The 72,089-nt window shown below is 46.3% G+C and overlaps 1 protein-coding gene across 1 annotated transcript; it reads left to right on the forward strand.

The window, feature by feature from the left end:
- The first annotated feature begins 16,009 nt into the window (after window positions 1–16,009).
- On the forward strand, window positions 16,010–39,171 carry LOC123102942 (O-methyltransferase 1, chloroplastic). The gene is made up of 7 exons (XM_044524426.1): window positions 16,010–16,342; window positions 18,516–18,691; window positions 18,762–18,882; window positions 19,259–19,383; window positions 37,693–37,821; window positions 37,913–38,083; window positions 38,847–39,171. The coding sequence occupies exons 1-7, from the start codon at window positions 16,093–16,095 to the stop codon at window positions 38,916–38,918; spliced, it is 1,044 nt and encodes a 347-aa protein (XP_044380361.1). The 5' UTR covers window positions 16,010–16,092; the 3' UTR covers window positions 38,919–39,171.
- Window positions 39,172–72,089: the final 32,918 nt, after the last annotated feature.

Consider the following 72,089-nt stretch of genomic DNA (forward strand, 5'->3'; position numbering starts at 1 on the left):
CGACCGCTCTACCTGCTCCGCCGCTGCCGCAGCCGCGATCGCCGCGCTGTCCCGGGCCTTCTTAGTGTTGGCCCTGTTCCGCCGGTCGGTGGTAATAGCCTCCTGGCGATGAACTTCCGCCTCCAGTCGGCGTTGGACATGCTTGGGGGCTTGGACGGCGGCGCCCTCGGCTTCCTCTGCTTCGGCTGGGCGACGACGACGGTCGCACCCGTCGCGGCGCGGGGGATCACGTATTTCTTCAGCGGCATGGTGGCCGGCTGGGAGGGGAGGAGGAGGAGATTGGCAGGAGGAATGAAAAGAATGAGAGGGAAGTCGGGGGGAAAGCGGGAAGAAACGACAGGAAAAGGCCCTCCTCTTGCTGAAGGAGCGGCCCCACGCCCCTTTTCGCTTGTGCCGGTGACCACAGGTGCCCCTCAGCACGCCGGGTTTGGCTCGGGTGTGCCAGCTATTATTTCGGTCCAACCCGATGAAAAACGGACTCCTAGACACGACTGAACCGATTTTCGTACGTCGGCATTAAAAAATCGCCTCGGGGAGCCTCTTGGGGACGCGGCGGGAGATGCTCTAAGAGCATCTCCAACAGGCGCCGAACGCGCCGATGAAGCTATGTACCTAGGGTAGGGGCATGGACCTGTCTAAATTGACCTACCCAAGGACATCTCCAGAAGAAATCATCTTTCAATCGACTTGGAGGTGTTCCACTCGACAGACTCGAAGATACTCGACCAAGAAGCAACCACTCGACCAAGACCAAGCCACTCGACAGTCAGGAGATCTAAAGACACTCCGCATGCTAACAGTCGGTTATTAAGTAGCTTTTATGGTCATCATAGCACTTTATTACTAGCGTTACCAGTAACGCCCTTCCTTAATGTACATTGAACCCTTTGTAACGTGGGCTGGCTGGGGTCCTGGCACACTCTATATAAGCCACCCCCTCCTCCGAGACAAGGGTTCGCACCCCTGTAATTCATACACGCATAATCCAGTCGACCGCCTCCGGGCTCCGAGACGTAGGGCTATTACTTCCTCCGAGAAGGGCCTGAACTCATAAACCTTGCGTGCTTACAACTTCTCCATAGCTAAGATCTTGCCTCTCCATACTTACCCCCCTACACTACTGTCAGACTTAGAACCACGACAGTTGGCGCCCACCATGGGGCAGGGGTTTTAGCGTTTTGTTGGAGGAGTTGCAATCTTTTCCGACCCGAATCATCATGGTTTTTGGCGGAGTTTTGGTGGAGGGCCACGAGATCCGTCTCGGCGCGCTCACGTTCATCGCCGACGACTCCGCTTGGCTTCAGGAGGCTCTACTCGATGTGGACGCACTCCCTGTCCGTGGGGCAACGCACTTTAGCGCGTGCGTCCGCGGTGTTCTCCTGCGGCAACCGTCGACCCCCTACCGATCGGCTCCTGTGTTGTCCTCCCTCCCCGTATCCCACCGGCGCAAGCGCTCCGGTCGGTCGAGACTTCAGCGGTGGGTGAGACACGCGGTGGCACGCCAGTCGGCCACCCCTCAAGTCGCGGCGATCGAGCCCGACGAATCCCTCTACGGCCTGTTCGACCTGTCGACTGGCTCCGCAGAGACCGCATCCGAGTGCGATAGTAGCAATCTGGCGGCGGAGGTTCTGATGGTCGATGGACCGCCCAGTCCTCCTGGTTTTCCCTGCACCGCTGGAGGCGCGGGTGGAGGCGACCCGTCGCGTCCCCATGAGGAATATCTTCCCAAGCCTCTCGCGTCACTACAGAGAGAAGAACTTCGCCGCCGGAACATGGATGCATTGCACACTCCTATCGTTGGAGAAACCCCCGAGGCTCGTGCCTTGGAAGACACACACCTGGCAAACTTGGCCGAGCGCACTCGACCGGAGAACCTCCAGCGAGCACTCGATGAGCGTGCGCGACAACGGGTTCCCGAATCTAGTCGACGTCAGCTCTTCCCGCCCCCGCAGGTATATCGAACTCCAATTCAGAATTTAGCAGCTGCAGCCCGTATAACAGAGTCGATTCAGCCTTCCCAGTCGGAGGCTGGCAGAGGCTTGCTGCAGATCAGAGCGTTACTCCGGGCAGCAGGAGACCAGAATTCCGCTGTTTCTCAGTCGCGGAATAGGATTCACAGCAGATCCGTTGCCGCGGACACAGTCCAGTCGGCTCATAGCCCAAGATCACCCCCGAGGCATGAGGGACGTGGGGACCGGCGTAATCAGTATGGGAACCGTGAGCAATATAATCACCGATTCGATCGTGATGATCGACGTCGAGTGCCCACCCCTCCCCCGAGGAGCGGGTCGTATGCGCCTCGACAACAGGATGACAGGCGCCCTCGTATTGTTGGGCAAAGGATTCCAGTTGACTCCAGGGAGCTAGGCTTTGATGCGAGATCCATTCTCGTTCAAGGTTTGGTCGACAGGAATAGAGCTCACCGGGAAGGTCACGACAGAGATGCTCCTGCCAGCAGCAGAGCACATGTTTCGGGGCCAGAATGCTTTAGTAGAGCCATCAGGGCCGCTGTGATTCCTCCCAACTTCAGGTTGGCGACTGGAGTCAGCAAGTTCACTGGCGAGTCCAAGCCCGATACTTGGCTTGAAGACTACCGAGTGGCCGTCCAGATTGGCGGTGGCAATGATGAAGTGGCCATGAAGCACCTGCCTCTCATGTTGGAGGGCTCGACCAGAGCATGGCTGAACCAGTTAGCACCCAGCAGCATTTACACTTGGGAAGATCTCGCCCGAGTGTTTGTCACCACATTTGAAGGAACATGCAAGTGGCCGGCAGGGCTGACGGAACTGCGGTCTTGCATGCAGAAGCCGAATGAAACCTTGAGGGATTACATCCAGAGATGGATCACGTTGCATCACACGGTAGAGAATGTGCCTGACCACCAAGCAGTGTGTGCCTTCAAAGAAGGCATCAAGTACAGAGAACTGAATCTGAAATTCGGTCGGACCGGAGATATGTCTCTGAACCGGATGATGGAGATTGCCACCAAGTATGCTAATGGTGAAGATGAGGATCGACTCAGGAGTGCCAAGCTCAAATCAGTCGCCCAAGAAACCGGAGGAAATCCTAATCGGAAACAGAAGTGGAAAGCCGAGCCAGCTGCTCCTAGGGAAGCCTTAGCTATAACCCAAGGAAAGTTTAAAGGGAAACCTAAAGGACCTTGGAACCCCAAGAAAGTTAAAGACCGGGACGGAAATGATGTGTTGGATTTGCCATGTCTCGTCCACACCAAGAAAGATGAAGAGGGTAATTTTATTTACCCGAAACATACCACTCGACAGTGTCGACTCTTGATCCAGCAGTTCCAGGGCAAGCATCCCAAAGATAAGGAAAAGGAGTCGGACAAAATTGAGGACAAGGAAGATAGTGACGACGGATACCCTCAGGTCAATTCCACTCTGATGATTTTTGCTGATGTTGAAAGCAAAAGTCGACTGAAAGTTATCAACCGAGAGGTGAATATGGTCGCTCCGGCGACACCCAGTTATCTGAAGTGGTCTCAGACTGCCATAACATTCGACCGGTCCGATCACCCAACGCACATCGCCACCCCTGGGAGGCAAGCTTTGGTGGTCGACCCAGTTGTTGAAGGCACTCGACTGACCAAAGTCCTGATGGATGGTGGCAGTGGTTTGAACATATTATATGCTGAGACGTTGAAAGGGATGGGCATTCCGATGTCCAGACTCAGTGCCAGCAACATGAGTTTCCATGGAGTCATTCCTGGGAAGAAGGCTGAATCACTCGGCCAGATTGCTCTTGATGTGGTTTTCGGTGATTCCAAGAATTACCGCAAAGAAAAGTTGACATTTGAAGTTGTAGACTTCCAGAGTGCCTACCACGCTATTTTGGGCAGGCCGGCTTATGCACGCTTCATGGCCCGACCATGTTATGTGTATCTCAAATTGAAGATGTCTGGCCCCAAAGGTGTGATCACTATTACGGGCAATCAGAAGAAAGCGGAAGAATGTTTTCAGAAAGGTTCGAAGATCGCCGATGCTCAGATGGCAGTGGTGGAGTTGCAGGAATACCAGAAGACTGCAGACCCGAGTGATTTGTTGCGAGCCAAGAAGCCCGCTACAGAATCAGCTTTTCAGTCAACTGGCGATACGAAGACAGCTCACATCCACCCGACCGACCCTAGCGCTGCTCCAACTCATATCTCCACAACACTCGACTCCAAATAGGAAGAATCGCTCATCCAGTTCCTCCGTGAGAACTGGGACATTTTCTCATAGAAGCCTTCTGACATGCCGGGTGTTCCCAGGGAGCTGGCTGAGCACCGCCTAAGAGTCGACTCAAAAGTAAAACCTGTCAAGGAACATCTCCGACGGTCCGCCATCCAGAAGAGAAAGGCCATTGGCGAGGAGGTGGCTCGGCTCTTAGCAGCGGAGTTCATCCGAGAAATCTACCACTCCGAGTGGCTCGCCAACGTTGTTATGGTCCCCAAGAAGGACAAGTCACTTCGCATGTGCATTGACTTTAAACATATCAATCGGGCCTGCCCGAAAGATCATTTTCCTCTCCCCCGCATCGATCATGTGAGCGACTGTCTTTTTTAGACGCCTATTCCGGGTACCATCAGATCCGTCTGTATGGACCTGACGAGATCAAAACAGCCTTCATCACTCCATTCGGGTGCTTCTGTTATGTTACCATGCCGTTCGGCCTCAAGAATGCCGGAGCCACATTCATGAGGATGATTCAGAAGTGTTTGCTCACTCAAATCAGTCGGAATGTGGAGGCGTACATGGATGATATTGTGGTCAAGTCACGGAAGGGTTCCGACCTGCTGACTGACCTTGCTGAAACCTTTGCCAACCTCAGGAGGTATGATATCAAGCTTAATCCATCAAAGTGCACATTCGGAGTTCCTGGCGGAAAATTACTCGGTTTTCTCGTTTCCGAACGGGGAATCGACGCCAATCCAGAAAAAGTCGGTACTATACTCCGAATGAAAAGTCCTGTGCGAGTGCACGACGTCCAGAAGCTTACTGGTTGCTTGGCCGCCCTAAGTCGATTCATATCTCGTCTCGGTGAAAAGGCATTGCCTCTTTACCGATTGATGAAGAAGTCCGACAAGTTCGAGTGGACTCCTGAAGCTGATGCAGCGTTTGCAGAGCTCAAAGCTCTGCTCTCCACCCAGCCGGTGCTTGCTGCCCCAATCAGCAAGGAGCCTTTGCTGCTTTACATTGCAGCCACAGGACAAGTCGTCAGTACGGTACTTACGGTCGAGCGGGAAGAAGAAGGAAAAACCTTCAAAGTTCAGCGCCCAGTATATTATATTTCTGAAGTCTTGACCCCATCGAAGCAAAGATATCCTCATTATCAGAAGCTTGTATATGGGATTTATATGACCACAAAGAAAGTTGCTCACTACTTCTCTGATCATTCCATTACAGTCGTCAGCGACGCTCCATTGTCAGAGATCCTGCATAACAGGGATGCAACTGGTCGAGTGGCAAAATGGGCGATTGAACTCCTTCCTCTAGATATCAAGTTTGAGGCAAAGAAAGCTATCAAGTCCCAGGCAATCGCAGATTTCGTCGCCGAGTGGATTGAACAGCAACTGCCGACTCAGGTTCACTCGGAGCATTGGACCATGTTCTTCGACGGCTCCAAGATGCTGAATGGTTCCGGTGCCGGAGTGGTGTTGGTCTCCCCCAGAGGAGATAAACTCAGATATGTTCTTCAAATCCACTTTGATTCCTCCAATAACGAGGCAGAATACGAAGCACTTTTATATGGGTTGCGCATGGCCATTTCACTCGGCGTCCGTCGCCTCATGGTCTATGGCGACTCAGATTTGGTGGTTAATCAGGTGATGAAGGAATGGGACGTCAGAAGTCCAGCCATGACTGGTTATTGCAATGCAGTGAGAAAGCTGGAGAAGAAATTCGAGGGGTTAGAGCTTCATCACATACCCCGACTGAAAAATCAAGCAGCTGATGATCTGGCAAAAATAGGTTCCAAAAGAGAAGCCATTCCCAGCAATGTGTTTTTGGAACACATCCACACACCATCAGTTCAGGAGGATCCCTTCACTGAAGAGGCCCCGCAGCCAAAAAGTGCCACGGATCCGACTGAAGTTGAAATTCCAGCTGTGGTCGACCTGATCATGGAAGTCTTGGTCATCACTCCCGTCTGGACAGTACCGTACATCGCGTACATCCTAAGGAAAGAACTCCCAGAGGACGAAGAAGAGGCTCGACAGATCGTCCGTCGATCCAAGGCCTTTACAGTCATAAAGGGACAGTTATATAGAGAAAGCGCGACTGGGGTCAGCCAGAAGTGTATTACACCAGAAGAAGGTCAGATGATCCTTGATGATATCCACTCGGGGACCTGTGGTCATCATGCGTCCTCTCGGACCATTGTGGCTAAAGCATACCGAGCGGGATTCTACTGGCCAAGAGCCAATGAAATGGCAAAAGAGATAGTCGACAAATGTGAAGGATGTCAGTATTACTCCAATATGTCGCACAAGCCCGCGTCAGCCCTGAAAACCATTCCACTCGTCTGGCCCTTCGCTGTTTGGGGGCTGGACATGGTTGGACCACTGAGAACGGGTAGGAGCGGCTTCACTCATGTACTGGTAGCAGTCGACAAGTTCACCAAATGGATTGAAGCCAAGCCTATCAAGAATCTTGATGCTTGCACTGCTATCAGTTTCATCAGAGAGTTGATATTCAGATATGGAGTTCCGCACAGCATCATCACTGACAATGGGTCAAACTTCGATTCCGACAAATTCAGGGCCTTTTGCGCCTCTCAGGGCACTCGGGTCGACTATGCTTCGGTCGCTCACCCCCAGTCGAATGGGCAAGCAGAAAGGGCAAACGGCCTAATTCTCAAAGGACTGAAACCCCGATTGATGCGCGATCTCAAGCACGCAGCAGGTGCATGGGTCGACGAGCTTCCATCAGTCCTTTGGGGATTGAGGACAACCCCGAACCGATCGACCGGAAGAACCCCATTCTTTCTGGTCTACGGAGCCGAGGCAGTCTTGCCGAGTGACCTGCTTCACAACGCTCCCCGAGTCGAGCTCTACTCTGAAGATGAAGCAGAACAAGCCCGGCAGGACGCAGTCGACCTCCTGGAAGAAGAAAGAGAAATGGCCATGATCCGATCGACCATCTATCAGCAAGACTTGCGTCGATTCCATGCCAGAAACGTGAAGAGTCGAGCCTTCCAAGAAGGAGACTTAGTCCTCCGAGTGGATCAGCAGAAACCACACAAACTCGCTCCTACTTGGGAAGGCCCCTTCATAGTCACCAGAGTCCTCCACAATGGAGCATACCACCTCTACAATGTCGATCGCCAGATTGATGAGCCGCGAGCCTGGAATGCGGAGCTCCTCCGCCCCTTTTATACTTGAATTCTCACTCGGATGAGATGTAATAAGAAAAAACTCCTGTAGTTTATTTATCAAAGACAAGAGCGTTATAATTTTCCCAGTGATTATTATTGTTTTTGTTTGCGTGAGAAATCCCCCAGTGGGTGGCTTAGCTGCGAATCCGCTTCGCCTAAGTTTGTAAAAATAATTTCCTACCGAGTGGCGAGCCAGCCTCCCACTCGGGGGCTTAGCTGCGAATCCGTTTCGCCTAAGTATTTAAAAATCCTACCGAGTGGAGAGCAACCCTCCCACTCGGGGGCTTAGCTGCAGTCCAGTACTCGCCTAAGTTCTCTCACTTGGAGACTTAGCTGCAGTCCGGCACTCGCCTAAGTTTGAAAAAATCCTACCGAGTGGAGAGCAATCCTCCCACTCGGGGGCTTAGCTGCAGTCCAGTACTCGCCTAAGTTCTCTCACTTGGAGACTTAGCTGCAGTCCGGCACTCGCCTAAGTTTGAAAAAATCCTACCGAGTGGAGAGCAATCCTCCCACTCGGGGGCTTAGCTGCAGTCCAGTACTCGCCTAAGTTCTCTCACTTGGAGACTTAGCTGCAGTCCGGCACTCGCCTAAGTTTGAAAAAATCCTACCGAGTGGAGAGCAATCCTCCCACTCGGGGGCTTAGCTGCAGTCCAGTACTCGCCTAAGATTCTCTCACTTGGAGACTTAGCTGCAGTCCGGCACTCGCCTAAGTTTTAAAAAATCCTACCGAGTGGAGAGCAATCCTCCCACTCGGGGGCTTAGCTGCAGTCCAGTACTCGCCTAAGTTCTCTCACTTGGAGACTTAGCTGCAGTCCGGCACTCGCCTAAGTTTGAAAAAATCCTACCGAGTGGAGAGCAATCCTCCCACTCGGGGGCTTAGCTGCAGTCCAGTACTCGCCTAAGATTCTCTCACTTGGAGACTTAGCTGCAGTCCGGCACTCGCCTAAGTTTGAAAAAATCCTACCGAGTGGAGAGCAATCCTCCCACTCAGGGGCTTAGCTGCAGTCCAGTACTCGCCTAAGTTCTCTCACTTGGAGACTTAGCTACAGTCCGGCACTCGCCTAAGTTTGAAAAAATCCTACCGAGTGGAGAGCAATCCTCCCACTCGGAGGCTTAGCTGCAGTCCAGTACTCGCCTAAGTTCTCTCACTTGGAGACTTAGCTGCAGTCCGGCACTCGCCTAAGTTTGAAAAAATCCTACCGAGTGGAGAGCAATCCTCCCACTCGGGGGCTTAGCTGCAGTCCAGTACTCGCCTAAGTATCTGAAAATCCTAGCGAGTGGTGAGCCAGCCTCCCACTTGGAGGCTTAGCTGCAGTCCAGTACTCGCCTAAGTACGAAACACGTCTGAATCCTCAAGGACGACGAGGTGCAGGTCGACTGCCACCTTCTCCGTGAGAGCTTCACCACAAATACAATGTGCGCTCCATCCTGCTCTGCAGTAACGAGGTGCAGTTCGACTGCCACCTTTTCCTTGAGAGCTTCGCCACAAATACAATGTGCGCTCCGTCCCGCTCTGCAGTAACAAGATGGAGGTCGACTACCACCTTCTCCTTCGGAGCTGCGCCACAAATACAAAGTTGTCTCGAATGAAGAACGATTCCCACTCGACGGGGGATTCATGAAGATATTTAACGATAAACCAAGTTCAGATAAACCCTAAAGGTTCCGGACCACATATCGAAGTGCTCGGGCTTTCAACCCGAAAGAGTTTAACGGTTACAAAAACCACTCGGCATCCCGAGGAAAATTTAAGGTGAGGCATAAAAGTTTGTTCACTCCGCGGGAGGAGGACTAGCAGGCTCGATGAACTCGTCTAGGTAGATGCCGTCGGCGATCCGAGTGGCTGCAGCGATGAAAGTCTCCATAAAAGATCGGAAGTCATGCTTCTGGGTGTTGGCGACCTTGATTGCCGCTCGCTTATCTTGACGCACCTCCTTGCAATGGACGCGAACCAGAGACAGGGCCACATCAGCTCCACACCGGGCAGAAGATTTCTTCCACTCCTGCACTCGATCAGGGATTTCGTTAAGTCGAGTCATCAGGGACTCGAGATCATTCTGGGGCGTGGTCTCTGGCCAAAGTGCCGGGTCGATCCACGACATGGCGACCTTCAGTCGAGCCAAGTAGTCCATGACACCGTCGATGTGGGATTCCACTCGGAGCAGATTCATGGCAGTTTCATCTTTTACGGGAGAATTGATTGGGTCCAAACCTGGCTCAATCCGCCCAGTCTCCTCCTCGAAGTTCTGGCAAAACTCTGCATTCACGATCCAAGGATAAGTCAATTTTCGTACACTGAGTCGACATAAAAAAATCAGTCGGAACAAAATGTGCACCTTCAAGCTTGATGAACAACTTCTTGGCAAGGCTCCTCAGATAGCTCTCCAGATCGTCCCTCCTGCGAGCAATGCTTTCCATCTTCTCGCCCAGGATGAGATTCTCCTTCTTCCAGCGCGAGCACTCCTTGTTGGCGTCATTCAGAGCAGATTTCAGCCTGGTATTCTCTTCTTCCAACTAGCCGACCGAAGCCAGTTTCTGTTCAGCTAGAGCGGTTCTGTCGTCGGCCTCCTTTCGAGCAGCATCCAAATCCCAATCCTTCTTCGCCAGAGCTTCTCTCAGTTTTTCTACAAAGAAATGATGCCTGATTCAGAAAGAGCAGAAGGGTACTCAAGCCTAAGACAGACCAGTCAACAAATTCATTTTACGAGTGGCGTCGTCCTTGACCCTTTGCAGCTCTGTCTTGGACAGCTCCAAGTCAAGGTTCAGTTGGATCTGCTGTTTCTCTAAGTCAGCAAAGCAAGCTCCAAGATCACAAGATTTTTGAAATCAAAGGGGAGAAGTTATTTTTACAGTGAAACACAACAAAGTCAATAAGTACTAAGGCTACGGTCGACTGCCCGCAGTCCACCATAGCCTTGGGGACTACACCCAGTGGGTGCACTTTGCGTGCCCCCACCAGTTCTGATCCCACTCGACCAGCCCGCCGGAGTCGAGTACAGGGAGTAAAAAAAGAAGAGAGAAAGGACTCAGACCACAATCGACTGCCAGCAGTCGACCGCGGTCTCGGGGACTACACCCAGTGGGTGCACTTTGCGTGCCCCCACCGGTTCTGATCCCACTCGACCGGCCCGCCGGAGTCGAGTGCAGGGAGTGGAAGAGACAAACTATCAGTTCGGTTTACACTCGACAAAATACAAAGACTACAGTCGACTGCCCGCAGTCCACCGTAGTCTCAGGGACTACACTCAGTGGGTGCACTCAGCGTGCCCCCACTAATTCAAAGTTCAATCAACGCACCCAGTGGGTGTACTAATGCAAAGATTTTCGGAAAGAGTCTTCAGATATCATATCCTATCAGAACAAGCGGCGACCAACTAACCTGAATGTTGCTTTGGAGAGCCGAGCTGGCATCGTAGGCAGCCTCACTGGCGTCCCGCACCATCTTCATCTTCTCCATCATGACGCCCGCCTGGCGTATAGCTTCCCTGGCAGCATTCACTTCGTCTTCTGGGACATGATGGGTCGCAAAAACTGAGGTGGGTCGACAGGGGCCTGAGCAGTCGACGAAGAAGGCGAGGCACTCGACAGTGGCACGACGAAGGTAACAGAACCCCGATTGGCGTCGCCAGTGTCCTGAACGATTGGTTCCGCCCTCGGCGTCGACTGTAGCGCCTCGCTTGCAGGAGCTTGCCTATTCTTCCTCGTCAAAGACCTCTCTGGCTCTTCATCATCATCGGGGAGGTCAATAATGTTGGGAGCTGTGCAAAGTTCAATTGCCAAAATCACATCACCCAATGATGCACATTGCAGTTGAATCGACCGAACAAAGACAGTATGGCAGAAATCATACCCAGATTAGAAGTGACCGCATCCTCCATCACCTCATCATCGTCCCTGTAAGCTGAGGTCCCGGAAGTGGCAGCGCTGACAGTTCCAAAGTTCGTCCAGTTAAAACAAGAAAAACAAACAGCGCGGAGCATCGAGTGAATACAAAGAGAGACACTCACGCGGAAGCGACGGGGATATCAATCTTGATCTTCGGCAACGCCTTCCGAGTCTTCGGCTCTGCAACTTTGGGGTGCTTTGGCGCCTTCTCAGTCGGGGTTGGTGAAGAGATCCGAGGACGCTTCGAAGACTGACCAGCCTGAGCAGTTGCCTTTTCGCGGGCGCTCGGTCGTTCTTGGTCAAGCTTGGATCGCCTCTCCCTGCGAGGGGGCGACTCGACTTCTTCTCCATCGCTTGAGTCGTCGCTTCCTCCATCCCCTTCACCGTCGGAAGTCCACTCGCCACTGTCGCCGCCACTCGCCTCGCCTTCCAGAGCTTGCTCTTGCTCTCCGTTGGGCATTGAATACATTTCAATAATGGCCTGAAAGAAAGCAGGGAGAACAAAGTCAGTCGACGCAGTATAGGCAGCTGCGCGAGTGAATTCAGATTACAAGCAAAAACTCAGAATCAGACCTTCTCTGGTGCATGAGACTGGTCGAATGGGGGAACTCTCCTGGCTCCCCTGGGGTTATCCTTGTTTCCGGTAATGCCCGACAGCCACTTCTCCAGTGTGTCGTCATCGACCTCCTCCGGGTGAATCCGAGTGGAGTCTTCAAGACCCGAATACATCCACATCGGATGGTCTCGGGCTTGAAGAGGCTGGATGCGCCGCTGAAGGAAGACCTCCAAGAGATCCATACCGGTGACCCCGTCACGGATAAGCTGGACCACTCGCTCGACCAGCACCCTCACCTGCGCTTTCTCCTCCGGGAGCACCTTCAAAGGGGATGGTTTCCTCACTCGGTCCATGGTAAAGGGAGGGAGGCCAGTCGACTGCCCTGGCGTCGACTGGTCTTTACAGTAAAACCAGGTCGACTGCCATCCGCGAACTGAGTCGGGAAGAATCATGGCCGGAAAGGAGCTTTTCCCTCTCATCTGGATACCAAGACCCCCACACATCTGGATCACTTGAGTCCTCTCGTCACTCGGATTAGCCTTTTTCACTGTCTGGGAGCGACAAGTGAAAATATGCTTGAAAAGACCCCAGTGAGGCCGGCAACCCAGGAAATTCTCACACAAAGAAATGAAAGCGGCGAGATAAACGATTGTGTTGGGAGTAAAATGGTGGAGTTGTGCCCCAAAGAAGTTCAGAAATCCTCGAAAGAAAGGGTGAGGAGGCAAGGAAAATCCACGGTCGACGTGGGTGGCAAGAAGAACGCGCTCACCCTCCCGGGGTTGCGGCTCGGATTCCTTCCCCGGAAGCCGCGCCGAGTCATAGGGGATCAGCCCTCCTTCGGCCAGGTCATCGAGGTCTTCTTGGGTGAGCTTCGAGTGGATCCAGTCGCCCTGGATCCAGCCCTTCGGCAGGCCGGTTCGCGAGGAGGATCCGCCCCGACTGGTCGCCTTCCCCTTCGACCTCGCCGTCGCCTTCTTTGCCCGCTCCAGAGCCGCCGTCTTCTCCTTCCCCATCGTCGCCGGCGAGACGCGTACGGAACGGTGGCGCGAGGGCGAGAGCGAGCGCAGCGGAGGAGCGTGAAGAGGAGAAGAGATAATGGGGACGCACTGTTCGGGAGACCCCGGTCCAACGCCTTATATGAGGCCGCTTCCGAGTGGCTGACTGGTAGGCCCGGGCGGTTCTGTCAAATCCCGTAACAATCGCGCGCGCGATACGTGGCGAAAAAGGTAGCGCGGGGATCGAGGCGGCTCCGCTCTATCCCATCCGATTACTGCGGCCTCCCCCGTCCCGCGCGCTTCCCAAAATTCGGATCCCACGAAATCTGCGGGCAGCGGAACAACTTGTCAGACCAAAGATCTCCTCCGCACCGTCACTCGGAGCCTTTCAAGTAAAGAAACTCACTCGACAAAAACCTAAGAATGGATCAAGGCGACTGGAAAGGAAGTCGCTGCCATCGCTCGGGTTCATTGATCCGAAACAAGAAATGCTCACGGCATGAAAAATGAGTCGGAGAAGTGCTCAATCCCTTTCCCACTCAAACCTCGATCCATTCGGGGGCTAATGATGAAGCTATGTACCTAGGGTAGGGGCATGGACCTGTCCAAACTGACCTACACAAGGACATCTCCAGAAGAAATCATCTTTCAATCGACTTGGAGGTGTTCCACTCGACAGACTCGAAGATACTCGACCAAGAAGCAACCACTCGACCAAGACCAAGCCACTCGACAGTCAGGAGACCTAAAGACACTCAGCATGCTAACGGTCGGTTATTAAGTAGCTTTTATGGTCATCATAGCACTTTATTACTAGCGTTACCAGTAATGCCCTGCCTTAATGTACATTGAACCCTTTGTAACGTGGGCTGGCTGGGGTCCTGGCGCACTCTATATAAGCCACCCCCTCCTTCGAGACAAGGGTTCACACCCCTGTAATTCATACACGCATAATCCAGTCGACCGCCTTCGGACTCCGAGACGTAGGGCTATTACTTCCTCCGAGAAGGGCCTGAACTCGTAAACCTTGCGTGCTTACAACTTCTCCATAGCTAAGATCTTGCCTCTCCATACTTACCCCCCTACACTACTGTCAGACTTAGAACCACGACACGCGCCGCGCGCAAAAAACTGCTTTGCCGCGCGCCCATTGCCTGGTTTGGCGCGGCGCACAGCGCTGGCTCCAGCAGCCGCGCTAAAAAGTAGCGCGCGCACCACTCCAGCAGCGCGCAAAAATGCAGCGCGCGACTCTCGCACAAACAACATATGCATTCTATAAAAGATCAAACACAAACAAAAAAAATCAAAATAAATAGTTCAATTTCATTATTACAACTCAAACAAACAGTTTATGGTTCAATACAACAAATAGTGCAATAAACACAACAAATAGTTCAACAATACAATATCAAACGCACAAATCATGATGCTCTTTGTCGTCCATTCCATGCCCACCACTCCTCAATGAGATCCTTCTGAAGATCATTATGCGCTGCGGGACGTCAAATGGCATGATAGGAGGCAACAAAACGTGCCACTTTTTCAGCCCTCCGTCGCACTCGCACGGGATGTCCCAAAAACTCATACTGAGAGTAGTCTATATCTTGACCACGCTCATTCTCGATGATCATGTTATGCATGATCACACAAGCGTGCATGATGTACCAAAGCATTTTCTGATCCTAAAATCTAGCCGGTCCTCTCACAATAGCAAATTGGGCTTACAAAATCCCAAAAGCTCTCTCCACATCTTTTCTAGCCGTCGCCTGAGCATTGTGGAAATCAAGATTTTTCTTACCTTCTGGCTTTTTCAACGGCTCGACAAAGGTTTGCCACTTTGGATAGATGCCATCCGCTAGATAATAGCCATAGTTGTATGTACGACCATTTGCTACAAACTGCACCGGTGACAACTCACCATTTGCAATCTTATTCATCAGTGTTGACCGGTTGACAACATTGATGTCATTCAAAGATCCAAGCATTCCAAAGAATGCATGCCAAATCCAAGTCTCTTGATCGGCCACCGCTTCAAGGATTATAGTGAAACCCTTTTTTTGACCATGGAATTGCCCATGCCATGCCTTTGGACAATTCTTCCAACTCCAATGCATGCAATCTATTGAGCCAAGCATGCCAGGAAAGCCGCGAGCTTTGTTCATCGCCAATACCCTTGCGACGTCTTCAGCATTGGGAGATCTCAAATACTCCTCGCCAAACACTTGCACAATTCCGACTGCGAAGCGCTTGACACACATGATGGCTTGGCTCTCACCCATAGCCAAGTGATCATCAACAAGATCAGCCGGCATACCGTATGCCAGCATACGCAAAGCAGCTGTCACCTTCTGAAAGATGCTATGCCCTAGCTCTTCGACGACATTCCTCCTTTGCTGAAAAAAGCGGTCATGCCTCGCTAGTTTCTCTCCAATGCGCCTGAACAACTTGGTGCTCATCCTAAACCGGCGACGAAAATACGACTCGGGGTATGTGGGATTCTCCGCAAAATAATGCCTGATTAATCTGTTGTGGGCATCGATCCTATCCCTCCAAATTTTCTGCCGACCCATAACCGAACCACCGTGCTTCGGTTTTTTATTGATATGCATAGCTATGATCATTGCAAGATCCTCCTCCTCTTCCATATCAAATTCTTCTTCGGAAGAATCATACGACGAACTCATCTACAATGTTCAATACTATGATATAAAAACTACAATCAACATGCACGGAATTCATGGCTTTTGAGCAATACATACCTTCTAGGCGTTTTGTCGAACACCTTGCGGGCGTCGAGCACCAGCGAGCGCGCGGGCGCTGTTCGTCGGAGGAAGGACGCGCGCGAGGGGCGGCGGGACTAGAGGGGGGCCGGAGAAGCCGCCGCGGGGCGGGGATAAGCCGGGGAAGCGCCGGAACGGTCGCCGGGTGGCGCGGTCGGCGGCGGCGGCGCGGTTGGATGGGGGTGGGAGTTGCGAGCGAGCGCACGAGAGTCCAGCGCGCGGGAGCGGACGCAGCAAATAAGCGACGCGCGATTGAGTTTCGGGCCGCGCGCTGAACCGCATATGCTGCGCGCGCTGTTTTTACGCGCCCGCTGGAGCAACTATACCAGTTGCGCGCGTGCTAAAACGAGCAATTTTACGGTGCGGCATTAGTTTGGCGCGGCTGTTGGAGATACTCTAAGGGTCAGCTTTGAAGTTGGCCCGGACAGCACACGGAGCAACTGTGGGGGTGGATATAGCAGGTCACCCGATTGACGGAAGGCCAGCATGTGACGTCCGCACCACCATGCCCGTGCTGCCGCCGCTCGCCGCGCCGCTGCTCCGGCCACATCCGCGTCTTCCTCGGCCACCGCCCACCGCCTTCCCTTCCTGGAACTGCCAAACGAAGAGTAGGCTCTTGCAACCGGGGCTCTTCGCCACCGGCGCCGACGTCCCCGGCCGCGGAGGCCCGCTCCCGGAACCAGAGCAGCGCGCCCCGCTCCTCCTCGCCGCTCTCCGCGCCACTCGCCTCAGGGACGAAGAATCACGCCGCCCAGGTTAGCCATATGCATCGGATGTTCCGGCTTGTCTGGGTCAACGATTGTGCTGATGTTGGCACTACTGCGTTGCGCACAACGTGTTGGACGAATTGAGTGGATGCGTTTTGCTCCTATGATCTGATTGGATTTGCTTAGAATTGCAACTTGTTGTCCTTTTAGGCAAGTCAAGGACTAAGTCAGGTTCTCCAAACCGCAGTCCTAATTTTTCCATTTTCCTTTTTGGCATGTACTCCAAATTTCTACTTTGGTTTGGCAAAGATTTTTAACAAAACTTTGGCCAGATCAGCATCAAAAAATTAAACAACATTGCAAACTAGTTAAGTTCATATGTATCATGTATGGGGGAAATTTTTGTCGAAGCATGCTTGCTCGTCAAAGACTAGGGTGGGGCAAGCGGCACAGTCGAGGTGGCGGGCGGCCCAGGCTTCCCTAGCCATGAGGCTGCGGCGCTGAAAAGCCGAGGTCGGAGCTGATGGGGGGAGGGGAGGGCTGGCTGTAGAGGCCTCGGCAGCAGGTGTTTTATTGCTGCTGGAGGCGCGATGCAGGAAATTGGTGTGGGCGGCGGGAAAAATAGGCGGCAACGGCTGCGGGCGGGCTGGACACGCGGTGGTGGCTATTGCTGGGCGTGTTTCCCGGTGCTACGGGCGGCAGCGTGATTGGCAGGCAGAGGAAGAATTTACCTGAAAGTTCACTCCCGCCGTGTCGGTTCTAAAACAGCACCCCCAACCTCCAAATATGGAGGCTGCAACCCAGTTCTTGGAGTGCACTCCTTAATTTTTGAAGATTCAGGCGGGTATAGAGATTTACCACAGTAATTTGCTATAGAGAATTTCTAATTTCTATTAAATAAAAATAAGATATTATTGCTGGAATAAATCGTTATCTGATTTGATACATTGATACTTAATGTTGATGAATTAAGAAAAACGGAAAGAGAGGAATTGAAACCCTCGGTAAACAAAAGGCTACATAGCAGTTCCAGTGCTACTCCTTGAACCGCTCGGCCATCTCTCCTAGATTACTTTATTATGGAAAATAAACTGAGTGAATAGCGAGTTTTCTTATTCTTTACCACCCCTAGCCTCCATATTGGCGGTTATTAGGGAGGGAAGGGGTGTATGGTGAATCTGCTGGCGTTTCTTTTGCCAAGAAGTCCACTTTACCCCCTGAACTTGTCCTAGAGTTCACGTTACAACCTCAAACTTTGTTTTGGTTCAGTTTACCCCGTGAACTCTGAAAACTGTTCGTAGTACCCCCTTCTTTCTCAATTGACAACACAATTGGCGTCCTCCAAGAAATGTGTTTCAGCACCTAATGTAACTTTGTGTGGATCTCTACATACAATGTACCATCTCACTTTCGATATGCTAAATTAGAACTAAGAACAGCTAGGTATTTTTTGGCAGCACAAATTGTGATCCTCAGAAATGTTTGGCATCACCTTTCATGCTGAATAACCATTACCCACAAAGGTTAATATTCTTTTCTGTGTCATTGTCAAGCTATAATGTCCTCAGCTAAAAAACACAGACCATTTAGCCGTCAATGTCTCACCTTCTCTTGGTCACGGGATAAGTTCATTTTAGGGCAATATATTGATACCTGCCTGTGTTGAGTTTATTTGTCAAAGCACAATCTCATTTTGTTTGTTATTTCAGCACCATAAATTGATGTTTGCTGCACTAGACAAGCCTTTAACAAATAACAACCCATAGTGTGTGCTTTATGGGTAAAAAAGAAGTCGTAAATGTGTATAATATCTTGTTTCTGTTTGTGATGACATGGTGTGATGTTTCATTTTGTGCCTTCACATGATTACTTTAAGTTTTCCCGTTCTAGTTGCATCTAGCATGCTCATTTGATTTCCGAAGTAGCTAATACAGCAACTATGTCTCAGTCGCATACAATGTAAAGCTTGATACAGTTTTTTTTCGAGAAAACGCAGACGATTTGCGTTTCATTGTATTGAAAAGAGGGGGTTTGTAACAATCCTCCTAGGAGGTGAGTTGTAGGGCAAATACAAGGGTTGAATCATGTTTTGCAAAGCTTGGATAATGATCTTTGTAGACTGTAGAGTATTACTCCACATTTCTTTTTGGAGGTATAAATGTGACTAATAATATGACTGTTTGCTGATTCCAATGTTTTATAATAATTTTTGTGGTTGCAGATCCCCTTTTTATTGATCCATATGCTGCTGTGCTACTTTCACTTGATGTGGCACATCAAGCTTCGGAATCTCTCGTCTCTCATTTAATGCCATCTGCAGAGCATTATAGGCTAACTACTAAATATCTTGATGACAAATTGCAACACTTGATAAGTAGGTCAGACAATTTTAGACAGGTACTGAAATTAACCAGTTTTATGCCAAATATTTTCTGCTCCGCCTGTTACCAGGGCTTATTCCGTACAGATTGTTTTGTTGACAGATGGAATGGACACTCGCCCATATAGGCTTAGCTGGCCAAGGATGTCTATCGTGTACGATGTATCACCTGGAAGAATCTTCAGTACAGCAGCCCAGCAACTCCGAGGTGTGATTAGTATTATGCTACACAGATTCTTATTCTGTCCCATTTTGAGGAACTGGTGCTTGTTTGTGATGTATTATTATCTTGGATGAGCGTTTAATATTTCATTTGTCTCCCGAGTGCTAATTGTTCGCAAATCTAAAGCAATAAGATATGTCCTATGCGAAGTTAAATAGAAATATAGACTCACCAAAGCTGTATTTTTATTACAGCATATTGAAGATCTGTTTCTTCTTCTCTACCGCTATATTCATAACTGTGGAAGACAAAAATAATACATGCTATCTATCATTTGCATATTCAAAATTTATATGCTGAGAACTTGACAAAGGATTTTCACAAGCACATATAATTTTATCTACTTATTGGGGTATGACAGGAGCAGGAGCAAAAACACCGCGGAGCTGTGTTCTCTTTCATACTCCTTTAGAGTCTCCTGATTTACAAGAGGGCCTGTGCAAAAATGGCTTCAATGGAAATAGGCCAAGCTTGTGGGTACTGCAGGTAATAACCTTACCATTTCGTGCAAACAAATCTCTGCTAGCAATTCAACATAAAAAAATCCATCGCCCTTGATAGTTAATTTTATCAGTTCAAGGATGCTTCTGTATGAGCTTTTCAGCGGTGCATTTTTTATGGATGTGGCACTGGCACAATTAGAGTGTTAGAATTAGTGTGGACTTAATTGTTCAGTAGATAACATCAGCTTAAAAGGTCCAAACCAATTGCTGTGTCTTGATCTTGGATTATGCACCAATTGCAAACCGCAAAATCCAGCGTGCGACAAACTTGCTCTTCTTTTGCATTCACAATAACCAGCATATTTTCTCACAAGAAAAAATTGCAAAGTTACCACTTACTACATGCTTCCGTTACCATCCCATCCCATGTGTGTGCCAGAGTATAGGAAACAGTGCCCAGTGGGAAAGGGCTCGTCCCCAGATTTCCTGGTGGGTGCAGGGTACCACAGTAGATTCTGCAATTGGGTTAGTTTCTCTGTTGTTTAACCTCAACTGTATATGTGGAGTATTAGTAATACTGTGAGGTTGAACTTGAAGATTAAAAGTCTTGGGAATAACCAACAAAGCAGAACCAGCAAAAACTGACCATTGGATACACGAGATTACCCCATTTTGTGCACCTCTCGAATACCTCCTCTGATGTAGGGTGGAAACCCTAGGGCCGATCTTTCATGAAATGGAGGGGATCCTACGAAGAACACGAAGAACACGATGAACACGAGGGGAAACACGAGGGAAATCACGAGGGGAAACGAGAGGAATCACTCAAATCAACGAGAAACGATCACACATGTGCTAGATCCATGAACACAAAGAGATACATGATCCACGATCAACAAAGGATGATACAAGAGGTAACTAGTTCATCTCCGTGAGGAGGCCTTGAGGGGGTCTTCCCGTGAGGGATCTTGAATCCGCTTGGGGGATCTTCTCCGAAGAGGTCGTGAACTCCAATGGAGAAGTAACCAAGTGGGTGAGCAAAGCTCTATCTCTCAAATGAGCTAATCCTTTGCTAACCCTAACTAGGAGGAGGTGGAGGAGTATATATAGTCTAGGGCCACGAAGGGGTAAGTGAGGGATACATGGGCCTCGGCCCGATACACTGTGCGCAGACAGGCGTCGGACGTCCGACGGGTGTCGGTCGTCTGGTCTCTCGCGGGCGTCCGGCATGGATTTCGAGTCGAACGACTAGTCGCGACTAGTCGTCGACTAGTCGTTACATGAAGGTTGACTCAACCTGTCGACTCGAATCATTGGATGAGTCGAGCGACTTGATCGACTAGTCCCGACTAGTCTCGACTAGTCGCGGTTTTTGAGTCGAACGACTCGATCAACCTGTGATGGAAGAGGAGTTGGACGTAGAAAACGGAGCAGAGAAGGATGGGGGAGGCGGAGAGGAAGGGGCGAAGGCAGAGAAGCCATGGAAGAGGAGCTGCAGCAAGGCCATTGCGGCTGTCGATTCGTTCCTGGAGGCTGGAAGGGGAGCAAGTGAGAGAGAGAGAGAGAAAGAAGAGAGTGGATGGACGGTGAAGATTAGAGAATATAGATGGTTCAGATTGAGCTAGGCAGGCTAGGGTTTCATTGGGCCTTATTGGGCTAATATTGCTTCTGGGCCAATATTGAAGGAAGATTGGAGCGTCTGGAAACCTAGATCGAACAGTTCCACTCCCCTCCCCCGACCCAGCTCTCTTCTGCAGCAGCCGCTGCCGCTGGCTGGCTGCTCGTCCCCTTCTCCCCTGGTTGCTGCTGCTCATCCCTTGGTTGCTGCTACTGCAGGTCTGCCCCTCCCATCTCTTGCTGCTGCGGCTCCTCCCTTAGTTGCCGCTGGTCTGCTCCCTACTACTTAACTCACGTCGACTCATCGCATGTCGACTCGTCGACCATGAGTCACGACTAGTCACGACTAGTCTAGAGTCGCCCCCCCTGAGCGACTCGCCGACTCATCGACTCAAAAACCTTGGCGTCCGGTCGTCCGGAGGAGGCCGGACTTCCGACGTTTCGGCTCGGTTGAGGTGGCGCCGGATTTCCGGTCAGCGTCGGTCGTCCGGGCGCTGATGAGTGTCGGACGTCCGGTGTCTGGCGGTTGTCCGGGCGTTGTAGATTGCCTCGACTTGAGTCGATCTGGCTGGTGGAGTCTCCAGGCGTTGGACGTCCGGAGATCGTCGGACGTCCGAGAGCTGTAGCTTCCTGGCAGCTCTTCCTCTTGTTCCTCGCACTTGGTGTCATCGCCGTCTTGTCCAATGCTCCTAGCTGTTTCATGGCCTTCCTCTTAGTTCTTTGTCATGCATAGCACATATGTTTGAGGTAGTAGCCATGTCTCACTTGTGGAAAGTGACGATTCGGAGAGGAGCGAGTTAACCTTGTTGAAAGGATCGATATGGTTGACTAGAGGGGGGGGGGGGGGGTGAATAGGCAACTAACAATTTTTAGCTTTTCTTTAGCAATTTAAAATTTGCATCAAAATAGATTGTCTAGATATGCAACTAGATGAGCAACCTATATGATGCAACACGAATAGGAACACAAGCAAGCAAGATATATGAAACAAATAAGCTACACAAGTAAAGGCACGAGATAACCAACAGAGGAGACGGTGGAGACGAGGATGTGTTGCCGAAGTTCCTTCCTTTTGAGAGGAACTACGTCTCCGTTGGAGCGGTGTGGAGGCACAATGCTTCCCAAGAAGCCACTAGGGCCACCGTAATCTCCTCACGCCCTCACACAATGCGAGATGCCGTGATTCCACTATTGGTGCCCTTGGAGGCGGCGACCGAACCTTTACAAACGAGGTTGGGGCAATCTCCACAACTCAATTGGAGGCTCCCAACGAGACCACGAAGCTTCACCACAATGGACTATGGCTTCGCGGTGACCTCAACCGTCTAGGATGCTCAAACACCCAAGAGTAACAAGATCCGCAAGGGATTAGTGGGGGGAATCAAATATCTCTCGGTGGAAGTGTAGATCGGGGCCTTCTCAACCACTTCCGAGCAAATCAACAAGTTTGGTTGGCTAGGGAGTGAGATCGGGCGAAAATGGAGCTTGGAGCAGTAATGGAGCTTTAATGGTGGAAGAGGTAAGTCAAAGGAAGGGAAGAAGACACCCTTTTATAGTGGGGGGAACAATCCAACCGTTACCCCCCACTCAGCCCCGCAAAGAGCGGTACTACCGCGGAGGCAGGGCGGTACTACCGCTCATAAGCGGTACTACCGCTCCCCCTCAGCGGTACTGCCGCGCTAGAAGGAAGGGGCTGGGGCTGGGACCCAGAGCGGTACTACCGCGGAGGCAGGGCGGTACTACCGCTCACAAGCGGCACTACCGCCACTACTACCGCAGCTAGTACCGCAAAACCCGACACGAGAAAATGCGCCCTCGAGTCGAGGCGGTAGGAGCATGGAGCCGCAACGGTACTATGGCTGAGGCCATCAAGCGGTACTACCGCTCCGAGGAGCGGCACTACTGCTTACTGACGTACTACCGCAGTACTGCAGCTAGTGCCGTAAGGCCCAGACACAAGAAAGAGCGCACTAGGGTCAAGGCGGTAGGAGCACGGAGCCGCAGTGGTACTGCAGCTGAGGCCATCAAGCGGTACTACCGCTCCGAGGAGCGGTACTGCCGCTTAGTGAGCCTCAGCGGTACTACCGCTGGGTCCAGGAAAAGACACACAGGGAAGAAAAGAGAAGCTCCAGTGAGGCGGAAAGAAACGATGGGTGTGAGAAGGACGTGTACGTGTTGATTCCACCCAAACCATACCTAAGCAGATCCCCTCTTGATAGAAAGGTGACTGCTACGAAACTTAGTCCATCAACAAAGTCACGAAAGAAGCTACACCGTCTTGAGTAGAGCGCCGAGGGGAAATAATCGTTTCGTGCCGAAGGATGAATATCTGAAAGAACTCAAAGCACCCGATTAGTCCGCAAATGCATTGTCATCAATCACCAAAACACCGTAGGGATAAAAATGCCCTTACAATCTACCCCTTTTTGGTGGATTGATGACAATACGGGATTTGCACAGAAAAGAGTAAAGACATAGAATGCAAGAGAACCCACGCCTCTAAAAAATAGGCAGGCTTTCCCTAGACGTTGTGCACACTAGATAAGTGCTTTCGACTGCACGACACACATACTAGGATCACGGCTTCCCCTATATTTTAGAGACCAACAACCTAAGCAAGATATATGAGAACAACATATATGATAGGATAAGCATGCAAGCTATAAGATACCGAGGTGCATAACACATGGATAAGATAACAAAGGTAGCATATGTTTTACACCATATGTCTGGAACTTAGGTCTCACAAGCACAAAACCAAACAAAACCAACAACGAGAAAGCAAACGAACGACACAAAGACACACTCGCAAACACAAATCCCTAAACTCTCTTCCCCTTTGGCATCGAGACACCAAAAAAGGCAGAGAGGGACACTACGACTCCAGGTGAGGGGCGAGGAAGGTCCTGAACATCACATCTCTGCATCTTCATCGTGGGTTGAAAAGTGCTCGGCATCGGAGTCGGTCCAGTGACAGTTCTGATGAATCCAGTCCTCCTCTTCAGTGATCTGTCCCTCAGACCCACTGACAACTGTGGCTCCCAACTGACGCATGATCTCCTTGTGGCGCGTCCTGGCATTCTTTTCCGTCATATGAGTCATGTACTGACCATGGGACTCCATACAGAAGAGCTTCTTCATCTTGCGCTTGAGCTTCTGGGCCCAAGATGGTTCTGCACTGGAGTGGCTAAAGTCCTCATCGTGGGCATCAGGAGCAGCCTCACCCTCAGTTCCCATGGCAGCAGCAGCAGCAGACGGGCCCCCCGTGGCAGCAGTAGCAGAAGGACCCCATGTGTGAGGTGCTGACCAGTTGTCCTTCTTCCTCAGACGCTTGATCTCATGGGACATCAACTCTCCAGTTTCTAGCAGCACTCTGGGATAAGTCTGTGCCCAGGCCCTCTCAATGAGCCTCATGATGAAGGGATCATAGATAGGACACTTGCGCTCAGACACGGCAGATACAAGTTCAGACCACATGACATGAGAGATATCCAGGCTCTCTCCAGTGCTTGCTTCCTTCTCATGCTGACAGAAAAGGAGCATGTCCACGAGGTAGGAGTGAACCTGATCCAGATTCCCAATGCGAGGGAAGAGAGTCTCACGGAATATGCGATGAAGAATGTCCAGATACGGACACAGCTCGTAGGTCTTCTTCTCAGTGACAGGGTGAACCTTCACAGTGCAGTAGGGCCAAAGGGCTTGCTTGTGGGTGGAAGTAACATGGCGGTGAGGACGAAAACCGACAGGAGTCTCAAGCCCGTTATCCACCACATCAAGTAACTCCATGAACGCCCGTCACTTGACAGAAAACCGCTTGCCATTGGTCATCCAAGTCAGCGTCCTGTCGCTATCTGTTCCAAGATGGACGGTGGCATAGAATTGAGCCAACAAATCCGCATCGAAATCCTTGTTGAACTGCATGATCCTGAGAATGTTCAGCTGAGTGCACATCTGAAAGGCTTCTCCAAAGTACTCTGGATCCTTCTCCATAGCATCAGTGTCAATGAAGCGAACATCAACATAGAGATTCTTCTTGGCCTTGATCACATCAAAGTAGATGGCAAACTGAAAACGGTTCCAGAATGGACGGTTGACCAAAGTGGGTTCTTGGTCCACCGTATAGGGGTTGCGGCGACGCTTCTCCCAAAACTCCTTGCTGTTCATCTCAGTCACAGCCTTCCTTTTTGGCTTGTTGGCGGCTCGCTTCGATTGCTGAGGAGGTGGAGGAACACTTGCAGAAGCACTTGCTGGAGGCGGTTGGGTGCTCGAGGAACCACCGGCAGGCTCTGAGGTCCGGTAGCGTTTGGAGGTGGCACGCCCGGGGTTGATATGGCGACCTTGCTGCTCGGAAATGTCATCACCTGGAGCCAAACACAACAAGATGCAAAACAACCAGAAGAAACGAGCATAAGCCAACAAACACAACAAAAAGATCAAGGTAAGCCAGGAGAATGATGGAAATTGGCATGCAGCGGTAGTACCGTGACCTGCCTGCGGTAGTACCGCCCCAAGGGAGCGGTAGTACCGCTCTCGGTCAAGCGGTAGTACCGCTCCAGGGAGCGGTAGTACGGCGTGAGGCGGATAAACAGCAGTTTCATAGCACGAGGCGGTGAAACAGTGGTTTCCTACTACCGTGGACAGATCCGGCACTACCGGCCTATCAAATTCAAAAATAATCCTATCAAACATCAATCTAGATGATCTAGTTGCCTTCTCCAACCAACTCAAGCCTAGATTTAGCCAAAAATCTAAAGATGCAACCACCATTGCCCCTAAGCACAAGATCTAAAAGCAAGACCAAAAGAGAGAAGGAACGGGGGCAATACCGGCATCCATGGCAAGAGGACAAGGTGGGGATTGACTCCACCGAAGGAAATGGAGAGGAACGCCCCGGAGGAGGAGATCCACCGGAGCCCTTCCGCGGCGGAACGGTGCTGGAGAGAGGGAGAGGCACGAGGGGGCGAATGGGTATGGGGGAGAAGAAACCTCCCCCTGCCCCGATAAAAACCCCTGGCCCCGCCCCGCAGCGGTAGTACCGCGCTGGGGAGCGGTAGTACCGCTCATAAGCGGTAGTACTGCACTGGTGTGGCGGTAGTATCGCTTACCACGGTAGTACCGTCCATCACCAGCAGTAGTACCGCTTAGCAGCGGCAGTACCGCCCAGCACACCGCGGTAACTAGACTACATGTCTTAGCTCAAAAAAACAGAAAACCCGCAACGAAAAGCAAAAGAACATACCAGCAAGAGGCCAAGAAACCCCTCTTCAAGAGAGGGCGGTGGCCGAAGCCACCTATGTTTGAGTCAAGAGGTATGGCGCCGCGAAGATTTTAACCTTGGGCCCATGACCAAAACTCGTCTTTTAAGCACACGTGCCATCAACAATGGCTAAAGTGAAAGACTTGATCAATTTATGCATAATGGGGGAGGGAGAGTTCATTGAGAGAACAACACTCCCCTTATGTCCATGCCTACACCTAAACTAGACAACAAATTGAGTGTGGTAGGGTGTGCACGGGTTCAAGCAACATTGCTCGAATCAATGATATTTAGCTCATGCCTTAACTCGCGAAATCTTGCTTCATCCAAGGGCTTCGTGAAAATATCTGCAAGGTTGTCATGAGTGTTGACATAGTTGAGCTCGATCTCTCCTCGCCTAATGTGATCCCGGATGAAGTGATACCGAATCTCAATATGCTTCGTCTTGAAGTGTTGCACCGGATTGAGAGAAATCTTGATGGCATTTTCATTGTCACACAAAGAGGCACTTTGTCACAAGTGACACCGTAATCCTTTAAAGTTTGCCTCATCCATAAGAGTTGTGCACAACAACTATCGGCCGCAACATACTCCGCTTCGGTGGACGAGAGAGACACACAACTTTGCTTTTTGGAAGACCAACTTACCAACGAGCAACCAAGGAATTGGCATCCTCCGGAAGTGGACTTCCTATCCACTTTGTCTTCCGCCCAATCGGAATTCGAGTACCCTACAAGTTTGAAGTTTGATCCTTTTGGGTACCATAAGCCAAAGTTTGGGGTATGAGTCAAATATCGAAAGATTCGTTTGACGGCCACATAGTGACTTTCCTTAGGTGCGGCTTGAAACCGTGCACAAATTCCCACACTCAACATGATGTCCGGTCTAGATGCACAAAGGTAAAGCAAGGATCCAATCATGAAACGATATACTTTTTGATCCACCACTTTATCATTGGGATCTAGATCAAGTTGGCACTTGGTGGGCATTGGGGTGGAAGCCGGCTTGACGTCACTTAGCTTGAATCTCTTGAGCATGTCTTGAGTGTATTTGGATTGATTGATGAAGGTTCCTTCTCTTCTTTGCTTCACTTCGAACCCTAGAAAGAACCTCAACTCCCCCATGAAGGACATCTTGAACTTTGAGGTCATGAGAGCGGCAAATTCCTCATTGAAAGCTTTGTTAGGAGAACCAAAGATAATATCATCAACATATAATTGGCACACAAACAACTCCCCTTTGACCTTCTTAGTAAAAAAAGTGGGGTCGATTATCCCAACTTCAAACCCACGGTCTTGTAACAAATCGGTAAGGTGGTCATACCACACACGTGGGGCTTGTTTAAGGCCATAGAGTGCCTTATCGAGTTGATACACATGATCGGGAAAGTAGGGATCCTCGAACCCGGGGGGTTGCTTGACGTAACCAATTCATTAATGGGACCATTAAGAAAAGCACTCTTCACATTCATTTGATGTAACTTAAAGTTATGATGAGAAGCATATGCAATCAACATGCGAATGGATTCAAGACGAGCAACGGAAGCAAAGGTTTCACCGTAGTTGATACCCTCGACTTGGGAGTAGCCTTGTGCTACCAAACGAGCCTTGTTGCGAATGATAATCCCATGGGCATCTTGCTTGTTCTTGAATATCCACTTGGTTCCAATGACATTGTGGTTCCCCGTTGGCCTTGGCACCAATCTCCACACTTTGTTGCGCTCGAAGTTGTTGAGTTCTTCATGCATGGCATTGAGCCAATCCGGATCTTCGAGCGCCTCATAGACCTTGTGAGGTTCCACACAAGAGACAAATGCGTGATGCTCACAATAATTTGCTAATTGTCTACGAGTGCTTACCCCCTTTCTTAAGCTTCCAAGCACATTCGTCATGAGATGATCCTTGGTGGAGAGCTTGGAAGCAACTTTGGCGGCACGACGCTCTAATTCCTCCTCGTTGGTGAGTTGAGGAGCGGTTACTTGATCATCTTGAACGTCGTCATGAACTTGTTCTTGGTCTTGAACTTGCTCGGGGGAGAGAACTTGACCTTGGGCATCACTTGGTGTGTCAACACCGTCTTGAGTATGATCTTGCCCTAGGTCTCGTTCATGAGGTTGAGGGCCTTCACTTTGTTCTTCGAAAGCGTGTGGGCCTTGGGTTGGTGATGGCTCCACTTGAGTGGAGCAATGTCCTTCTCCTTCGGCCACAAGGGGTTCCTCAATGGGTAGGATGAAACCAACACCCATTCTTTTTATGGCTTGAGGAGAAATTTCATCACCTACATCACAAATGCCACTTTGCTCCACTTGGGAGCCGTTATTCTTATCAAACTCCACGTTACACGTCTCCTCAATAAGTCCCGTGGATTTATTGAGGACACGGTAAGCATGAGAGTTTGTAGCATAACCAACAAATATGCCCTCATAAGCTCTAGCCTCAAATTTAGACAACCGAACACCTTTCTTGAGAATGAAACACTTACACCCGAATATCCGGAAGTACTTGAGGTTGGGCTTGTTACCAATGAGTATCTCATAAGGAGTCTTGTTCAAACCCTTGCGAAGGTAGAGCCGATTTGATGCATGACACGCGGTGTTGATGGCTTCGGCCCAAAAGTTGTACGGAGACTTGAACTCCGCCATCATGGTCCTTGCCGCATCCATCAACATCCGGTTCTTCCTTTCCGCAACACCGTTTTGTTGAAGGGTGTATGGTGCGGAGTATTGATGCTTGATTCCCTCATCACTAAGAAATTCATCCAAGGTGTACTTCTTGAACTCGGTGCCGTTGTCACTTCTTATTGTCAAGATCTTTGCATTGTGTTGACGTTGTGCTTGATTGTCAAAGTCAATGACGGTTTGTTGGGTCTCGCTCTTCCTCTTGAAGAAATACACCTACGTGTACCTTGAGTAGTCATCCACAATCACCAAGCAATACTTTCTACCTCCAAGACTATCGAAGGATGGAGGCCCAAAGAGATCCATGTGAAGGAGCTTCAAAGGCCTCTTTGAATAAATGATAGTCGTGGGAGGGTGAGCCTTCTCATGTAGCTTTCCTTCGATACAGGCACTGCAAGCACGATCTTTAGCAAAACTAACATTCGTTAGTCCACGGACATGGTCCCCCTTTAGGAGACTTTGCAAAGATCTCATATTGACATGGGCTAAACGGCGATGCCAAAGCCATCCCACATCAACTTTAGCCATTAGGCATGTCGCGGTCTTAGTGGGTCGCTTCGAAAAGTTAATCACATATAGACCGTTCTCGACATGCCCAACAAAAACTACTTTAAGAGTCTTGCTCCACAAGAGGGCCACGGTATCAATCTTTCCTACTAATAAAGCAGCTAATGCTTCTGGTCGTCCGTCGCTGTCATTTTTGCAAAAAAGTCCCCCTATTTTCCCGAAATTAACGCGCAGTCCTACTTAAATTGTAGATAACGTTTGTTTTTTTGCAAAAAACACCCTGCCTCTACTGAACCGTTTGTCGCCGGCGTCGACACCGCACAAGCAAGGCAGGGGATGCGTCGCGGCGGACGTGAGCGCCGCCAGAGCCCAGGAATGGGGCGAGGTGTCGCGACTGGCGTTGTAGAGCGCGGCGTACAGAGGCGTCGCGGCGGGCGTTGAAGGCCGCGGTGGACCGAGGCGTCGCGGCGGCGGACGCGGTCAACTGGGAGCTCGCCTCGAGGCTGAGGAGGCCGCCACGTTGCCGACACGGGCGGGCACGGTGGCGGTGAACTCCGGCCAGATCCGGGCACGGGAACGACAAGGGCAATGGAGGCCGGCCGGATCTGTAGGCCGTGGGGTGGAAACGGGGCAGGGCGGCGACGCTGCTCACCTGGGGCGGGGAAAGAGAGGTTAGAGAGAGACAAGAGGAAGGGGGAGCGAGGGGAAACGGGGTAGGGCAGCGGCGCTGCTCACCTGGGGCGGCGGCGGCGCTCGGCTCCGGCGGGGTGGCCGGCCGCATCTGTAGGCCGCGGGGCAAGGCGGCGCATCGGCCGGCGAGGGAGCTCCAGGCGTCCATGGGAGAGAGAGAGAGGTTAGAGAGAGACAAGAGGAAAGGGGAGCAGGGGGAAGCGGGGTAGGGCGGCGGCGGTGCTCGGCTCCGGCGAGCGGCGCACCAGCGGGGCGGAGCGTGCGCAGGCGTGGGGAGGCGCGACGGCGAGGCCGGGCGCTGGTGAGGCGCCTTCTCAGGTGGAAGAACGAGGGAAGAAGGACAGGGAGAGCGTGCCCCGGGAGACTGAGATGAGGCAGAGGGTGAGGACACATAGGGGAAGCTTTGCAGGGGAAACAGGGAGAGGCAACAGCGGCCCGTCAGCAGAAAGGCAACAGCGGCGTGCAGCACCGGGCTTGGCCAAGGTGGCCACGGACCCGCGGTGAAGCCTCTGATGCGGTGGAGGCAGGAACTTGCCCTGGTCATCCTTGATTTGGCTCGCCGAGGGTGGAGCTTTGGTGGGGATTAGGTGAGGCGACGGAGGTGGGTTGGGACTTGAGAGGCGACAAAGGTGGAGCAACCTGTGGTGCTCCTCCATCTAGAAGCACCGAGGAGCGGCGTGGTAGGCTGGGGGCGTTGGCTGTGTTGGGAGGATAAAGTAGAAAATTAGTGATGGCAAGGGCGTTGGCTGTGTTGGTGGGCACCGGGCTGGTTTTCTGATCGATCCACGAGCTTGGCAGTAATCGCAGTATAATGATACTTTTTTGTCTTTGAGATGAAAAAAAGTAGTATACCTCATCTAATATATAATGCTACTGTTGAAAGGTGCTACTTAAATACAGAAAACTCTAGAAATTAGTAAATGCGTAGGTCTTTTGACCTATTTAGTTACTCCCTCCGTTTTTATTTAGTCTGCATATTAAATTTGACTGAAATCAAACTTTGCAAAGTTTGACCAAGTTTATAGAAAATAATATAAACATTTAGCATAAGAAATCTATATGATGTGAAAGTACATTCAATAATGAATGTAATGATATTGATTTGTTATTGTATATGTTAATATTTTTTCTCTAAACTTTATCAAAGTTTACAAAGCTTGACTTTGATCAAAGTTAATACGCAGAGTAAATAAAAACGGAGTATGTATTACTCAGACACAGAGGGATAGAGTAATAAGAAAAATAAGAGGTCCTTGCTCGCCCGGTTTCGTCCAATATTTAGTAAATTCGTCTAGGATCGAATCAAATTAGAGCGAGCAATTCATCTACAATTCCGAGAAGAACAAAGGGGATCCATCAACAGAAGTTCAGACTCACTATGATGTGTATGATGTATAAACACACCGCCAGCTATCACGTGATGAAATTCAATATTCCTACTATAAAAAGTTTTTATCAAGCACGGCCATGATAGGAAGATGCCACCAACATCCGCGGGCAAGCGGTGGTGCTGAGTCTACCGTAGAGGGCAGGTTCGGTCATGGAGTGGCTATCACTCCAGATGGCATGCCACTAGCCACACAGACAATCACCCGTGCTGCCCTGGACAATAAGGATTTAACCAGCAAGGCTCTGCGATGGTTAGTAGAACACTTCCTCCAATGATCCAACTGGCAGTTGCGCCGCAAGGTGAGTGGTGGATGGGCATGTAATTTTTTTCCCGTCGCAACGCACGGGCATTTTTGCTAGTGTCAAAGAAAGTGGCAAAGCCCATGATTGCAAGTTGACGAACGGAAAGTAAATTGTATGCAAGGGACTCAACAAGCATGACCTTCTCGATCATGAGATCATGAGAGATTACCACCTTGCCAAGTCCCAATACCTTAGAGGATGAGGCGTCACCCCACTCGACATTGTTGGGCATAGATGAAACTTTGTGCACGTTCACCACCAAGTCCTTGCTTCCGGTCATATGATTTGTAGCCCTGCTATCGAGCAACCATGATCCACCACCGGAAGCAAACACCTACAAGAGATCAATGCTTGGTTTTAGGTACCCATCTTGTAATGGGTCCTTTGATGTTAGTAACAAGGGTCTTAGGAACCCAAATAGACCATTCAATGTGCTCATGAGGAGAACCAACAAATTTGGCATAAACATGCCCATCACTAGCTCGGCATAACACATAAGAAGGATTAAAATCGCCGGTTTTGTTGAGAGAGGGGACATTGCCCTTCTTGACTTTGTTCTTCTTCTTCTCCTCGGGGACACTCTCTCCCGCCCTCACAAAGGTTTGCATGAGGGGAGGAGGTCGTTTGGTCTTGTCATTCTTCTTCTTGTTCTTGGAGTCGAGGACATACCCAACCCCTTCCTTCGCCACACCTCCCTTTTGGTTGATCAAGAGATCGTTGAGGTTCTTCTTGTCTTGTATGCACGTCGCAAGACCTCTCTCAAGTTGCGCCTTCAACCTAGCATTTTCTTCAACAAGATGCATATGCTCACAACACGGGTTAGTAGTATTTGCATTATCAACCAAAACCATATGAGAAAAGTTGCTTTTTTCATAGTTAGCTTCACTTGGAGTTGATCATGAGACTCCTTGAGACTAGCGTGAGTACCCTTTAAGGCCTTGTGGGCCTTGTCAAGTATTTCAAACTCCTCCTTAAGTCTAGCAAGATCAACCCCAAGTTTGGCCTTCTCGAAATTTAGCACACGAGAGACAACGAGGGCATGATCATAATCTTTCTCTAACTTAGCATGATCAACGTTGTGTGACTCCTCAAGAGCCAAACGAAGACCACGCTCTTCCTCAAGAGCATTGGAAAGATCCGAAATCTCATCGGCATAGTCACGATTATGCCCTTTCATCTTCGAGATGGTGTCTTCATGAGCCTCGATCATGTCATTGGCCTCACCAAGTTGTTCCAAGAGAGCAACAAAGTGCTTCTTGGATTTTCCCTTGAGTTTGCCCATAAAGGCCTCAAACTCGTTAGCCTCCATATTAGCTTCCTCAACTTCATTAATGCTATCCGATGGGGAAGGATGATTAATGATGGTAGTTTTGATGTTGGAGGTTACCTTGTTGGTGGCTTTAGCCATGAGGCACTTGGCGTTGATGCTCTCATTGGGTGAGTCGAAGAGAGACACTCGTGACGTTGTTGCAATGGCGACGGAGGCCATGGCAACCGACTCATCATCTTCATCATCGTCATCATCCTCATTGTACTCTTCTTGCACAACCAAGGCCTTGGGAGGAGTCTTCTTGGTGAAGTTGTTCTTGTTGGGGAACGACTTGGCCTTGTCCTTTCGGATGAGTTTGCCACCATTGTCTTCCCTCTTCTCATACGGGCATTCCGCAACGAAATGACTCACGTTGCCGCAATTGTAGCAAGTCCTTACACGTTGCTTGCCCCTTGTCCCACTCGAGTTGTTTTTGCTAAAGTTGGGCCTCGAGTTTTTCTTGCTCCAAAATTGCCTTGAAGCAAGTGCCATGTGTTCATGATATGCATACTTTGTATCTTCGGGGTTGCTCTCCTCCTCTTTCTCTTCTTCTTCTTTCACGGTGAGCTTGGCCTTCAAAGCAAGGTTAGGCTTCTTTGCCCGTTGAGAACGGAGCACCGCATTGTCGGCGGTCTTGTCCAAAATATTCATGGCCACAAACTCATCCAATACCTCGCTTGAGGTCAAAGTGTGGAAGTCCGGTCTTTGGCGGATGACGGAGGACATGGCCTTGTGGTAGGGCATCATTGCCTTGAGGAATTTGCGCTTGATCCAATTGTCATCCGTGTCCTTGCTCCCGTGATCTCGTAGTGAGACCGCGAGTTTGGTGACTCTCCGATAAAGCTCACGAGGTTCTTCATCTTCCTTCATTGCAAACTCATCGGCCTCATCTTGTACCACTTCATAATTGGAGCGTTGAATGCTTGCGCTTCCCCGGTAGAGAGACACGACACAATGCCATGCATCTTTGGCCAAGGAGAAGGGATGAAGATGAGATAGGTCTTCGGGTGGAATTGCATCTTGAATGATGAAGAGAGCATTCTCATTGAATTGATTGTCCGCGGCTTCTCGAGGAGTGAAGTTGCTTGTATCATGTGGGTAGAAACCTTCTTCAATGATTCTCCAAAGGTTAGTGTTCACATGATTTAAATGACGTTTAAAGCGGTAAACCTAAGAATCAAAATCCTCATTTTTCACAATCTTAGGAGGAGGACCGGCATGATTCAAATGAGTAGAAGGAACCGGTCCACCATAAATAAGTGGTGGTTCCACATGGGCAAAGATGCCGGTGCCATTCTTGCCACTAGAAGAAGCAGCCTTTTCACTACTAGCTTCCCCCTTGTCGGGGATAGCATCCGACACCTTGTTGGCGGGATCCCCCACTTTCAACGGTGCGGTGGAGAGTTTAAGCCCCTCAAGAAATTTAGTAAACATGCTTTCAACTTCGGTCGTCATGGAGGTTTTCAATGTCTCCAAGGCTACATTGAACTCCTCACGAGAGACTGAAGTTCCCCCATCGCCCGTAGACGAGATAGGATTCACACCGGAGTGTTCCTCCGCTCCGTCTACGGTATCAACCATACTCTTTGGACGGTAAAGTCCTTAATAAAGAGACGAGGCTCTGATACCAATTGAAAGGATCGATATGGTTGACTAGAGGGGGGGGGGGGTGAATAGGCAACTAACAATTTTTAGCTTTTCTTTAGCAATTTAAACTTTGCATCAAAATAGGTTGTCTAGATATGCAACTAGATGAGCAACCTATATGATGCAACACGAATAGGAACACAAGCAAGCAAGATATATGAAACAAATAAGTTACACAAGTAAAGGCACGAGATAACCAAAAGAGGAGACGGTGGAGACAAGGATGTGTTGCCGAAGTTCCTTCCCTTTGAGAGGAAGTACGTCTCCGTTGGAGCGGTGTGGAGGCACAATGCTCCCCAAGAAGCCACTAGGGCCACCGTAATCTCCTCACGCCCTCACACAATGCGAGATGCCGTGATTCCACTATTGGTGCCCTTGGAGGCGGCGACCGAACCTTTACAAACGAGGTTGGGGCAATCTCCACAACTCAATTGAAGGCTCCCAACGAGACCACGAAACTTCACCACAATGGACTATGGCTTCGCGGTGACCTCAACCGTCTAGGATGCTCAAACACCCAAGAGTAACAAGATCCGCAAGGGATTAGTGGGTGGAATCAAATATCTCTCGGTGGAAGTGTAGATCGGGGCCTTCTCAACCACTTCCGAGCAAATCAACAAGTTTGGTTGGCTAGGGAGTGAGATCGGGTGAAAATGGAGCTTGGAGCAGTAATAAAGCTTTAATGGTGAAAGAGGTAAGTCAAAGGAATGGAAGAAGACACCCTTTTATAGTGGGGGGAACAATCCAACCGTTACCCCCCACTCAGCCCCGCAGAGAGCGGTACTACCGCGGAGGCAGGGCGGTACTACCGCTCATAAGCGGTACTACCGCTCCCCCTCAGCGGTACTGCCGCGCTAGAAGGAAGGGGCTGGGGCTGGGACCCAGAGCAGTACTACCGCGGAGGCAGGGCGGTACTACCGCTCACAAGCGGCACTACTGCCACTACTACCGCAGCTAGTACCGCAAAACCCGACACGAGAAAATGCGCCCTCGAGTCGAGGCGGTAGGAGCATGGAGCCGCAGCGGTACTGCGGCTGAGGCCATCAAGCGGTACTACCGCTCCGAGGAGCGGCACTACCGCTTACTGACGTACTACCGCAGTACTGCAGCTAGTGCCGTAAGGCCCAGACACGAGAAAGAGCGCACTAGGGTCGAGGCGGTAGGAGCACGGAGCCGCAGTGGTACTGCTGCTGAGGCCATCAAGCGGTACTACCGCTCCGAGGAGCGGTACTGCCGCTTAGTGAGCCTCAGCGGTACTACCGCTGTGGCCTGCGGTACTACCGCTGGGTCCAGGAAAAGACACACAGGGAAGAAAAGAGAAGCTCTAGTGAGGCGGAAAGAAACGGTGGGTGTGAGAAGGACGTGTACGTGTTGATTCCACCCAAACCATACCGAAGCAGATCCCCTCTTGATAGAACGGTGACTACTACGAAACTTAGTCCACCAACAAAGTCACGAAAGAAGCTACACCGTCTTGAGTAGAGCGCCGAGGGGAAATAATCGTTTCGTGCCGAAAGATGAATATTTGAAAGAACTCAAAGCACCCGATTAGTCCGCAAATGCATTGTCATCAATCACCAAAACACCGTAGGGATAAAAATGCCCTTACACTTGTGTCCAATGGCGTATACTTGAGGTCTCGTCTTATGTCCTCTTGGGGCTTGGAGAGTAGACGTAGTGTACATGGAGATGATCATAGGATGCTCCACATCATCCTCTTAGATCAACTTCAATACCAAATTGCTTCTGGCATATATCCTGAACTCCGAATCTGCAGAAAATGGGTAAAAGGCAAAAGTCTGGATTATTTTTGCCAGTTTCAGACGTTTTTTTTTTAACTCAGAAATTTCATGCCTGATAAAGGTTTTTTGTCTGGGATTCTGGCTCTAGTGTTACAAAATCTGGTTAGTTGCCCTGTTAAGTTCTGAAAAGTTTTATCAAATCCGGTGTCTACCAATTTAGCCATCATACACAATGCATATTAATGCTTGGCCTACAATACGCTCGCAGTTCCATGCACATGGGCAATTTCTTAGTAGTAGGAACAGACACGCCTGAACCAATCCTGTATAATCCAGTACTGATGGGTCGGGTTGGGTTTGTAACATGGTGGGAATGTTTAGGCGGAGATGGTCCTGGGCCCTTGTGACATGACACGTAGTCAAAGATGGTGCAGTGGCACTGCAAGGGCAGGACTTGAAAGGGGAAAGGGGTACATGGGATAACACTTTGCTTGTTTGATAATCAAATAGGGCCAGTCATTTAATAGCTAGCTTACATGCAAGGATGGGGAACACAAACAAGATAAGTATGTGTGAGGAAAATAACAAACCTGAAATATCTCTTAACAGATCCAGACTTCCTATTTGTAAAGAGTTTAGGGACTCTTATCCCTGTTTTGATGTGGCTGGCACTCTAGGGCCCACTTACCTCCCTATGGGGTTCTCTTACAGTGAGGTATGACCCCTGAATTCAGGGTTAGCATCCAACTGAAGAAGTGGTGGTTGGACTAGCTGCGGGTTGAGCCTGAGTAAACCGTAACTGTCAGACGCATTATGTTTTTAAGGCGGTAAGGCGATCTAAGGCGCTGGGGGGGGCGCCTTATCGCCTAGGCGACGCCTAAGCGCCTAAGGCGGACGCCTAAGCGCCTAAGGCGGGCATATTTGTAAGGTGCTGGCGGGGCGCCTTATCGCCTAAGCGTCGCCTAAGCGTCCAAGGCGGGACGCCTTAAAAACAGAGCGCATTACCATGCTTCCAAGAAATCCCTGTTCGACCATGACCCAATCAAAATATGCCAGAAGTGAGCAAAATATACCTTTTGAAGTTGACTTCCCTGTCGAGAAATTTAATCTGCATTGCGAAATTCTATAGAAATATCAAATTTTCTGGTCTTCTATTCAATAGGAAAAGCTCTAGAAACTGCATTTTGTGTAACAAAACTTCCATGGCATTGCAGGGTTTACCTTTGCCCTCTTCTTCAACCTTCAAAAGCCTTCTGCTCGTTATAAGCAATTTAGCAATGAAGGGGGGTATCTTCATAGGAGAGGTGCCACATTTTCCAGACTGGACGGCAGCAGCAGACATGGTTGATCAATTATTTACCACAGTACAAAATAACATCAATATACTTGTAAATTTCTTTATCTATAACAGTGTCATTGTCCTACGCTATGCAGGTCTCCGAACAAGACAGGCTAGAAAACCTTTTCTTTACCCAGGGTTTCCGGGTTAGCTTTGTTCTCTATGAAAATGTTGCAAAGGATTTCGGCTTAGATCTAGCTCCTCAAAGGGAACAATGTGGTAGAGTTCTTTTTGTTGCAGAACAGCTGCGGTTTTCAGATGCACAGGTAAGCCAATGGAAGACACTAAACTTCAATTTTGCCTTTGACAATTTTGGGAATTGGTATGAGCTGGAATAGTTTATAATGACATCATTTTTACATGAGGAACCTGTCCATCTCTTTTTCTCACATCTGGATCTTGTTCCTAACCTCCTGATTCCATTCTCTTGAGTGATTGGACAGCCAAAGGATTTGATATGTGTTGTTCAATGTTAGTTGCATCTATTGCTACACTTGAACATTTCTCTGCCAAATTGCATCTTAAGCCCTTCAACTGTTTTGGTAATTGAGCCCCCAGCGGCCATCCGATTTTCATCAACAAAGTCCTAAAAATGTATAGGACTAGACACTTCCAACTAAGATATCTGTTACTACATGGTGTGATGGTCATTAATGTAAGACAGTGTGAGTTCAGTTAAATTAAATATAATAAGGCGATTGACTAAATTGATCATATTAACGCCCTTGGGAGATTTCTGATATATCATTCTCGTAGAATCTTGAAAGCAAAGTATAAAGTTTATTAGTAGTTAATTGCATCTCTTAGTCTTATTTGAGTTGATAATCCACTATAACATATATCGGCAGCACCATATTGTTAATGGTGCAACCAAATAGACCCAGTTAGATAAACCAAATAGTGGATGGGACTTGAATAGATAGATTGAACCAAAAGAGAACAATTTTACGAATGATTGTGTCGTTGAGAGGCTAAAAAGACAGTATACTTCAAGCTGACCCCATTTTCCTTGTTTGCATGTGTTGACAGATGGAAAGCTTCTGGACGCATTTTGAAAGAACAGAGGAGGACGCTGATGAAGAAGGATTCGAGGAACTTTAGTTCCGTATTGGATGCACTTGAGGGTTGAGAATGGTTTTGACTTGCCGGGAAACGTGCAGAGCACAAAGTAATCATGGATTTTCAGTTATGTGTTGTTGGTTACAGATAACTCATTTTCAACTCTGGTACCTTTTGAAAGATCGGGTACTTTCCAAGACTTTCATGTTGTATGACTGTTTTCAGTTGTGTCGTCTAGAGGAATTTCGTTATGGAAATACTCCCTTCGTAACTTAATATAAAACGTTTTTTGACATTGTCATAGTGTAAAAAAAAGTATTATTATATTAAATTACAGAGGTAGTATGTGGCGAACGGACGCAGCTTCGGTGCCTTAAAGCACCTGCCTTTGGGTCACTGACGTATAGGCCCACATGTCATAGACACAAAGGTAGGTACCGTAAGGCACCGAAGCATCGTCCGTGGCGAACACATGAATCCTACGACTCCGTTGTTGATTGTAAATTTGTGTGTGTTCGTGTGTATGTTTTTCCATCTACTTTTTTAGAGGAAAGGCTAAGGCCTGATTTTAAATTAATAAACCACAAAGCATCACAGACAAGGTTTCAAACAAACACATCAATCCCGGTGCAGATGTACATAGGGATAGGGTGTGCGCGTGTATATAAGCGCTTGCGTCTGTACTATGTTTAAAAAAAAAGAACTGCCACCGATAAGATAAGACACGCAGGCCAGACAGAAACCAAGTTGACGACAAGAGCCCCAACAAAGAGTTCGCCATAGCCCGCACGCAAGAGATCAAAACCTCCACAGCCGCCTTGTCGTTGTTTTAGTCAAAGATTTCCATTGCTGTATGAGAATAAACACTTTGAAAATACAGTCGACAACCTTGTTAGGGAACACAAGTTTAATACTAAACGTATTCTTGGTAGTCCATAGAGTCTAGCACATAGCTGAGAATCCGAACAAAAAAAGCCTCATAATCTGGCCCACAAGCGGGGACACCAGGGTTCTAATCTCATCAAAGCTATTCGGGGTCCAAGTCATCCCTATCCATTCCATAAGGCAGCTCCAGAAAAGCTTAGCCAAAGGGCAACGATAGAGGATGTGTTCAGTATTCTCAGCAAGGCTACAAAGCACACAAAATTCGGAATCAGGACCATTCTTATTCTTCATTTAATCTGCAGCAGGCAATTGGCCACGGATTGTCTGCCACATAAAAATCTTCATTTTCATAGAAATGAGTGCCTTCCAAACTCCATTGAAGCGAGAAACCACCGGACCCATCAAAAGCTTACGATAGCAAGACTTAACAGAAAAATAACCAGACGGCGAGTGTGGCCAAAAGACAACTCTTGATAACCCACAAGTATAGGGAATCGCAACAGTTTTTGATAAGTAAGAGTGTCGAACCCAACGAGGAGCTAAAGGTAGAACAAATATTCCCTCAAGTTCTATCGACCACCGATACAACTCTACGCACGCTTGACGTTTGCTTTATCTAGAACAAGTATGAAACTAGAAGTACTTTGTAGGTGTTGTTGGATAGGTTTACAAGATAATAAAGAGTATGTAAATAAAAAGTAGGGGCTATTTAGATAAAGAAACAATAAAGTAAATATAGCGAGTGTGGAAAAGTGGTGGTAGGAGTTGCGGAATTGCCCCTAAGAAATTGACTACTTTACTAGACCGATAGCAAGTATTATGTGGGAGAGGCCACTGCTAGCATGTCATCCCTGACTTGGAATTCTATGCACTTATGATTGGAACTATTAGCAAGCATCCGCAACTACTAATGTTTATTAAGGTAAAACCCAACCATAGCATTAAGATATATTGGTCCCCCTTCAATCCGGTATGCATCAATTTCTATGCTAGGTTGAAGCTTCTGTCACTCTTGCCCTCCAATACATAGTCCTATCAACATACAACTAACCCTAGGATGTGATCCACGCGCGCAATCATATGATGGGCACCAAAGGACAGCAACATAACCACAAGCAAATTAAATCAATCATAGCAATTCATCAACCACCGATAGGACAACGAAAATCTACTCAGACATCATAGGATGGCAACACATCATTGGATAATAATATGAAGCATAAAGCACCATGTTCAAGTAGAGGGTACAGCGGTTTGCGGGAGAGTGGACCGCTGTAGATAGAGGGGGAAGGTGATGGAGATGTTGGTGAAGATGACGGAGGTGTTGGTGTAGATCGCGGTGATGATGATGATGGCCACGGTAGCGTTCCAACGCCACCGGAAGAGAAGGCGAGAGGGGGCCCCTTCGTCTTCTTCTTCCTTGACCTCCTCCCTAGATGGGAGAAGGGTTTCCCCTCTAGTCCTTGGCCTCCATGGCATGGGAGGGGCGAGAGCCCCTTCGAGATTGGATCTGTCTCTCTATCTCTCTCTGTTTCTGCGTTCTCAGATTCTTCCCTTTCACTGTTTCTTATATTCCCGGAGATCCGTAACTCCGGTTGGGCTGAAATTTTAACACGATCTCTATCCGGATATTAGCTTTCTTGCGGCGAAAGAAGGGCACCAACCGCCTTACGGGGTGGCCACGAGGGTCAGGGGCGCGCCTGACACCCTGGGGCGCGCCCCCCTACCTCGTGGACCCCTCGAGCATCGTCTCGCGTGGATTCTTCTTCCCCAAAATCATATATATTCCAAAAAAATCTCCGTCAGTTTTTATTCCGTTTGGACTCCGTTTGATATGGATATTCTGCGAAACAAAAAACATGCAACAAACAGGAACTGGCACTGGGCACTGGATCAATATGTTAGTCCCAAAAATAGTATAAAAAGTTGCCAAAAGTATATGAAAGTTGAATAATATTGGCATGGAACAATCAAAAATTATAGATACGATGGAGACGTATCAGCATCCCCAAGCTTAATTCCTGCTCATCCTCGAGTAGGTAAATGATAAAAAAGATAACTTTTGATGTGGAATGCTATCTAGCATAATCTTGATCACATATCTAATCATGGCATGAATATTAAGACACGAGTGATTCAAAGCAATAGTCTATCCTTTGACATAAAAACAATAATACTTCAAGCATACCAACCAAGCAATTATGTCTTATTGAAATAACATAGCCAAAGAAAGCTCATCCCTACAAAATCATACAGTCTGGCTATGCTCCATCTTCACCACACAAAATATTTACATCATGCACAACCCCGATGACAAGCCAAGCAATTGTTTCATACTTTTGACGTTCTCAAACCTTTTCAACTTTCACGCAATACATGAGCGTGAGCCATGGACATAGCACTATAGGTGGAATAGAATGGTGGTTGTGGAGAAGACAAAAAAGAGAAGATAGTCTCACATTAACTAGGCGTATCAATGGGCTATGGAGATGCCCATCAATAGATATCAATGTGAGTGAGTAGGGATTGCCATGCAACGGATGCACTAGAGCTATAAGTGTATGAAAGCTCCAACTGAAACTAAGTGGGTGTGCATCCAACTTGCTTGCTCATGAAGACCTTAGGCATTTGAGGAAGTCCATCATCGGAATATACAAGCCAAGTTCTATAATGAAAATTTCCACTAGTATATGAAAGTGATAACTCAAGAGACTCTCTATATGAAGAACATGGTGCTACTTTGAATCACAAGTGTGGAAAAGGATAGTAGCACTGCCCCTTCTCTCTTTTTCTCTCTTTTTTTGTTTTTTTATTTTTTTGGTGGGCTCCTTTGGCCTCTTTTTTTATTTGGGCTTCTTTGGCCTCTTTTATTTTTTTGTAAAGTCCGGATTCTCATCCCGACTTGTGGGGGAATCATAGTCTCCATCATCCTTTCCTCACTGGGGCAATGCTCTAATAATGATGATCATCACACTTTTATTTACTTACAACTCAATATTACAACTCGATATCTAGAACAAAGATATGACTCTATATGAATGCCTCCGGCGGTGTATCGGGATGTGCAATGATCTAGCGTAGCAATGACATAAAAAAACGGACAAGCCATGAAAACATCATGCTAGCTATCTTACGATCATGCTAAGCAATATGACAATAAATGCTCAAGTCATGTATATGATGATGATGGAAGTTGCATGGCAATATATCTCGGAATGGCTATGAAAATGCCATAATAGGTAGGTATGGTGGCTGTTTTGAGGAAGATATAAGGAGGTTTATGTGTGATAGAGCGTATCCTATCACGGGGTTTGGATGCACCGGCAAAGTTTGCACCAACTCTCGAGGTGAGAAAGGATAATGCATGGTACCGAAGAGATTAGCAATGATGAAAGGGTGAGAGTGCGTATAATCCATGGACTCAACATTAGTCATAAAGAACTCACATACTTATTGCAAAAATCTATTAGTCATCGAAACAAAGTACTACGCGCATGCTACTAGGGGGATAGATTGGTAGGAAAATACCATCACTCGTCCCTGACCGCCACTCATAAGGAAGACAATCAATAAACACCTCATGCTCCGACTTCGTTACATAACGGTTCACCATACGTGCATGCTATGGGACTTGCAAACCTCAACACAAGTATTTCTCAATTTCACAATTACTCGACTAGCATGACTCTAATATCACCATCTTTATATCGCAAAACTATTGCAAGGAATCAAACATATCATATTCAGCGATCTACAAGTTTATGTAGGATTTTATGACTAACCATGTGAATGACCAGTTCCTATCATCTCTCTAAATAGATAAGTGAAGCAAGAGAGTTTTAATTCTTTCTACAAAAGATATGCCCGTGCTCTAACAAATATAAGTGAAGCAAAAGAGCATTCTACAAATGGCGGTTGTCTAAGTGAAGAGAAACAGGCAATCCAAACTTCAAATGATATAAGTGAAGCATATGAAGCATTCTATAAAGCCATACTCAAAAGATATAAGTGAAGTGCATAGAGCATTCTATAAATCAACCAAGGACTATCTCATACCAGCATGGTGCATAAAAATAAGAATAAAAACCTAAATGCAAAAGACGCTCCACGACTTGCACATATCGCATGAACGAAACGAATCCGAAAACATACCGATACTTGTTGAAGAAAGAGGGGATGCCTTCCCCAGCATCCCCAAGCTTAGACGCTTGAGTCTCCTTGAATATTTACTTGGGGTGCCTCGGGAATCCCCAAGCTTGAGCTCTTGCCTCTCTTCCTTCTTCTCACATCGAGACCTTCTCGATCATCGAACACTTCATCCACACAAAACTTCAACAGAAAACTCGGTAAGATCCGTTAGTATAATAAAGCAAATCACTACTCTAAGTACTGTTGTAAACCAATTCATATTTTGTTTTTGAATTGTGTCTACTGTAATATAATTTTTCCGTGACTTAATCCACTAATATAAATTGATAGTTTCATCAAAACAAGCAAACTATGCATCAAAAACAGAATCTGTCTAAAACAGAACAGTCTGTAATAATCTGAACATTCACCATACTTATGATACTTGAAAAATTCTACCAAAATTAGGAAAAATAAACAATTTGTATAGGAAGGCAGTGCAAAAATAATCAGAACCATTTGATGTTCCGGCTAAAAATGTAAAATCGCGCACTACAGCCAAAATTTCTGTCCTGCACCGTACAAACCATCAAGCAAATGTAAACATCCTAAAAGGCAAACCTTGGCACATTATTTTTATAATGCAATGGAATTGTACAAGGGGATAATTATTTTTTTTGAAAAGTTTTTGTAATCAAGATTCACAAAGTTTCAGTGAGTATGAACAAAGTTCAAGGAGCTCTCCCACTTCAACAATGCTTGTCTTTCTCACTTTCACTTTCCTTTTCGAAAAAGTTTTGGGTTCCCCTATTTATTTTTGTTGTTTTTAAACTATATATATGAAAGCACTCAACAGAAATAAATGACTCTCTAAAACTTCCGGGTTGTCTCCCTGGCAGCGCTTTCTTTAAAGCCATTAAGCTAGGCATATAGTGCTCAAGTAATGAATCCACCCGGATCCCAAGGTATATCAAAGCCAATTTTAATTAGCAATGATTTGTAATTTAGTAGTGAGCACAAAGTAACATATATCATGCAACAAAGAAGTCTAACTCTCTTCCTATGCATCGGCATGTCATAAAAGAACAATTCATGCACACAAAGTAAAGGCCAATGCATAGTATAAACAGTTTCTTGTAATTTTTTCGTATTGGAAACATAGAGAGGTGGAGATATAGTTCCTCTCTCATAATAATTGCAAGTAGGAGCAGCAAGCACATGCATATTATATCTATCAAAATCATCATGTGCAACGGTAAAAGGCAACCCATCAATATAATCCTTAATAAGTGCAAACTTCTCCGATATAGTGTAGTTGGGAGAATTCAAAAAGATAATAGGACTATCATGCGTGGGTGCAATAGCAACAATTTCATGTTTAACATAAGGAACTATAGCAAGTTCATCTCCATAAGCATCATTCATATTGGCATCTTGGCCACAAGCATAGCAAGCATCATCAAAAAGGGATATTTCAAGAGAATCAAAGGGATCATAACAGTCATCATAGCAAACATCCTTCGGTAAGCACGAAGGGGAATTAAACAATGTATGAGTTGAAGAGTTACTCTCATTAGAAGGTGGGCACGGGTGATCAATCCGCTCTTCCTCCTTTTGTTCTTCGCTCTCCTCATCATCTTTTTCATCCAATGAGCTCACAGTTTTATCAATTTCTTCTTCCATAGACTCCTGCAAAATATTAGTCTTTTCTTGGACAGCGGAGTATTCCTTAATATATTGTTTAACATAGGTATTAGAAGCATAATTATCATAGCAAAATTTAAGTATAGCAAAAATTTCAGATTTGTAAAGAGTAGCATCATACTTTTCAATCAAAGAAGCAATTTCAAAAGCACCCTTAAAAGCAACAAATTCTTCAATTTGTTGAACATCATAGTAATTATAAACACCCTTAGCATATGAAGATAAGATTCCATTATCAACAAACTCACATTAGTAGGGAAGGTGTTTCTTAGGGTTTTCAGAACAACAAGTAAAATCATAATAATAGCATAAATTCCAAGCATAGCATTGCATAGTATTAATTTGATGCTGTAAAAGTTTCCCTTTTTGAGATATTTGGTGTCGCACATAACAAGCATGCTCATCTAAAGATATGCCCTCAACTAAGCTAGTTGGGGTTTCAGCACGAGCACAAAGGGATCGAAGATGATCCAAGTAATAAGCTTCAGCAGTGTGATAGATTTTGAGTGGTTCTTCAATCATTGGTTCAGTAGGTACAACTATTTTTTTTGGTATTTTGCGTTTCCTACCCATGACTAAAGATAGAAAACAACTAAGAACAGCAAATAAAAATTACTTAGTGATAAAGCAAACAAGCACACACGAGAATATTCGCCCCACGCTATTGCTCCCCGGCAACGACGCCAGAAAAAGGTCTTGATAACCCACAAGTATAGAGGATCGCAACAGTTTTCAATAAGTAAGAGTGTCGAACCCAACAAGGAGCTAAAGGTAGAACAAATATTCCCTCAAGTTCTATCCACCACCGATACAACTCTACGCACGCTTGACGTTTGCTTTACCTAGACAAGTATGAAACTAGAAGTACTTTGTAGGTGTTGTTGGATAGGTTTGCAAGATAATAAAGAGTACGTAAATAAAAAGTACGGGCTGTTTAGATAAAGAAACAATAAAGTAAATATAGCGAGTGTGGAAAAGTGGTGGTAGGAGTTGTGGAATTGCCCCTAAGAAATTGACTACTTTACTAGACCGATAGCAAGTATTATGTGGGAGAGGCCACTGCTAGCATGTCATCCCTGACTTGGAATTCTATGCACTTATGAGTGGAACTATTAGCAAGCATCCGCAACTACTAATGTTCATTAAGATAAAACCCAACCATAGCATTAAGATATATTGGTCCCCCTTCAATCCCGTATGCATCAATTTCTATGCTAGGTTGAAGCTTCTGTCACTCTTGCCCTCCAATACATAGTCCTATCAACATACAACTAACCCTAGGGTGTGATCCACGCGCGCAATCATATGATGGGCACCAAAGGACAGCAACATAACCACAAGCAAATTAAATCAATCATAGCAATTCATCAACCACCGATAGGACAACGAAAATCTACTCAAACGTCATAGGATGGCAACACATCATTGGATAATAATATGAAGCATAAAGCACCATGTTCAAGTAGAGGGTACAGCGGGTTGCGGGAGAGTGGACCGCTATAGATAGAGGGGGGAAGGTGATGGAGATGTTGGTAAAGATGGCGGAGGTGTTGGTGTAGATCGCGGTGATGATGATGATGGCCACGGTAGCGTTCCGGCGCCACCAGAAGAGAAGGGGAGAGGGGGCCCCTTCATATTCTTCTTCCTTGACCTCCTCCCTAGATGGGAGAAGGGTTTCCCCTCTGGTCCTTGGCCTCCATGGCATGGGAGGGGCGAGAGCCCCTCCGAGATTGGATCTGTCTCTCTGTCTCTCTCTGTTTCTGCATTCTCAGATTCTTCCCTTTCACCGTTTCTTATATTCCCGGAGATCCGTAACTCCGATTGGGCTGAAATTTTAACATAATCTCTATTCGGATATTAGCTTTCTTGCGGCGAAAGAAGGGCACCAGCCGCCTTACGGGGTGGCCACGAGGGTCAGGGGCGCGCCCCCCTACCTCGTGGGCCCCTCGAGCATCGTCTCGCGTGGATTCTTCTTCCCAAAAATCATATATATTCCAAAAAAATCTCCGTCAGTTTTTATTCTGTTTGGACTCCATTTGATATGGATATTCTGCGAAACAAAAAACATGCAATAAACAGGAACAGGCACTGGGCACTGGATCAATATGTTAGTCCCAAAAATAGTATAAAAAGTTGCCAAAAGTATATGAAAGTTGAATAATATTGGCATGGAACAATCAAAAATTATAGATACGACGGAGACGTATCAACAACATCATCAGAATCTGAGAGAGAGGGGAACAACTGAACAAGGCAGCGAGACGATGCCAGTCTTCCAGCTCTACAGGAGACACAACCCGACGAAAACCAAGGTCCCATTGTCTAGTCGAGAGCTCTACCATGGAGATCGAAGGGGAAGCAACCAAAGAAAAGAGAACATGAAAAGAAACCGAGAGCCGGACATCCCCGGTCCACTAGTCTAACCAAAACCTAACCGAGGAACCATCATTATCAGAAAACTTAACCAGTGCTCGAAAGTCATCACGAACTTTGACCAATTGACGCCAAAATTGGGAGCCGCCAACTCCTAAAGCAAGCAAAGGATTGGAGTTCCGGAAGTATTTAGCTTTGAGAGTCCACAACCAGAGCGACTCAAAGTCAGAAGAGAGGATGCGCCATCACCATTTCAAAATAAGGCATTTGTTCATAATCAAAGGGTCGATAATACCCAGCGCACCAAGGTTTCCAGGGCGACACATCGTTTTCCATTTGACCATTCTATATTTCTTATTATCCGTTGTATTCTAGAAAAAACAACTCTATGTTTATCAAAGCCCGCGTGTGTACCCCCACCCCCCGGCAAGCAGTAGAAATCCATGAGGAACATAGGCAAGGAGGACATACATGCATTGATGATACAAAGCCTACCAGTCGTTGAGTTGCAGCACCCTCTCCAGGGATAACTCGGTTACCAACCTTGATAACAAAGAAGATAAAGTCCTTAGAAAGCAATTTGAAGGGAGAGATAGGTAGCCCAAGGTATTTGAAGGGGAAGGAGCCCAAGTTGCAATTGAGCAAGTTGGCCACACGACAAGCCACAACATTACAAGCTCTTTAACAAAAACTTTGCTCTTAGAGAAGTTGATTTGGAGGCCAGACAAAGCCTCAAAGCAGAGTAGAATGAACTTAAGATTCACAATACACCGATTGTTATTCTCAACCAAAATGATTGTGTCATCTGCATATTGCAAATGACAAATTCCATCCGGAATTAGGTGAGAAATAACATGAGAGTTATGAACCACCTCCACATCACGATTAAGAATACATGAGAAAGCATCAACTACAAAGGTGAAAAGCAGGAGTGAAATGGGGTCACCCTGCCTAAGGCCCTGACCATTTTTGAAATAAGGGCCCACCACCCCATTAACCGGGATAGTCGTGTAACCACCACAGACCAATCACATAAGCCACGTGACCTATGCACCATCAAACCCTTTGGCCAAGAGCACGTCACAAAAAAAGGCCAACTAACCGAGTCATAAGCCTTCTTGAAGTCTAACTTTAGGATCACGACATTGCACTACCTAACTCTTAAATGATGAACAATCTCGTGAAGGCTAAGAATAACATACAAGATAAATTGACCTTTAATGAAGGCCGATTGTTGCTGGCCTATAACCTTATGCGCAATAGGAGAAAGACGTGTCACAAAACCTTTGGAAGGAAACTTAGCGATGGCATTGATTAGAGCGATAGGCCTATAGAGCCGAATGAAATCAACACCCTTCACCTTAGGGATTAAAGAGATGATAGCATAATTCAGTCTGGAGATATCCACTGTGCCCAAGCAAAAGCCGACGATAATCACGTAAACAAGATCTTTTAGTACCGGCCAAAACTTCTTAAAGAAGGTGATCGAAAACCCATCCGGACCAGGAGCAGAATTAGAATTACAAGAGGAGACCACTGATGTCTACTACACAACCTTCTTCTTGTAGACGTTGTTGGGCCTCCAAGTGCAGAGGTTTGTAGGACAGTAGCAAATTTCCCTCAAGTGGATGACCTAAGGTTTATCAATCCGTAGGAGGCGTAGGATGAAGATGGTCTCTCTCAAGCAACCCTGCAACCAAATAACAAAGAGTCTCTTGTGTCCCTAACACACCCAATACAATGGTAAATTGTATAGGTGCACTAGTTCGGCGAAGAGATGGTGATACAAGTGCAATATGGATAGTAGATAAAGGTATTTGTAATCTGAAATTATAAAAACAGCAAGGTAACGAATGATAAAAGTGAGCGTAAACGGTATTGCAATGATAGGAAATAGGGCCTAGGGATCATACTTTCGCTAGTGTAAGTTTCCTCAACAATACTAGCATAATTGGATCATAAAACTATCCCTCAACATGCAACAAAGAGTCACTCCAAAGTCACTAATAGCGGAGAACGAACGAAGAGATTATGGTAGGGTACGAAACCACCTCAAAGTTATTCTTTCCAATCAATCTGTTGGGCTATTCCTATAGGTGTCACAAACAGCCCTAGAGTTCGTACTAGAATAACACCTTAAGACACAAATCAACCAAAACCCTAATGTCACCTAGATACTCCAATGTCACCTCAAGTATCCGTGGGTATGGTTATACGATATGCGTCACACAATCTCAGATTCATCTATTCAACCAACACAAAGGACCTCAAAGAGTGCCCAAAGTTTCTATCGGAGAATCACAACGAAAACGTGTGCCAACCCCTATGCATAGGTTCCCAATGTCACGAAACCCGCAAGTTCATCACCAAAACATACATCAAGTGACTCACGTGATATCCCATTGTCACCACAAATATCCACGACAAGACATACATCAAGTGTTCTCAAATCTATAAAGACTCAATCCGATAAGATAACTTCAAAGGGAAACTCAATTCATTACAAGAGAGAAGAGGGGGAGGAGAAACATAGGATCCAACTATAATAGCAAAGCTCGCGATACATCAAGATCGTGCCAAATCAAGAACACGAGAGAGAGAGAGAGATCAAACACATAGCTACTGGTACATACCCTCAGTCCCGAGGGAGAACTACTCCCTCCTTGTCATGGAGAGCACCGGGATGATCAAGATGGACACCGGAGAAGGATTGCCCCCTCCGGCAGGGTGCCGGAACGGGTCTAGATTGGTTTTCGATGGGTACGGAGGCTTCTGGCGGCGGAACTCCCGATCTATTGTCCGTTCTGGAAGTTTTACGATACGTAGGTATATATGGGTGCAAGGGGTACGTCGGTGGAGCTTCGGGTGCCCCACGAGGCAGGGGGGCGCGCCCTGGGGGGTGGGCGCGCCCCCACCCTCGTGGCCAGCTCTCGTATCTTCTGACATAGAGTCCAAGTCTATCTGGTGGCTTTCCTTCCAAAAATAACTTCTCCAGTTGATTTCGTTCCATTTCGACTCCGTTTGATATTCCTTTTCTTCGAAACACCGAAATAGGCATAAATCAGCAAATCTGGGCTGGGCCTCCGGTTAATAGGTTAGTCCCAAAAATAATATAAAAGTGGATAATAAAGCCCAATATTGCCCAAAACAGTAGATAATATAGCATGGAGCAATCAAAAATTACAGATACGTTGGAGATGTATCAAGCATCCCCAAGCTTAATTCCTGCTCGTCCTCGAGTAGGTAAATGATAAAAAAGATAATTTTTGATGTGGAATGCTAGTTGGCATAATTTTAATGTAATTCTTCTTACATGTGATATGAATATTCAGATCCGAAAGATTCAAGACAAAAGTTCATATTGACATAAAAATAATAATACTTGAAGCATACTAACTAAGCAATCATGTCTTCTCAAAATAACATGGCCAAAGAAAGCTATCCCTACAAAATCATATAGTCTGGCTATGCTCCATCTTCACCACACAAAATATTTAAATCATGCACAAACCCGATGACAAGCCAAGAAATTGTTTCATATTTTTGATGTTCTCAAACTTTTTCAATCTTCACGTAATATATGAGCGTGAGCCATGGACATAGCACTATAGGTGGAATAGAATGGTGGTTGTGGAGAAGACAAAAAGGAGAAGATAGTCTCACATTAACTAGGCGTATCAACGGGCTATGGAGATGTCCATCAATAGATATCAATGTGAGTGAGTAGGGATTGCCATGCAATGGATGCACTAGAGCTATAAATGTATGAAAGCTCAACAAAAAACTAAGTGGGTGTGCATCCAACTTGCTTGCTTATGAAGACCTAGGGAAATTTGAGAAAGCCCATCATTGGAATATACAAGCCAAGTTCTATAATAAAAGATTCCCACTAGTATATGAAAGTGACAACATAGGAGACTCTCTATCATGAAGATCATGGTGCTACTTTGAAGCACAAGTGTGGTAAAAGGATAGTAGCATTGTCCCTTCTCTCTTTTTCTCTCATTTTTTTATTTTTATTTGGGCCTTCTCTTTTTTATGGCCTCTTTTTTTATTTGGGCTTCTTTGGCCTCTTTTATTTATTTATTTATTTATTTATTTTCGTCCGGAGTCTCATCCCGACTTGTGGGGGAATCATAGTCTACATCATCCTTTCCTCACTGGGATAATGCTCTAATAATGACGATCATCACACTTTTATTTACTTACAACTCAAGAATTACAACTCGATACTTAGGACAAGATATGACTCTATATGAATGCCTCCGGTGGTGTACCGGGATGTGCAATGACTCATGAGTGACATGTATGAAAGAATTATGAACGGTGGCTTTGCCACAAATACGATGTCAACTACATGATCATGCAAAGCAATATGACAATGATGAAGCGTGTCATAATAACGGAACGGTGGAAAGTTGCATGGCAATATATCTCGGAATGGCTACGGAAATGCCATAATAGGTAGGTATGGTGGCTGTTTTGAGGAAGGTATATGGTGGGTGTATGATACCGACAAAAGGTGCGCGGTATTAGAGAGGCTAGCAAAGGTGGAAGGGTGAGAGTGTGTATAATCCATGGACTCAACATTAGTCATAAAGAACTCATATACTTATTGCAAAAATCTATAAGTTATCAAAGCGAAGTATTACGCGCATGCTCCTAGGGGGATAGATTGGTAGGAAAAGACCATCGCTCGTCCCCGACCGCCACTCATAAGGAAGACAATCAATAAATAAATCATGCTCCGACTTCATCACATAACGGTTCACCATACGTGCATGCTACGGGAATCACAAACTTCAACACAAGTATTTATCAAATTCATAACCACTCAACTAGCATGACTCTAATATCACCATCTCCATATCTCAAAACAATTATCAAGTATCAAACTTCTCATAGTATTCAACACACTCATAAGAGAATTTTATTATTCTTGAATACCTAGCATATTAGGATTTTAAACAAATTACCATGCTATTTAAGACTCTCAAAATAATCTAAGTGAATCATGAGAGTTCATATATTTCTTAAAATAAAACTACCACCATGCTCTAAAATATATAAGTGAAGCACTAGAGCAAACGACAAACTATTCCGAAAGATATAAGTGAAGATCAATGAGTAGTCGAATAATTATGCAACTATGTGAAGACTCTCGAACATTTAATAATTTCAGATCTTGATACTTTATTCAAACAGCAAGCAAAGCAAAATAAAATGATATCTAAGAATATCAAACATCATGTGAAGAAGCAAAAACTTAGGATCAACCGATACTAACCGATAGTTGTTGAAGAAGAAAGGTGGGATGCCAACCGGGGCATCCCCAAGCTTAGATGCTTGAGACTTCTTGAAATATCATCTTGGGGTGCCTTGGGCATCCCCAAGCTTGAGCTTTTGTGTCTCCTTAATTCCTCCCATATCAAGGTCTCTCTAAATCTCAAAAGCTTCATCCACACAAAACTCAACAAGGACTCGTGAGATAAGTTAGTATAAACCATTGCCAAAACCTTATCAAACTCTACTGTAGCAAATCACTAAAATTATTATTCAACATTTCATACTAAATTCCTCTGCATATTTAATAGTCCTATCCTCAAATAGAATCATGAAAGAAGCAAACATATGCAAACAATGCAAACATAACAGCAATCTGCCTAAACAGGACAGTCTGTAAAGAATGCAGCAACATCCATACTTCCCTAGCTCCAAAAATTATGAAAGAAAATTCCCACTGTATTAAATTTATCAGATCTTAATATGCAAAAGGTTTCAACATTTTATCACATTCTGAATTTTCTAGGGAATTATTGCAACAGCGGTAAACTTTCTGTTTTCAAACAGCAACATGTGGACTTGTAACATAGGCATAGTAAAGGCTATTAATGCCACTTTTATTGAAATAAAAGATGAAAAACATTGTTCTAAATAACAGAAAGCAAATCCTAACAAAATAAATTGACGCTCCAAGCAAAATACATATCATTTGGTGAATAAAAATATAGCTCCAAGTAAAGTTACCGATGAACGAAGACGAAAGAGGGGATGGGGGATGCCTTCCGGGGCATCCCCAAGCTTAGGCTCTTGGCTATCCTTGAATATTACCTTGGGGTGCCTTGTTAATCCCCAATATTAGGCTCTTGCCACTCCTTATTCCATAGTCCATCGAATCCTTACCCAAAACTTGAAAACTTCACAACACAAAACTTAACAGAAAACTCGTAAGCTTCATTAGTATAAGAAAGCAAATCACCATCATAAGTTACTGTAATGAACTCATTCTTTATTTATATTGGTGTTAAACCTACTGTATTCCAACTTCTATATGGATTATAAACTCTTTTACTAGCCATAGATTCATCAAAATAAGTAAACAACACATGAAAAACAGAATCTGTCAAAAACAGAACAGTCTGTAGTAATATGGATCAAACGTATACTTCTGAAACTCATAAAATTCTAAAATAAATTGCTGGACCTGAGGAATTTATATATTAATCATCTGCAAAAATAATTAACTAAATATCACTCTCCAAATAAAAATGGCAGCAGTTCTCGTGAGCGCTAAAGTTTCTGTTTTTTACAGCATGATCAACAAGACTTTCCCAAGTCTTCCCAAAGGTTCTACTTGGCACAAACACTAATTAAAAGCATAAAGCCACATCCAAACAGAGGCTAGATGAATTATTTATTACTAAACAGGAACAAAAAGCAAGTAACAAAGATAAAGTTTGGTTGCCTCCCAACAAACGCTATCGTTTAATGCCCCTAGCTAGGCATGATGATTTCAATGATGCTCACATAAAGGATAAGCATTGAAATATAAAGAGAGCATCATGAAGAATATTACTAGCACATTTAAGTCTAACATACTTCCTATCCATAGGGATTTTGTGAGCAAACAACTTATGGGAACAATAATCAACTTGCATAGGAAGGTAAAACAAGCATAACTTCAAAATTTTAAGCACATAGAGAGGAAACTTGATATTATTGCAATTCCTACAAGCATATGTTCCTCCCTCATAATAATTTTCAGTAGCATCATGAATGAATTAAACAATATAACTATCACATAAAGCATTCTTTTCATGATCTACAAGCATAGAAAATTTACTACTCTCCACATAAGCAAAATTCTTCTCATTCGGGATGGTGGGAGTATCATAAGAGACTTGGATACTATAAATTGTTTCCACATTAAAAGAGTAATGTTCAGAGAAGGGTTAATCATAATCATGACAAGTTTTATAAATATAATCACTACTTTTTATAGCATAAGTATCATCACAATAATCATCATAGGTAGGAGGCATGCTATCATCATTACAAATTTGCATATCAAAACTTGGGAGACTAAAAATATCATCTTCATTAAACGTAGCATCCCCAAGCTTGGGACAAACATTAATTGCAGCAAATATATTCTCAAAAACATAATCTTCATCAAACATAGCACCCCCAAGCTTGGGCCTTTTCATTGTTGGGGAACGTAGCAGAAATTCAAAATTTTCCTACGTGTCACCAAGATCTATCTATGGAGAGACTAGCAACGAGGGGAAGGAGAGTGCATCTACATACCCTTGTAGATCGCTAAGCGGAAGCGTTCAAGAGAACGGGGTTGATGGAGTCGTACTCGTCGTGATTCAAATCACCGATGATCCTAGCGCCGAACGGACGGCACCTCCGCGTTCAACACACGTACGGAGCAGCGGCGTCTCCTCCTTCTTGATCCAGCAAGGGGGGAGGAGAGGTTAATGGAGATCCAGCAGCACGACGGCGTGGTGGTGGAAGTAGCAGGATTCCAACAGGGCTTCGCTAAGCGTTGCGGGAGGAGGGAGATGTGTCACGGGAGGGAGAGGGAGGCGCCAGGCCTTAGGTGTGGTTGCCCTCCCTTCCCCCCACTATATATAGGGCCAAGGGAGAGGGGGAGGGCGCAGCCTTGCCCCTTCCTCCAAGGAAGGGTGCGGCCAAGGGGGGGAGGAGTCCATCCTCCCCAAGGCACCTCGGAGGTGCCTTCCCCCTTTAGGACTCTCCTCTCCTCTTGTCCCTTTGGCGCATGGGCCTCTAGGGGCTGGTGCCCTTGGCCCATGTAGGCCAAGGCGCACCCCCTACAGCCCATGTGGCCCCCCGGTGCAGGTGGCCCCACCCGGTGGACCCCCGGGACCCTTCCGGTGGTCCCGGTACAATACCGGTGACCCCGAAACTTGTTCCGATGGCCGAAATAGCACTTCCTATATATAATTCTTTACCTCCGGACCATTCCGGAACTCCTCGTGACGTCCGGGATCTCATCCGGGACTCCGAACAACTTTCGGGTTACCGCATACTAATATCTCTATAACCCTAGCGTCACCGAACCTTAAGTGTGTAGACCCTACGGGTTCGGGAGACATGCAGACATGACCGAGATGACTCTCCGGTCAATAACCAACAGCGGGATCTGGATACCCATGTTGGCTCCCACATGTTCCACGATGATCTCATCGGATGAACCAGGATGTCAAGGACTTAATCAATCCCGTATACAATTCCCTTTGTCTAGCGGTACGATACTTGCCCGAGATTCGATCGTCGGTATCCCGATACCTTGTTCAATCTCGTTACCGGCAAGTCTCTTTACTCGTTCCGTAACACATCATCCCGTGATCAACTCCTTGATCACATTGTGCACATTATGATGATGTCCTACCGAGTGGGCCCAGAGATACCTCTCCGTTTACACGGAGTGACAAATCCCAGTCTCGATTCGTGCCAACCCAACAGACACTTTCGGAGATACCTGTAGTGCACCTTTATAGTCACCCAGTTACGTTGTGACGTTTGGTACACCCAAAGCATTCCTACGGTATCCGGGAGTTGCACAATCTCATGGTCTAAGGAAATGATACTTGACATTAGAAAAGCTTTAGCATACGAACTACACGATCTTTGTGCTAGGCTTAGGATTGGGTCTTGTCCATCACATCATTCTCCTAATGATGTGATCCCGTTATCAATGACATCCAATGTCCATGGTCAGGAAACCGTAACCATCTATTGATCAACGAGCCAGTCAACTAGAGGCTTACTAGGGACATGGTGTTGTCTATGTATCCACACATGTATCTGAGTTTCCTATCAATACAATTCTAGCATGGATAATAAACGATTATCATGAACAAGGAAATATAATAATAATCAATTTATTATTGCCTCTAGGGCATATTTCCAACAGACTCCCACCCGCACTAGAGTCAATAATCTAGTTCACATCACTATGTGATTAACACTCAATGAGTTCTGGGTTTGATCATGTTGCTTGTGAGAGAGGTTTTAGTCAACGGGTCTGAACCTTTCAGATCCGTGTGTGCTTTACAAATCTTTATGTCATCTCCTAGATGCAGCTACCACGCTCTATTTGGAGCCATTTCAAATAACCGTTCTACTTGGAGTTATTCTAAATTGTTGCTCCATTATACGTATCCGGTATCTCTACTCAGAGCTATCCGAATAGGTGTTAAGCTTGCATCGTCGTAACTCTTTACGTCGAACTCTTTATCACCTCCATAACCGAGAAAATTCCTTAGTCCACTAGTTACTAAGGATAACTTTGACCATTGCACTGTGATCCATTCTTGGATCACTCTTGTACCCCTTGACTGACTCATGGCAAGGCACACTTCAGGTGCGGTACACAGCATAGCATACTGTAGAGTCTATGTCTTAAGCATAGGGGACGACCTTCGTCCTTTCTCTCTATTCTGCCGTGGTCGAGCTTTAAGTCTTAACTTCATACCTTACAACTCAGGCAAGAACTCCTTCTTTGACTGATTCATCTTGAACACCTTTAAGATCATGTCAAGGAATGTGCTCATTTGAAAGTACCATTAAGCGTTTTGATCTATCCTTATAGATCTTGATGCTCAATGCTCAAGTAGCTTAATCCAGGCTTTCCATTGAAAACACTTTCCAAATAACCCTATATGCTTTCCAGAAATTCTACGTCATTTCTGATCAACAATATGTCAACAACATATATTCATCAGAAATTCTATAGTGCTCCCACTCACTTCTTTGGAAATACAAGTTTCTCATAAACTTTGTATAAACCCAAAATCTTTGATCATCTCATCAAAGCATACATTCCAACTCCGAGATGCTTACTCCAGTCCTTAGAAGGATTGCTGGAGCTTTGCATACTTATTAGCATCTTTCAGGATTGACAAAACCTTCCGTTTGTATCACATACAACCTTTCCTCAAGAAAATCGTCGAGGAAACAATGTTTTGACATCCTATCTGCAAGATTTCATAAATAATGCAGTAATCGCTAACATAATTCCAACAGACTCTTAGCATCGCTACGAGTGAGAAAGTCTCACCGTAGTCAACTCCTTGAACTTGTCGGGAAACACCTTAACGACAAGTCGAGCTTTCTCAATGGTGACACTTACCATCATTGTCTGTCTTCCTTTTAAAATCCATCTGTACTCAACAGCCTTACGACCATCAAGTAGTTCTTCCAAAGTCTACACTTTGTTTCCATACATGGATCCTCTCTCGGATTTTATGGCCTCGAGCCATTTATCGGAATCCAGGCCCACCATCGCTTCTCCATAGCTCGTAGGTTCATTGTTGTCTAGCAACATGACTTCCAAGACAGGATTACGTACCACTCTGAAGTAGTACGCATCCTTGTCATCCTACGAGGTTTGGGAGTGACTTGATCTGAAGTTTCATGATCACTATCATAAGCTTCCACTTCAATTGGTGTAGGTGCCACAGGAACAACTCCTGTGCCCTGCACACACTAGTTGAAGAGACGGTTCAATAACCTCATCAAGTCTCCACCATCCTCCCACTCAATTCTTTCGAGAGAAACTTTTCCTCGAGAAAGGACCCGATTCTAGAAACAATCCCTTATTGCTTTCGGATCTGAGACAGGAGGTATACCCAACTGTTTTGGGTGTCCTATGAAGATGCATTTATCCGCTTTGGGTTCGAGCTTATCAGCCTGAAACTTTTCACATAAGCGTCGCAGCCCCAAACTTTTAAGAAATGACAGCTTAGGTTTCTCTAAACCATAGTTCATACGGTGTCATCTCATCGGAATTACGTGGTGCCCTATTTAAAGTGAATGTGGTTGTCTCTAATGCCTAACCCATAAACTATCGTGGTAATTCGATAAGAGACATCATGGTATGCATCATATCCAATAGGGTGCAGTTATGATGTTCGGACACACCATCACACTATGGTGTTCCAGGCTGTATTAGTTGTGAAACAATTTCCACAATGTCTTAATTCTGTGCCAAACTCGTAATTCAGATATTCATCTCTATGATCATATCATAGATCTTTTATCCTCTTGTCACGACGATCTTTCAACTTCACCCTGAAATTACTTGAACCTTTCAATAATTCAGACTCGTGATTCATCAAGTAAATATACTCAACATCTACTCAAATCATCTGTGAAGTAAGAACATAACGATATCCACTACATGCCTCAGCACTCATTGGACTGCACACATCAAAATGTATTACTTCCAACAAGTTGCTTTCTGGTTCCATTTTACTGAAACCGAGGCTTTCAGTCATCTTGCCCATGTGGTATGATTTGCATGTCTCAAGTGATTCAAAATCAAGTGAGTCCAAACGGTCCATTTGCATGGAGTTTCTTCATGCATATACACCAATAGACATGGTTCGCATGTCTCAAACTTTTCAAAAACGAGTGAGCCCAAAGATCCATCAACATGGAGCTTCTTCATGCGTTTTATACCGATATGACTTACGTGGCAGTGCCACAAGTAGGTGGTACTATCATTACTATCTTTTGGCATGAACATGTGTATCACTACGATCGAGATTCAATAAACCATTCATTTTAGGTGTAAGACCATTGAAGGTATTATTCAAATAAACAGAGTAACCATTATTCTCCTTAAATGAATAACCGTATTGCGATAGACATAATCCAATCATGTCTATGCTCAACGCAAACACCAATCTCGATGGTAGAGGGAGCGTACGATATTTGATCAACCTTGGAAATACTTCCAACACATATCGTCAGCTCACCTTTAGCTAGTCTCCATTTATTCCGTAGCTTTTATTTCAAGTTACTAACACTTAGCAACCGAACCGGTATCTAATACCCTGGTGCTACTAGGAGTACTAGTAAAGTACACATTAGCATAATGTATATCCAATATACTTCTATCGATAGCCTTCTCATCTACCGAGTATCTAGGGTAATTCTGCTCCAGTGGCTGTTCCCCTTATTACAGAAGCACTCAGTCCCGGGTTTGGGTTCAACCTTGGGTTTCTCCACTAGAGCAGCAACTGATTTATTGTTCCATGAAGTATCCCTTTCTTGCCCTTCTTGAGACTAGTGGTTTTACTAACCATCAACGATTGATGCTCCCTTTTGATTTCTACTTTTCGCGGTGTCAAACATTGCGAATATCTCAAGGATCATCATATATGTCCCTGATATATTATAGTTCATCACGAAGCTCTAGCAGCTTGGTGGTAATGACTTCGGAGAAACATCACTATCTTATCTGGAAGATCAATTCCCACTTGATTCAAATGATTGTTGTACTCAGACAATCTGAGCACAAGCTCAACAATTGAGCTTTTCTCCCTTAGTATGTAGGCTAAGAAAATCGTGGGAGGTCTTATACCTCTTGACGTGGGCACGAGCCTAAAATCCCAATTTCAGCCCTCGAAACATCTCATATGTTTTGCGACGTTTCAAAACGTCTTCGGTGCCTCAACTCTAAACCGTTTAACTGAACTATCACGTAGTTATCAAAATGTGTATGTCAGATGTTCGCAACATCCACAGACGACGTTCGAGGTTCAGCACACTGAGCGGTGCATTAAGGACATAAGCCTTCTATGAAGCAATGAGGACAATCCTCAGTTTACGGACCTAGTCCTCATAAAGGCTACTATCAACTTTCAACTAAATTTTCTCTAGGAACATATCTAAATAGTAGAACTGAAGCGTGAGCTACGACATAATTTGCGAAGACCTTTTGACTATGTTCAGGATAATTAAGTTCATCTTATGAACTCCCACTCAGATAGACATCCCTCTAGTCATCTAAGTGATTACATGATCCGAGTCAACTAGGCCGTGTCCGATCATCACGTGAGACGGACTAGTCATCATCGGTGAACATCTTCATGTTGATCGTATCTACCATACGACTCATGCTCGACCTTTCGGTCTCTTGTGTTCCGAGGCCATGTCTGTACATGCTAGGCTCGTCAAGTTAACCTTAAGTGTTTTGCATGTGTAAAACTGTCTTACACCCGTTGTATGTGAACGTAAGGATCTATCACACCCGATCATCACGTGGTGCTTCGAAACGACGAACTTTAGCAACGGTGCACAGTTAGGGGAGAACACATTCTTGAAATTGTAATGAGGGATCATCTTATTTACTACCGTCGTTCTAAGCAAATAAGATGTATAAACATGATAAACATCACATGCAATCAAATAATAGTGACATGATATGGCCAATATCATATAGCTCCTTTGATCTCCATCTTGGGGCTCCATGATCATCTTGTCACCGGCATGACACCATGATCTCCATCATCATGATCTCCATCATCGTGTCTTCTTGAAGTTGTCTCGTCATCTATTACTTCTACTACTATGGCTAACGCTTTAGCAATAAAGTAAAGTAATTACATGACGTTTAAGTTGACACGCAGGTCATAAATAAATAAAGACAACTCCTATGGCTCCTGCCGGTTGTCATACTCATCGACATGCAAGTCGTGATCCTATTACAAGAACATGATCAATCTCATACATCACATATATCATTCATCACATCCTTTTGGCCATATCACATCACATAGCATACCCTGCAAAAACAAGTTAGACGTCCTCTAATTGTTGTTTGCATGTTTTACGTGGCTGCTATGGGTTTCTAGCAAGAACGTTTCTTACCTACGCAAAACCACAACGTGATATGCCAATTGCTATTTACCCTTCATAAGGACCCTTTTCATCGAATCCGACCCGACTAAAGCGGGAGAGACAGACACCCGCCAGCCACCTTATGCAACTAGTGCATGTTTGTCGGTGGAACCGGTCTCACGTAAGCATACGTGTAAGGTTGGTCCGGGCCGCTTCATCCCACAATACCCTCGAATCAAGATAAGACTAGTAACGGCAAGCATATTGAACAAAATCAACGCCCACAACTTCTTTGTGTTCTACTCGTGCATAGAATCTACGCATAGACCTAGCTCATGATGCCACTGTTGGGGAACGTAGCAGAAATTCAAAATTTTCTACGTGTCACCAAGATCTATCTATGGAGAGACTAGCAACGAGGGGAAGGAGAGTGCATCTACATACCCTTGTAGATCGCTAAGCGGAAGCGTTCAAGAGAACGGGGTTGATGGAGTCGTACTCGTCGTGATTCAAATCACCGATGATCCTAGTGCCGAACGGACGGCACCTCCGCGTTCAACACACGTACGGAGCAGCGACGTCTCCTCCTTCTTGATCCAGCAAGGGGGGAGGAGAGGTTAATGGAGATCCAGCAGCACGACGGCGTGGTGGTGGAAGTAGCGGGATTCCAACAGGGCTTCGCTAAGCGCTGCGGGAGGAGGGAGATGTGTCACGGGAGGGAGAGGGAGGCGCCAGGCCTTAGGTGTGGTTGCCCTCCCTTCCCCCCACTATATATAGGGCCAAGGGAGAGGGGGAGGGCGCAGCCTTGCCCCTTCCTCCAAGGAAGGGTGCGGCCAAGGGGGGGAGGAGTCCATCCTCCCCAAGGCACCTCGGAGGTGCCTTCCCCCTTTAGGACTCTCCTCTCCTCTTGTCCCTTTGGCGCATGGGCCTCTAGGGGCTGGTGCCCTTGGCCCATGTAGGCCAAGGCGCACCCCCTACAGCCCATGTGGCCCCCCGGTGCAGGTGGCCCCACCCGGTGGACCCCCGGGACCCTTCCGGTGGTCCCGGTACAATACCGGTGACCCCGAAACTTGTCCCGATGGCCGAAATAGCACTTCCTATATATAATTCTTTACCTCCGGACCATTCCGGAACTCCTCGTGACGTCCGGGATCTCATCCGGGACTCCGAACAACTTTCGGGTTACCGCATACTAATATCTCTATAACCCTAGCGTCACCGAACCTTAAGTGTGTAGACCCTACGGGTTCGGGAGACATGCAGACATGACCGAGATGACTCTCCGGTCAATAACCAACAGCGGGATCTGGATACCCATGTTGGCTCCCACATGTTCCACGATGATCTCATCGGATGAACCACGATGTCAAGGACTTAATCAATCCCGTATACAATTCCCTTTGTCTAGCGGTACGATACTTGCCCGAGATTCGATCGTCGGTATCCCGATACCTTGTTCAATCTCGTTACCGGCAAGTCTCTTTACTCGTTCCGTAACACATCATCCCGTGATCAACTCCTTGATCACATTGTGCACATTATGATGATGTCCTACCGAGTGGGCCCAGAGATACCTCTCCGTTACACGGAGTGACAAATCCCAGTCTCGATTCGTGCCAACCCAACAGACACTTTCGGAGATACCTGTAGTGCACCTTTATAGTCACCCAGTTACGTTGTGACGTTTGGTACACCCAAAGCATTCCTACGGTATCCGGGAGTTGCACAATCTCATGGTCTAAGGAAATGATACTTGACATTAGAAAAGCTTTAGCATACGAACTACACGATCTTTGTGCTAGGCTTAGGATTGGGTCTTGTCCATCACATCATTCTCCTAATGATGTGATCCCGTTATCAATGACATCCAATGTCCATGGTCAGGAAACCGTAACCATCTATTGATCAACGAGCCAGTCAACTAGAGGCTTACTAGGGACATTGTGTTGTCTATGTATCCACACATGTATCTGAGTTTCCTATCAATACAATTCTAGCATGGATAATAAACGATTATCATGAACAAGGAAATATAATAATAATCAATTTATTATTGCCTCTAGGGCATATTTCCAACAGTCTCCCACTTGCACTAGAGTCAATAATCTAGTTCACATCACTATGTGATTAACACTCAATGAGTTCTGGGTTTGATCATGTTGCTTGTGAGAGAGGTTTTAGTCAACGGGTCTGAACCTTTCAGATCCGTGTGTGCTTTACAAATCTTTATGTCATCTCCTAGATGCAGCTACCACGCTCTATTTGGAGCCATTTCAAATAACTGTTCTACTTGGAGTTATTCTAAATTGTTGCTCCATTATACGTATCCGGTATCTCTACTCAGAGCTATCCGGATAGGTGTTAAGCTTGCATCGTCGTAACTCTTTACGTCGAACTCTTTATCACCTCCATAACCGAGAAAATTCCTTAGTCCACTAGTTACTAAGGATAACTTTGACCGCTGTACTGTGATCCATTCTTGGATCACTCTTGTACCCCTTGACTGACTCATGGCAAGGCACACTTCAGGTGCGGTACACAGCATAGCATACTGTAGAGCCTATGTCTTAAGCATAGGGGACGACCTTCGTCCTTTCTCTCTATTCTGCCGTGGTCGAGCTTTAAGTCTTAACTTCATACCTTACAACTCAGGCAAGAACTCCTTCTTTGACTGATCCATCTTGAACACCTTCAAGATCATGTCAAGGAATGTGCTCATTTGAAAGTACCATTAAGCGTTTTGATCTATCCTTATAGATCTTGATGCTCAATGCTCAAGTAGCTTAATCCAGGCTTTCCATTGAAAAACACTTTCCAAATAACCCTATATGCTTTCCAGAAATTCTACGTCATTTCTGATCAACAATATGTCAACAACATATATTCATCAGAAATTCTATAGTGCTCCCACTCACTTCTTTGGAAATACAAGTTTCTCATAAACTTTGTATACACCAAAATCTTTGATCATCTCATCAAAGCATACATTCCAACTCCGAGATGCTTACTCCAGTCCTTAGAAGGATTGCTGGAGCTTTGCATACTTATTAGCATCTTTCAGGATTGACAAAACCTTCCGTTTGTATCACATACAACCTTTCCTCAAGAAAATCGTCGAGGAAACAATGTTTTGACATCCTATCTGCAAGATTTCATAAATAATGCAGTAATCGCTAATATAATTCCAACAGACTCTTAGCATCGCTACGAGTGAGAAAGTCTCACCGTAGTCAACTCCTTGAACTTGTCGGAAAACATCTTAACGACAAGTCGAGCTTTCTTAATGGTGACACTTACCATCATTGTCCGTCTTCCTTTTAAAATCCATCTGTACTCAACAGCCTTACGACCATCAAGTAGTTCTTCCAAAGTCTACACTTTGTTTCCATACATGGATCCTCTCTCGGATTTTATGGCCTCGAGCCATTTATCGGAATCCAGGCCCACCATCGCTTCTCCATAGCTCGTAGGTTCATTGTTGTCTAGCAACATGACTTCCAAGACAGGATTACGTACCACTCTGAAGTAGTACGCATCCTTGTCATCCCACGAGGTTTGGTAGTGACTTGATCTGAAGTTTCATGATCACTATCATAAGCTTCCACTTCAATTGGTGTAGGTGCCACAGGAACAACTTCCTGTGCCCTGCCACACACTAGTTGAAGAGACGGTTCAATAACCTCATCAAGTCTCCACCATCCTCCCACTCAATTCTTTCGAGAGAAACTTTTCCTCGAGAAAGGACCCGATTCTAGAAACAATCCCTTATTGCTTTCGGATCTGAGACAGGAGGTATACCCAACTGTTTTGGGTGTCCTATGAAGATGCATTTATCCGCTTTGGGTTCGAGCTTATCAGCCTGAAACTTTTTCACATAAGCGTCGCAGCCCCAAACTTTTAAGAAATGACAGCTTAGGTTTCTCTAAACCATAGTTCATACGGTGTCATCTCATCGGAATTACGTGGTGCCCTATTTAAAGTGAATGTGGTTGTCTCTAATGCCTAACCCATAAACTATCGTGGTAATTCGATAAGAGACATCATGGTATGCATCATATCCAATAGGGTGCAGTTATGATGTTCGGACACACCATCACACTATGGTGTTCCAGGCTGTATTAGTTGTGAAACAATTTCCACAATGTCTTAATTCTGTGCCAAACTCGTAATTCAGATATTCATCTCTATGATCATATCATAGATCTTTTATCCTCTTGTCACGACGATCTTTCAACTTCACCCTGAAATTACTTGAACCTTTCAATAATTCAGACTCGTGATTCATCAAGTAAATATACTCAACATCTACTCAAATCATCTGTGAAGTAAGAACATAACGATATCCACTACACGCCTCAGCACTCATTGGACTGCACACATCAAAATGTATTACTTCCAACAAGTTGCTTTCTAGTTCCATTTTACTGAAAACGAGGCTTTCAGTCATCTTGCCCATGTGGTATGATTTGCATGTCTCAAGTGATTCAAAATCAAGTGAGTCCAAACGGTCCATTTGCATGGAGTTTCTTCATGCATATACACCAATAGACATGGTTCGCATGTCTCAAACTTTTCAAAAACGAGTGAGCCCAAAGATCCATCAACATGGAGCTTCTTCATGCGTTTTATACCGATATGACTTACGTGGCAGTGCCACAAGTAGGTGGTACTATCATTACTATCTTTTGGCATGAACATGTGTATCACTACGATCGAGATTCAATAAACCATTCATTTTAGGTGTAAGACCATTGAAGGTATTATTCAAATAAACAGAGTAACCATTATTCTCCTTAAATGAATAACCGTATTGCGATAGACATAATCCAATCATGTCTATGCTCAACGCAAACACCAATCTCGATGGTAGAGGGAGCGTACGATATTTGATCAACCTTGGAAATACTTCCAACACATATCGTCAGCTCACCTTTAGCTAGTCTCCATTTATTCCGTAGCTTTTATTTCGAGTTACTAACACTTAGCAACCGAACCGGTATCTAATACCCTGGTGCTACTAGGAGTACTAGTAAAGTACACATTAACATAATGTATATCCAATATACTTCTATCGACCTTGCAGCCTTCTCATCTACCAAGTATCTAGGGTAATTCTGCTCCAGTGGCTGTTCCCCTTATTACAGAAGCACTTAGTCTCGGGTTTGGGTTCAACCTTGGGTTTCTTCACTAGAGCAGCAGCTGATTTGCTGTTTCATGAAGTATCCCTTCTTGCCCTTGCCCTTCTTGAAACTAGTGGTTTCACTAACCATCAACAATTGATGCTCCTTCTTGATTTCTACTTTTGTGGTGTCAAACATCGCGAATATCTCAAGGATCATCATATATGTCCCTGATATATTATAGTTCATCACGAAGCTCTAGCAGCTTGGTGGTAATGACTTCGGAGAAACATCACTATCTTCATCTGGAAGATCAACTCCCACTCGATTCAAATGATTGTTGTACTCAGACAATCTGAGCACAAGCTCAACAATTGAGCTTTTCTCCCTTAGTTTGTAGGCTAAGAAAATCGTCGGAGGTCTTATACCTCTTGACGTGGGCACGAGCCTGAAATCCCAATTTCAGCCCTCGAAACATCTCATATGTTTCGCGACGTTTCAAAACGTCTTCGGTGCCTCAACTCTAAACCGTTTAACTGAACTATCACGTAGTTATCAAAATGTGTATGTCAGATGTTCGCAACATCCACAGACGACGTTCGAGGTTCAGCACACTGAGCGGTGCATTAAGGACATAAGCCTTCTATGAAGCAATGAGGACAATCCTCAGTTTACGGACCTAGTCCGCATAATTGCTACTATCAACTTTCAACTAATTTTCTCTAGGAACATATCTAAACAGTAGAACTGAAGCGCGAGCTACGACATAATTTGCGAAGACCCTTTTGACTATGTTCAGGATAATTAAGTTCATCTTATGAACTCCCACTCAGATAGACATCCCTCTAGTCATCTAAGTGATTACATGATCCGAGTCAACTAGGCCGTGTCCGATCATCACGTGAGACGGACTAGTCATCATCGGTGAACATCTTCATGTTGATCGTATCTACCATACGACTCATGCTCGACCTTTCGGTCTCTTGTGTTCCGAGGCCATGTCTGTACATGCTAGGCTCGTCAAGTTAACCCTAAGTGTTTTGCATGTGTAAAACTGTCTTACACCCGTTGTATGTGAACGTAAGGATCTATCACACCCGATCATCACGTGGTGCTTCGAAACGACGAACTTTAGCAACGGTGCACAGTTAGGGGAGAACACATTCTTGAAATTGTAATGAGGGATCATCTTATTTACTACCGTCGTTCTAAGCAAATAAGATGTATAAACATGATAAACATCACATGCAATCAAATAATAGTGACATGATATGGCCAATATCATATAGCTCCTTTGATCTCCATCTTGGGGCTCCATGATCATCTTGTCACCGGCATGACACCATGATCTCCATCATCATGATCTCCATCATCGTGTCTTCTTGAAGTTGTCTCGTCATCTATTACTTCTACTACTATGGCTAACGCTTTAGCAATAAAGTAAAGTAATTACATGACGTTTAAGTTGACACGCAGGTCATAAATAAATAAAGACAACTCCTATGGCTCCTGCCGGTTGTCATACTCATCGACATGCAAGTCGTGATCCTATTACAAGAACATGATCAATCTCATACATCACATATATCATTCATCACATCCTTTTGGCCATATCACATCACATAGCATACCCTGCAAAAACAAGTTAGACGTCCTCTAATTGTTGTTTGCATGTTTTACGTGGCTGCTATGGGTTTCTAGCAAGAACGTTTCTTACCTACGCAAAACCACAACGTGATATGCCAATTGCTATTTACCCTTCATAAGGACCCTTTTCATCGAATCCGACCCGACTAAAGCGGGAGAGACAGACACCCGCCAGCCACCTTATGCAACTAGTGCATGTTTGTCGGTGGAACCGGTCTCACGTAAGCATACGTGTAAGGTTGGTCCGGGCCGCTTCATCCCACAATACCGTCGAATCAAGATAAGACTAGTAACGGCAAGCATATTGAACAAAATCAACGCCCACAACTTCTTTGTGTTCTACTCGTGCATAGAATCTACGCATAGACCTAGCTCATGATGCCACTGTTGGGGAACGTAGCAGAAATTCAAAATTTTCCTACGTGTCACCAAGATCTATCTATGGAGAGACTAGCAACGAGGGGAAGGAGAGTGCATCTACATACCCTTGTAGATCGCTAAGCGGAAGCGTTCAAGAGAACGGGGTTGATGGAGTCGTACTCGTCGTGATTCAAATCACCGATGATCCTAGCGCCGAACGGACGGCACCTCCGCGTTCAACACACGTACGGAGCAGCGACGTCTCCTCCTTCTTGATCCAGCAAGGGGGGAGGAGAGGTTAATGGAGATCCAGCAGCACGACGGCGTGGTGGTGGAAGTAGCGGGATTCCAACAGGGCTTCGCTAAGCGCTGCGGGAGGAGGGAGATGTGTCACGGGAGGGAGAGGGAGGCGCCAGGCCTTAGGTTGGTTGCCCTCCCTTCCCCCCACTATATATAGGGCCAAGGGAGAGGGGGAGGGCGCAGCCTTGCCCCTTCCTCCAAGGAAGGGTGCGGCCAAGGGGGGAGGAGTCCATCCTCCCCAAGGCACCTCGGAGGTGCCTTCCCCCTTTAGGACTCTCCCCTCCTATTGTCCCTTTGGCGCATGGGCCTCTAGGGGCTGGTGCCCTTGGCCCATGTAGGCCAAGGCGCACCCCCTACAGCCCATGTGGCCCCCCGGGGCAGGTGGCCCCACCCGGTGGACCCCCGGGACCCTTCCGGTGGTCCCGGTACAATACCGGTGACCCCGAAACTTGTCCCGATGGCCGAAATAGCACTTCCTATATATAATTCTTTACCTCCGGACCATTCCGGAACTCCTCGTGACGTCCGGGATCTCATCCGGGACTCCGAACAACTTTCGGGTTACCGCATACTAATATCTCTATAACCCTAGCGTCACCGAACCTTAAGTGTGTAGACCCTACGGGTTCGGGAGACATGCAGACATGACCGAGATGACTCTCCGGTCAATAACCAACAGCGGGATCTGGATACCCATGTTGGCTCCCACATGTTCCACGATGATCTCATCGGATGAACCACGATGTCAAGGACTTAATCAATCCCGTATACAATTCCCTTTGTCTAGCGGTACGATACTTGCCCGAGATTCGATCGTCGGTATCCCGATACCTTGTTCAATCTCGTTACCGGCAAGTCTCTTTACTCGTTCCGTAACACATCATCCCGTGATCAACTCCTTGATCACATTGTGCACATTATGATGATGTCCTACCGAGTGGGCCCAGAGATACCTCTCCGTTACACGGAGTGACAAATCCCAGTCTCGATTCGTGCCAACCCAACAGACACTTTCGGAGATACCTGTAGTGCACCTTTATAGTCACCCAGTTACGTTGTGACGTTTGGTACACCCAAAGCATTCCTACGGTATCCGGGAGTTGCACAATCTCATGGTCTAAGGAAATGATACTTGACATTAGAAAAGCTTTAGCATACGAACTACACGATCTTGTGCTAGGCTTAGGATTGGGTCTTGTCCATCACATCATTCTCCTAATGATGTGATCCCGTTATCAACGACATCCAATGTCCATGGTCAGGAAACCGTAACCATCTATTGATCAACGAGCTAGTCAACTAGAGGCTTACTAGGGACATGGTGTTGTCTATGTATCCACACATGTATCTGAGTTTCCTATCAATACAATTCTAGCATGGATAATAAACGATTATCATGAACAAGGAAATATAATAATAACCAATTTATTATTGCCTCTAGGGCATATTTCCAACAGTCTCCCACTTGCACTAGAGTCAATAATCTAGTTCACATCACTATGTGATTAACACTCAATGAGTTCTGGGTTTGATCATGTTGCTTGTGAGAGAGGTTTTAGTCAACGGGTCTGAACCTTTCAGATCCGTGTGTGCTTTACAAATCTTTATGTCATCTCCTAGATGCAGCTACCACGCTCTATTTGGAGCCATTTCAAATAACTGTTCTACTTGGAGTTATTCTAAATTGTTGCTCCATTATACGTATCCGGTATCTCTACTCAGAGCTATCCGGATAGGTGTTAAGCTTGCATCGTCGTAACTCTTTACGTCGAACTCTTTATCACCTCCATAACCGAGAAAATTCCTTAGTCCACTAGTTACTAAGGATAACTTTGACCGCTGTACTGTGATCCATTCTTGGATCACTCTTGTACCCCTTGACTGACTCATGGCAAGGCACACTTCAGGTGCGGTACACAGCATAGCATACTGTAGAGCCTATGTCTTAAGCATAGGGGACGACCTTCGTCCTTTCTCTCTATTCTGCCGTGGTCGAGCTTTAAGTCTTAACTTCATACCTTACAACTCAGGCAAGAACTCCTTCTTTGACTGATCCATCTTGAACACCTTCAAGATCATGTCAAGGAATGTGCTCATTTGAAAGTACCATTAAGCGTTTTGATCTATCCTTATAGATCTTGATGCTCAATGCTCAAGTAGCTTAATCCAGGCTTTCCATTGAAAAACACTTTCCAAATAACCCTATATGCTTTCCAGAAATTCTACGTCATTTCTGATCAACAATATGTCAACAACATATATTCATCAGAAATTCTATAGTGCTCCCACTCACTTCTTTGGAAATACAAGTTTCTCATAAACTTTGTATACACCAAAATCTTTGATCATCATCAAAGCATACATTCCAACTCCGAGATGCTTACTCCAGTCCTTAGAAGGATTGCTGGAGCTTTGCATACTTATTAGCATCTTTCAGGATTGACAAAACCTTCCGGTTGTATCACATACAACCTTTCCTCAAGAAAATCGTCGAGGAAACAATGTTTTGACATCCTATCTGCAAGATTTCATAAATAATGCAGTAATCGCTAATATAATTCCAACAGACTCTTAGCATCGCTACGAGTGAGAAAGTCTCATCGTAGTCAACTCCTTGAACTTGTCGGAAAACATCTTAACGACAAGTCGAGCTTTCTTAATGGTGACACTTACCATCATTGTCCGTCTTCCTTTTAAAATCCATCTGTACTCAACAGCCTTACGACCATCGAGCTGTTCTGTCCAAAGTCTACACTTT

This window comes from Triticum aestivum, chromosome 5A (assembly GCF_018294505.1).
Source record: "Triticum aestivum cultivar Chinese Spring chromosome 5A, IWGSC CS RefSeq v2.1, whole genome shotgun sequence".
NCBI lineage: Eukaryota > Viridiplantae > Streptophyta > Magnoliopsida > Poales > Poaceae > Triticum > Triticum aestivum.

Bases quoted from the DNA above. Each gene is read 5' to 3' on its own strand.
- LOC123102942 (XM_044524426.1), top strand. From the start codon at position 16,093: ATGCCCGTGCTGCCGCCGCTCGCCGCGCCGCTGCTCCGGCCACATCCG. The intron at 16,343-18,515 runs GTTAGCCATATG...TTGTGGTTGCAG, and splicing joins CGAAGAATCACGCCGCCCAG to ATCCCCTTTTTATTGATCCA. The intron at 18,692-18,761 runs GTACTGAAATTA...TATTCCGTACAG, and splicing joins GGTCAGACAATTTTAGACAG to ATTGTTTTGTTGACAGATGG.